This window comes from Nicotiana tomentosiformis, chromosome 11 (genome assembly GCF_000390325.3).
Source record: "Nicotiana tomentosiformis chromosome 11, ASM39032v3, whole genome shotgun sequence".
In the NCBI taxonomy this organism is placed as follows: Eukaryota; Viridiplantae; Streptophyta; class Magnoliopsida; order Solanales; family Solanaceae; genus Nicotiana; species Nicotiana tomentosiformis.
The window spans coordinates 20,768,119-20,840,207 of record NC_090822.1 but is presented as its reverse complement, the minus strand read 5'-3'; the positions used below and the strand labels follow the sequence as shown (position 1 = coordinate 20,840,207).

At 35.6% G+C, this 72,089-nt stretch overlaps 4 protein-coding genes and 1 long non-coding RNA gene across 5 annotated transcripts; 2 read left to right on the top strand and 3 right to left on the bottom strand.

Annotated features, from left to right (window-relative positions):
- The first annotated feature begins 5,908 nt into the window (after window positions 1-5,908).
- On the top strand, window positions 5,909-6,436 carry LOC138901117 (uncharacterized). The gene is made up of 2 exons (XM_070188853.1): window positions 5,909-6,232; window positions 6,332-6,436. Exons 1-2 carry the CDS (start codon window positions 5,909-5,911, stop codon window positions 6,434-6,436), a joined length of 429 nt encoding a protein of 142 aa, XP_070044954.1.
- Window positions 6,437-6,685: 249 nt separating this feature from the next.
- LOC138901116 (uncharacterized) lies at window positions 6,686-7,435 on the top strand. Its single transcript, XM_070188852.1, has 2 exons — window positions 6,686-7,142; window positions 7,251-7,435. Exons 1-2 carry the CDS (start codon window positions 6,686-6,688, stop codon window positions 7,433-7,435), a joined length of 642 nt encoding a protein of 213 aa, XP_070044953.1.
- A 38,415-nt stretch (window positions 7,436-45,850) lies between these two features.
- On the bottom strand, window positions 45,851-47,328 carry LOC104097678 (uncharacterized). The gene is made up of 2 exons (XR_686587.3): window positions 47,215-47,328; window positions 45,851-46,391 (listed from the first exon to the last, which is right to left on the bottom strand). It is a non-coding gene; the product is annotated as an uncharacterized lncRNA (long non-coding RNA).
- Window positions 47,329-54,826: 7,498 nt separating this feature from the next.
- Window positions 54,827-68,847, bottom strand: LOC104097680 (uncharacterized). Its single transcript, XM_070188851.1, has 4 exons — window positions 68,252-68,847; window positions 56,428-56,801; window positions 55,560-56,149; window positions 54,827-55,123 (listed from the first exon to the last, which is right to left on the bottom strand). The coding sequence occupies exons 1-4, from the start codon at window positions 68,845-68,847 to the stop codon at window positions 54,827-54,829; spliced, it is 1,857 nt and encodes a 618-aa protein (XP_070044952.1).
- Window positions 68,848-69,965: 1,118 nt separating this feature from the next.
- On the bottom strand, window positions 69,966-70,478 carry LOC138901115 (secreted RxLR effector protein 161-like). The gene has a single exon (XM_070188850.1). The coding sequence runs from the start codon at window positions 70,476-70,478 to the stop codon at window positions 69,966-69,968; it is 513 nt and encodes a 170-aa protein (XP_070044951.1).
- Window positions 70,479-72,089: the final 1,611 nt, after the last annotated feature.

Below are 72,089 nucleotides of genomic sequence, written 5' to 3'. Positions count from 1 at the left end.
CATGCTCCAATTCAAGCTTAATGAAACTTAAAATTTCCAACTTCTACATTCGATGTCGAAACCTACCAAATCAAGTCCGATTGACCTCAAATTTTGCACACAAGTCATAAATGACATAACAGAGTTATAAAAAATAGAGCTATAAAAAATTTCGAAACTGGATTCCGACTTCGATATCAAAAAGTCAACTTCCCGGTCAAACTTCCAAACTTAAATTCTTGTTTTAGCCATTTCAAACCTAATTTAACTACGGACTTCCAAATAAAATTTTGAACACGCTTCTAAGTCAAAAATCACCATACGGAGCTGTTGGAATTGTCAAAATTCTATTCCGGGGTCATTTTCTCAAAATGTTGACCGAAGTCAAGCTTGGCCTTTTAAAGCCAACTTAAGGAACCAAGTGTTCCGATTTCAACCCAAACACTTCCAAATCCCGAACCAACCATCCCCGCAAGTCATAAATTATTAAAAACACATACGGACAGTTTTATTTTAGAGAACAGGGTTCTAAAAGTCAAAATGACTGGTTGGGTCATTACATTCTCCGCCTCTTAAACAAACATTCGTCCTCGAACGAGTTTAGAATTATACCTGAAGTGCTGAATAAGTGTGGATATCTGCTCCGCATATTTTTCTCGGCCTCCCAAGTCACTTCCTCGACTGGTTGGCCCCTCCACTGGACTTTTACTGCAGAAATCATCTTGGACCTCAACTAGCAAACCTGTTTATCAACAATGGCAACTGGCTCCTCTTCATAACTCAAGCTAATATCTAGCTGAACTTTGCTGAAGTCTAACACATGTGATAGGTCGGCATGATACTTCCAGAGCATAAATACATGGAAAACCGGATGAACTCCCGGTAGGCTGGGAGGCAAAGCAAGCTCATAAGCAACCTTCCCAACTCATTTCAACACCTCAAATGGGCCTATAAACCTTGGGCTCAATTTCCCCTTTTCCCCAAATCTCATGATTCCCTTCATCGGCGAAACTTTCAAGAGAACTTTTTCACCTACCATAAATGATAAATCACGCACTTTCTGATTCGCATAACTCTTCTGTCTAGAATGTGCGGTACAAAGTCGACCCAATTACATGTTATAAATTTCATTGTTGAGTTTATTCTTACATGCATTTATTTGAAGTAATTATAACATGTTATATCCTTCGTTATTGACTCTATCCTTATTTGCATTTTTTTTGAATTTATTATTACATGTTATATCTTCCATTGTTGAGTTTTTCCTTATTTGCATTTAATTGGGAGTTGATACTACATGGAACATCTTTCTTGGTAGAGTTTATTCTTTCATTTCATTGGGTTGTTGTTGAGACTATTGTATACATTGTTGTTGAGCTGTGGGCTATTTTGGTTATGATATTGGTATTGTTATTTTGGCAATATTATGGCATGTGGGCACGTGTGGTGCGAGTTGATTATTGTATTGTGATGCGATGTGATGTGCATAAGGCGGTATAAGGGTAATGATATTGATGTACATGCAACGAAATATGGTGGGATTGATGTGCGTGTTGCTAGTAAGGAAAATTACTTGAAGCCACGTGGCGTGATAAGGGGGCTTAAGTGCCTGAAGTTATTTCGGAAAAAATATTTTCAAAAATCAAATGTAAGGCTCACGCGGCGATATAAGGAAGATTTATGATTTATGACTTGTGATTTGTGATTATGAGGTGTGGTACCTCGAGGTGATTCTTGTTGGAAATCTCGTGTTGAAATGGCTTGATTATTTGGACCGTCATTTGTTTTCCTTAATTTGTTTCACCTGTATTTTTAATTGTGTTCTGATTATTTTGCGGCCTTATCACATGTTTACTTCATGTTGTTATTTGTTGCTTCTATTTCCATTGTTAGCTTATATTAACGTTCGCTACATTGTTAGCCTTATCTTGATATTCTTTTCTCTGTAAGCTTATTATTAATATTTTGTTCAGATTTTTCCATGTTTTGTAAGTGTCTTGACTTACCTCGTCACTACTTCATCGAGGTTAGTTTTGATACTTGCTGGGTAACGTTGTGGTGTACTCAAATTATGCTTCCGCATATGTTTTGTGCAGATCCAAGTCTTTGAGAATGTCGGACGTTAAATAGTTGTTTGTGATATGCTACAGAGACTTCAAGGTATACTTGCCTCTATGCTCACATGCTTTATAGTCACCATCTGATATTATCTTTACTATTGTTTATCTTCATTTCAAAACAATATTATATTTAGAGATTCTAGTGTATTTCAGTAGAGTTATGAATCTGTACTACCAGTTTTGGGGTGAGTAACTATTGATCGGCGTTAGCTACATTGTTTCATTATTAGCTTAATGTTTATTTAGCTGAGTTGGTTATTTCTATTAAATCTTATCACATGTTAGGCTTACCTAGTCTTAGAGACTAAGTATCATCACGATTCCTAAGGTGGGATTTGGGATCGTGACAAGTTGGTATCATAACTCTAGGTTCATAGGTGCTATGAGTTATAAGTAAGTTTAATAGAGTCTTGAAGATCGGTACAGAGATGTCTGTACTTATCTTTGAGAGGTTCCAGAATTATTAGGAAATTCTACTTCTTTCATTTCTTATCGTGCGAATTTGTTGATTTTAGAATATGAGCCTTTATATTTCTAGTATCTCACAAATGGTGAGGACACGCACTATCAGATCAGCTGAGAAGGCACTCGCGCTCCCTGCTATTTGTCGCTAGAGGGAGGGACCGAGGTAGAGGCCGAGGAGGGGCACATACTGCAGCTAGAGCACCTTCCAGAGCAACGACTGAGGAGCCACCAGTAGCTCTGGTTGGGGAGTAGGCACCTGAGACACCTATTATTACCCCTGTACTCCATGAGACATTGGCACATTTCCTGAGCATGTTCGGTATTTTAGCTCAGGCGGGATTGATCCCAGTTGCTCGAATTACTTCTCAGGCTGGGGGAGAATCCCAGACTCCCGTATACTCGAAAGAAATGAGTCTATATTGATCAAGTTCTAGGAGTTATACCAGCACAACCCGTTATTGCTTCAGCTAGAGGCATCAGAGGAGGAGCAGAGGAGACTTGACAGGTTCAAGAAGTATGATCCTCCTACCTACACTTGCGCAGTTTCTGAGGATGCACAAAGTTTTCTAGACCGGTGCCATCGTATTCTCCGCGGGCATCGTGGAGGTGAGCGGGGTCACCTTTACTACATTTCAGCTAATAGGGGCATCATATATCTGGTGTCAGGCCTATGAGAAGGGTAGGCCAATTAATGCAACGCCGCTCACTTGGACTTAGTTTTCGGATAGGTTTTTAAGCGATTTCGTTCCACAAAATCTCCGGGATACGTGGATCACAGAGTTCGAGCAGCTGCATCAGGAGACTATGACGGTGTTGGAGTATTTCATGAGGTTTAGTAAGCCATCCCGCCATGCACCTGTTTTGGTTTCTACGGTCAGAGATCGAGTCCGCATATTTATCGAAGGGCTCAATTATGGTCTTAGATTCAGTATGGAACAGGATTTGAAGACCGATACTCTATTTCAGCAGGTTGTGTAGATCGCTCATAGGTTGGAGTGTATGCACGGACAGGATAGGGAGGCGAAGAGGCCTAGATATTCTGGAGGATTTAGTGGTTCCCGCGCCGTGGTTTTAGCTTGTCATAGTAGAGGTTATGTGGGTTGACCAGTTTATTATGCGTTTCAGGCTCCTCATTGTGCTTTAGTCATTCACAGGTTTCAGATCGCTCATTATGCACAACCATTTTCCAGTGAACCTCCTGCACGGGGTGCCTTTAGCAGTCATCCCAGCCGATTGGGTCAGACTCAGTTCTAACAACCACACCGGTAGAGAGGTTGTTTCGAGTTTGGTAATACTAGGCATATAGTGAGGGACTATCCCAAACTTAGGAGGGGTGAACCTCCACAGGGTCCATAGGTTCTACAAGGTTCACAGGCTATGGCTTCTGCTCCAGTCGCTACTCTACCTTCACAACTATTTAGGGGTGGAGGTCATCCTAAAAGGGGAGGCCAGGCCCGTTGCTATGCTTTTCTAGGTAGGACCAAGGTTGTTACATCAGACGTTGTCATTACATGTATTGTTCCAGTTTGTCATAGGGATGCCTCAGTTTTATTTGATCTCGGTTCCACATATTCGTATGTGTCATCTTACTTTGCTTCATATTTGGATATATCTCGTGATTTCTTGAGTGCTTCTGTTTATGTGTCTATGCCTGTGGGAGATTTTATTGTGGTAGACTGCGTTTGTTGATCATGTTTGGTCACTATCGGGGGTTATGAGACTAGGGTTGACCTTCTACTACTCAATATGGTGGACTTTGATGTAATATTGGGCATGGATTGGTTGTCGCCCTATCACACTATTCTGGATTATCACGCCAAGACTGTTACATTGGCTATGCCGGGTTTGCCACGGTTGGAGGAGAGAGGTACATTGGATTATGTTCCTAATAGGGTGGTATCTTTTCTTAAGGCACAACGAATGGTTTAGAAGGGGTGCTTAGCGTATTTAGCATTTGTGAGGCATGTTAGTTCTTATACTCCCATCGTTGAGTCAGTTTCGATAGTGAGAGATTTTCGAGATGTGTTTCTAGCATACCTACCGGGTATGCCACCCGATAGGGACATCGACTTTGGTATTGACTTGGTGTCGGACACTCAGCCCAATTCTATTCCACCATATCGCATGGAACTACTAGAGTTGAAGGAATTAAAATAACAACTTCAGGAGTTTCTTGATAAGGGTTGCATCCGATTAAGTGTCTTGCCTTGGGGTGCTCCAGTTCTATTTGTAAAGAAGAATGATAGTTCTATGAGGATATGTATTGATTATAAGCAGCTAAACAAAGTTACAATCAAGAACAAATACCCACTACCGTACATTGATGACTTATTTGATCAGCTTCAGGGTGCTAGAGTGTTCTCGAAGATTAATTTGAGGTTGGGATATCATCAACTAAAAATGCGAGATTCAGACATTTCGAAGACGGTTTTCAAGACTCGCTATGATCACTATGAGTTTTTGGTGATGTCATTCGGGCTGACCAATTCCCTAGAAGCCTTCATGCACTTGATGAACAGTGTATTCCAACCATATCTTGATTATTTTGTCATCGTGTTGATTAATGACATATCGGTGTATTCTCGCAGTCGGGAGGATCATGATCATCACTTGAGGATCGTGCTCTAGACTTTGAGGGAGAAGAAGTTATATGTTAAATTCTCCAAGTGCGAGGTTTGGCTCGATTTGGTGGCATTCTTGGGTCACGTGGTGTCTAGTAAGGGGATCAAGGTATATCCAAAGAAGATTGAGGCAATTCAGAGTTGGCCCAGACCGTCTTCAGTTATAGATATTTGGAGTTCCTTGGGTTTAGCATGCTATTATCGCCTTTTAGTGGAGCGTCTTTCATCCATCGTAGCTCTTTTGATTAGATTGACCTAGAAGGGTGCTCCTTTCAGATGGTCCGACGAGTGTGAGGCGATCTTTCAGAAGCTCAAGACTGCATTGACTACAACCCAGTGTTAGTGTTGTCTACAAGTTCGGAATCTTACACCGTATATTATGATTCGTCATGTATTAGGCTTGGAACGATGTTGATACAGGACGGTAGGGTGAGTGCCTACATGTCTCGGGAGTTGATGGTTCATGAGAAGAATTACCATATGCATGATTTAGAGTTGGCATCCATTTTTCATGCGTTGAAGATTTAGAGGCACTATTTATACGGAGTTCCATGTGAGGTCTATACCGACCATCGGAGTCTCCAGTACATGTTCAAGTATAAGGACATTAATTTGCGAGAGCGGAGATGGTTAGAGTTGCTTAAAGTCTATGATATCACCATATTATATCATTCGAGAAAGGACAATGTGGTGGCCGATACATTGAGTATGAAAGCTGAGAGCATGGGCAGTTTGGCATATTTACCAGTAGCAGAGAGGTCACTAGATATGGATGTCCATGTTTTGTCCAACCGGTTCGTGAGTCGGGTTCTTGCTTGTGTTTTGGCACTGTCTTCATTGTTGGAACGTATCAAGGATCGCCAGTTTGATGACCCTTACTTGATGGTATTGAGGGACACGGTGCAACAGGGTGGTGCTAAAGAGGTTGTGATTAGTTATGATGGTGTTATGCGAGTTCACGGCCAAATTTTTGTTCCAAATGTTGATAGATTGAGAGATTTGATCCTTGAGGAGGCTCACAACTCGCGCTATTCTATTCACCCAGGGGTCACAAAGATGTACCGTGATTTGAAACAATACTATTAGTGGCAGAAAATGAAGATAGATATTGTTTCTTATGTCTCTCGGTGTTTGAATTGTCAACAGGTGAAGTATGAGCATCAGAAACCGGGAGGGTTGACTCATAAATTGGACATACTGGAGTGGAAGTGGGATCACATTACTATGGATTTTGTGGTAGGATTACCATAGACCTTGAAAACATATGACACAGTCTGGGTTATTGTGGACCGGTTGACTAGGTCCGCACACTTTATTCAGGTGATAACTTCATATTCTTCAGAGCGGGTGGCTCAAATTTACATCTGGTAGATTATACGCTTGCACGGCGCGCCCATTTTCCATTTTTGATCGAGGCACACAGTTCACGTCGTATTTTTAAAGAGTCGTGAAATGTGAGTTGGGCACGTGGGTTGAGCTAATACCGCATTTCATCCCCAGATGGACGGACAGTTTGAGCGCACTATTCAAATCTTGGAGGACATGTTGCATGCCTGCGTTATTGATTTTGAGGGTGCATGGGATCAGTTTCTACCGTTCGCAGAGTTCGCCTATAATAACAACTATCAATCAGGCATCCAGATGGCTCTTTACGAGGCCTTGTATGGGAGGCAATGTCGTTCTACGGTTGGATGGTTTGATATTGGAAAGGCTAGGTTGTTAGACACTGATTTTGTTAGAGATGCTTTGGAGAAGGTGAAGATGATTCAGGATCGGTTTCGCATGACACAGTCCAGGCAGAAGAGTTATGTTGATCAGAGGGCTCGTGATGTAGCATTCATGGTGGGTGAGAGGGTTTTGCTTATAGTTTTACCCATAATGGGTGTGATGAGGTTCAAAAATAAGGGGAAGTTGAGCCCTCACTATATTAGTCCTTTTGAGATCCTTGAGAGAGTTGGTGAGATGACCTACAAACTTGCATTACCACCCAGCTTATCAGGAATTCATTAGGTGCTCCATGTTTCCATGTTCTGAAAGTTTTATGGTGATCTGTCACATGTATTAGATTTTAGCTTAGTCCAATTGAACAAGGATTTGACTTATGATGAGGAGTCAGTGGCTATTTTAGACATGCAGGTCCGAAAGTTGAGGTCAAAGAATATTGCTTCAGTGAAAGTACAATGGAGAGGTCAAACATTCGAGGAGGAAGCTTGGAAGATCGAGCATGACATGCGGAGCCGTTATCCTTAACTTTTTGGTACTTCAGGTATGTCTCTACGCATGTTTGAGGACAAAAGTTTGCTTGAAGAGGGAGAGAATGTAATGACCCAACTGGTTGTTTTGTGTATTTGAGACCCATTTCCCCTTTTTAAGCTTTACACATGTACATTTATGGTTTTATGACTTGCGAGGATGGTTGATTTTGTTTCGGGAAGGTGTTGGATTGATTTGGACCCTTTGATTCTCAATTTAGAAGCTTATGTTGGAAATATTGAGCGAGGTTTGACTTTTATAAAATGACCCCGTAATAATTTTTTGATGGCTCTAATAGGTTCGTATAGTAATTTTAGACTTTGGCGTATGTCCGGAATCGAATCAGAGGTTCCTAGGTTGATTTGACTTGTTTTGTCGAAAGTTGGCAATTTGAAGGTTTAGAAATTCCTTAAGTTTGACCGTAGGTTGACTTCATAGCTATCGGGTTCGGATTTTTGTTTTGGGACTTGAAATAGGTCTGTTTTATCATTTGAAACATGTCTGCAAAATTTGGGGTCATTCCGAGTTAGTTTGATAGGAATCTGACTCTTGTTTGTGATTTTAGTGATTCTTGAATTTATTGTGAAATTTCATGCATTTTGATGTTCGATTCGTGGCTCCGAAAGTTATTTTGGTATTTTGATTGCGCGATGACGAGCGTAAAATACTTACTTAAATTATGCTCGCTAGTCAAAGATAGTAAAGTATAATATCGTATCCACCAGGATTGGAGTTAAACAATATTTTTGTAGTTTCTAGCTTGATTGCTATTCAGGAGAATCAATAATTGAGATTTATATAATGAATAACTAAAATTAACTAAGAATCTAAGACTATTGACTAATGACTATCACAACAAGGAATAAGCAAAGAAAGTTATCAGTGGGAGAATATAGGATTTTGATAGGATAAGTGCAAGATAATTATTCAGGATCTAACTCTAGATAATTCATTTCTAATGTTGAAATGAGTCTCTCGAGTTCACTAAATTATTAGTTCAAACATTCAGCAAAAACTCCTCTCTCGATTAAGTTTTAACCTCACATGATGAACCAATTTAAGCACGTGAAGATATGCAAGAATGCATAGTAGATTGGTCTTTAGGAGAACCTCTCTCTATTATTCTCCTAACTAGGTTTAATCAATAATTCAACTATCCTTTTTTGATTACTAAGAAGAATTAATGAACTCAACCAACAATATAATACAAGAATATCACAAGTTATGCCTCTCTCAATTACATGAACAAGTGAATATAGATGCAACAGTTAAATCATCCAAAAAATGCTTCAATAAATAAAACTAGAGTTATAATCCACAAACAATCATCAATACACTAAATCCATCAAACCCTAAAGGAAACTACTCCATAGATATGGATAAATTTATCACAAATAAAGTTAAAGTATAGGAAAACATAAATTCAATCCAAACTCGTGTCTTAAGTGAGGAAGAAATGATGAAATCCTCATGCTCGTGTTCTTCCAACTCCTCCTTAGCCTCCTTAGGTCGAATATGTGTCAAAAGTCCATAAAATAATATTTTTCATGTATTTATACCAAGTAGTGTCGGGCCTAGACGAAATCACCTTTTTCTAGCTGAAATAGGACATTTACTCTGTAAATATTGCACAGGCGCGCCGCCCCATGAGCCACCCCCACGCGGGGCGCTAATGGAAAAGTTCAGAAAGCACATTCTGACGGACATCAGAACAATAGGAATGCCACGCCGCCCAGCCGGTGCACTGCGCGCCGCACTAATGGAAAAATTCAGAGGACGTTGTTCTTTAATTCCTGCTGACAACTTACTTGTCCCCTTTGTTGGCCGCGTTGGCCACTTTATCAAAATATTTCATTTCCTTGCAAATTTTGTTGCCTAACATTTGAATTGGCAGTAACCTCGTCATGCCCAACCAGCTTCACGTTGTGAAAGTCCATCCAATTTGTCTTGAGCATTTTGTTTTTATTTTTCATATGTATACTAAGTTTTTAACCTCGAACTCGATCCCGGCTTAATCCCTTGAACTTTTACTAAAATTTCAAAGTTCCACTTAGCTCGAATTGGCTCCATAACATCTATATCACTTGGAATCACTCCTACAAGGCATAAAACACACAATAAGTACAAAACACTAGCGATTAAAGCTCAAACACAATAAAGTACAGTAAATTAGAGTACAATAAGCGACTAAAACACGAGATTATAGCCTACGATCACGAGAGCGAGTTCGTATGATATTTTTAAATTTGATTTAATGTTTGGTGTGGAGTTTTGAGGGCTCGGGTGAGTTTCGGATGTGTTCCGAAAGGGTTTGGAACTTGTTTCAGGTTGTTGGTTTGCTGGTGCTGCAGTTGTCGCAATCGCGAGTACCAGCATCGCAATTGCAAAGAAGGCAGGGGAGATCCAGATATCGCAAATGTGATGCCCTCATCGCATTTACAAGTCAATATGGAGTAGGGTCTGGTCGAATTTGAGACCATTGGGTCGCTTTTGCGAAGTAGGCTGACATCGCAATTGTGAAGCCTTTATCGCAATTGGGACGTCTGAGTGGACTGTCAGGGTTCGCATTTGGGATTCCTGTTTCGCAATTGCGAGGGTACGTAATTGCGAACCCAGGGTCGCATTTGCGACTTCTTCAGCTGAACAAAAGGGTTGAAAAAAAAAAGACTTAGCTTCATTTATCATATTTTAGAACCCTAGACTCGATTGGAGGTGATTTGAGGAGGGAATTTTACATACAACTATTGGGTAAATAATTTTAATCTATTTTCAATTATATAACATGATTAGTTAAGAGATTTAACATCTAATCCATGGAATTTGAAGAGAATTTTGGGGGATTTTGTCTATATTTTAAAAAACAAAAATTTGAGAGTTGAGAGTAGAATTGGACTCGGATTTGAAAATAAAACACATATATGGGGTCGTGGGGTTATGGATAGTCGAGATCTACCCTTGGACTCAAGTTTTGACCGTGCGGGTCCGGGATTGACTTTTGTTGACTTTTGGAGAATTATGTAAAGATCATGACTTTATTTATCGGAATTAGTTTCTCTTACATTATTTGATATTATTAAGTCATTTTTGTTAGATTTGATCCGTGCGGAGGCGAAATGTAAAGGAAAAGCCATTTTTGAGTGTTGATTTGGTCTAATTGAGGTAAGTATCTTACCTAACTTTGTGTGGAGAAATTACCCCGTAGGATTTAGGTTATATTGCACTATTTGAATTATGTAAAATACGTGTACATGAGGTGACGAGTGTGTACACGGGCATATATATGGACAGTGACCGATTTAGACCCTTAGCTCGTTTTTATTTGCAATTAGTTGAAGTTGTTATTACATGTTATAACTTTCATTGTTGAGTTTATTCTTACATGCATTTATTTGAAGTTATTATAACATGTTATATCCTTCGTTGTTGACTCTATCCTTATTTGCATTTTTTTGAATTTATTATTACATGTTATATCTTTCATTGTTGAGTTTATCCTTATTTGCATTTAATTGGGAGTTGATACTATATGGAGCATCTTTCTTGGTTGACTTTATTCTTCTGTTTCATTGGCTTATTGTTGATATTCTTGTATACATTATTATTGAGTCGTGAACTATTTTGGTTGTGATATTGGTATTGTTGTTTTGGCAATGTTGTGGCATATGGGCACGTGTGGTGCGAGTTGATTATTGTGTTGTGATGTGATGCGCATGCGGCGGTATAAGGATAGTAATATTGATGCACATGCAACAAGATAAGGTGAGATTGATATGCGTATTGCTAGTAAGAGAAATTATTTAAAGCCACGCGACGATAAGAGGGCTAATGTGTGTGAAGTTATTTCGGAAAATATATTTTCAAAAATCAAATGTAAGGCTCACACGGCAATATATGGGGGATTTATGATTTATGACTTGTGATTTGTGATTATGAGGTGTGGTACCTCAGGGTGATTCTTATTGAAAATCTCGTGTTGAAATGACTTGATTATTTGAACTGTCATTTGTTTTACTTAATTTGCTTCATTTGTATTTCTAAGTGTGTTTTGATTATTTTGTGGCCTTATCACACGTTTACTTCATGTTGTTATTTGTTGCCTCTATTTCCATTGTTAGCTTATATGAACATTCGCTACATTGTAAGCCTATCTGTTAGCTTATTATTTTGTTCAGATTTTTTCATGTCTAGTAAGTGTCTTGACTTACTTCGTCATTTTTCCACCGAGGTTAGTCTTGATACTTACTAGGTACCGTTATGGTGTACTTATATTACTCTTCTGTACATTTTTTGTACAAATCCAGGTTCCTCTGAGTGTGCCGGACGTTAGATAACTATTTGTGATTTGCTGTGGAGACTTCAATGTATACCTGCCTCGGAGTCACCATCTGATATCATCTTTACTACTGTTCATCTTCATTTCAAAACAATATTGTATTTATAGATTTTAGTGTATTTGAGTAGAGCTTATGACTCTGTACTACCGATTTTGGGGTTGTGTAACTATTGCTTGGTGTTATCTATAAGACTAGGTGCCATCACGATTCCTAAAGTGGAATTTGGGATCGTGACACTATATGAGGCTATATATTAAATTTGAGAAAGATTAAAGGTGATTTGAATTGATTTGAAATCAAAATTCAGAGTTAAAATCGACCTAGAAAACATCATTGCGGAAATGTATATCCCTTGTGTATATTGTATATACATGATATACGAAAAATATACACAAATATACAGGCAGAATCACATTTAAGAACTTAAGATCACATTTGAATTCTAACCGATCAAGTTCTTCTCTCTATCTTCGAATTTAATTCCGTTGTTGTACTACCAACGTTTGCGGTGGAAATTTCCTTTTTGGGGTTGACTACATAAGTAAGTTTTCTTCATTTCTTACATCTATAGAAAAAATTGATAGGCATGATCTGCAAGTCTTTGGAGAAGTCTGGGACATAACACTGCCATAGTTCTCCTCTAATGTATTTCTGGATAAGGCAATTGTGGGCCAAGGAATGCTTCTCAATTTGAGATATCTCTCATCTTCTTAGTCACTACTTCCTCCGTCCAAGTTTATTTTTCAACTACACTAAAAATACATATTCATTTTTACTTGTCCAGTTTGAAAAACCAATGGATAATTTATTATTTTATACCTATTTTATCTTTCTATTAAGTATTACTTATTTTCAATTTATTTTACAATATATAATAAATAGTGGTGAGATAGCAAAATTACCATGTTATTTATTTGTTTCTTAAGGGTGTGTCAAGTTAAAAGTAGACAAGTAAACTTAGATGGAGGGAGTATTAAGTATAGACTAAGTTTCTATCTTTCCAATTTCATGTATAATTGTATAAATGACAACTGCAATGACCAAAATCTGCTTGGTCAGGCTCATTAATTTTCAGTACCAGGTTTAATTCAGACGTTCAATGACAATTCATCATTAACACACCACTGTTAGTACGCCATTCGACCCAATTGAGCTTTAGAGACTAAAGTAGAAACTTTAACAATTATGACATGCCACGTCTATTAATGGACCAATGGACAACTAATAGCCTGTTTGGCAAAACTTTATTTTTGGGCAATTTTTTTTCTTTTTTTTTGTTAAAAGTACTTTTGGCCAAAAATTGAGGTGTTTGGCCAAGTTTTTAGAAGGAAAAAAAGTGCTTTTGAGGAGAAGCAGAAGCAGTTTTTGAGAAGCAAAAAAATGTAGCTTCTCTCCAAAAGCACTTTTCTGATAAACACTTAGAGAAAAATATATTTAGAAGCAATTTTCAAAAGCTTAGTCAAACACTAATTACTGATCAAAAGTGATTTTCAAATTAATTAGCCAAACACAAACCGATTCTCACCAAAAATACTTTTTTGAAAAGCACTTTTGAAAAAAGTACTTCTCAAAATAAGCAGATTTAAAAAATTGGCCAAACAAGCTATAATTCTAGGAAACACACTTTTTAATTATTTCCTCTATTTAGGAGGGTGATTAAATATAGCAACGGACCCAAGATTTTAAGGTGCCATCATCTTCAGGGTGATTCAAAGTTGGAAAAGAACTCTCTAGCTTTATGCTTTTTCACTCGGAGTTCTCATCAGCTACTTTCTATTTGCATTTAGGTACAGTATAAATATTATATGCTCCGTTTATTTTTAGTTGTCAACTTTTGATTTTGTACTCTATTTAAGAAAAAATAAATGATGTATGTACTCCCTCCGGTTCACTTTAATTAATATTTTGGCTGTATTTCATACATATTAAGGAATTCACCTTTTAGCATTAATTAACAATGAAATTGACCATACTAACTTTAATTTGTTCATTAAAAATATAATAAACACTCATAGACTCTTTACTCCAATGACAACTTTGGAAAAAAAGAAGTTAATTCCTTCTTGATATTCGAAAAAAATCAAATATTATGGACCACAAAAAAAATCAAAAAATCAATTAAAGTTGACCGGATAGAGTATTTTACAATTTTACCCACAATAATGATAGCATTTTCAAAAGTCTTGAAAAATGATTTGGGGAATGAGTCTCTTGCCTAACCTTGTAAGAGAGAAATTGTCACGACCCAAACCAATGGGCCGCAACGGGCACCAGGTACCTTACTCAACCGAGTACCAACGTAACGCATCTTTCGTATCATACTATCATAAGTAATTGAGCCGGAGAGGATGTCGTAAGATAAGTAGAATAAAACATGAGGAAATACTCAATATAGGGTGACCTAACTTGATATACCGACTTATACATATGACGTATTGGCCTATAAAGCCATACTAGTATCTCTATACATGAAATCTGTCTACAAGCCTCTAAGAGTACATAAAAATTATAAAGGTCGGGATAGAGCCCGCCATACCAAACAATACATATTCAAATCATACTGACCAAATAGGCAACTCCGGAGCAAGTGGAGTGCACAAACACCTTCTCTGAGCTGATAGCCTACTAGGAGAACTCTCAACATGTCTATCGGGACCTGCGGGCATGAAACGCAACGTCCCCAGGTAAAAGGGACGTCATTACAAATAAAGTACCGAGTATGTAAGGCATGACAATAGTATATAAAAGATATGAAAGAAATATGGAGTAAAGAACTCAACTTGAAATTCTGAATAGCTCTGTGAATCATGAAAATTTATAATGTCATGCATGTGCGTATAAATGCCATACCATGCATAGGTATATGCATACATAACATCATCAAGCCTCTGAGGGCATCCCATCATATCATCCCAGTCACTGTGGGCAAAATCATCAACGTATACCAGCTGATCAGGTGGTGGTGCGTATATAACGCCTTAACCTTTCCCATATACATATAATATACGCGTATATAATGCCTTCTGGTCATGGGTCAATGTACATGTATAAATGCATGAAATGCATAAGAAATACGTTAATAAGATTTCTCGAATATCATAAAATCAATATGCCTTTCGGACAAACTTTATCAAATGCGTATTTTTCTGAGACCCATGAACAGAGGATATAATAATAATTCACATGGGGAATCAAGAATATAGACATCTCTAGTATTTCTATGAATAGAGTCATTTATGAAAGTTGCGTATTTTGCTCATTTCGTTTGTATCATTTGGATCATGCCTAAAAGAAATAAGGGATAGCCTTAACATACCTTAACTCCATTGAGTCCTTAATACCTTCCAAGAAATTCTTCAAACAACTCAATTCAATTCAATCTATTACATCATAAGGAGATTCAAAATCAGTGCTGAGTAAAGGCTAAGTTCGCAACTTAAACTAGTAGTTCGTTTACGTAAATTTGGGTATCATCTCCCCTGTAACTAGGCCCTCCTCCAATACCATATACCAACAACAACAAGAACACGATAATAAAAATATGTGAGAATCATTTTCCAACCTTATCTCCATCATAATATACCACAAAACAGCTCACACACCCTAATCACTTCATACATAAAACGACAATCAAAGTAGTGTCAAACAACTTAAAATAATGTAACGATGAACGATCATCCCACCATTCCGTCATTATGTGATATTTCTCCACACCATTTATCCTCCAAAACTCCATTAAACAGTAAAAAAATATACAGCCCAAAGGCAACACGAAACATCCCACAAAACAGTCCACTACAAGTCAAATAACTCAAACTCACGACTTCCGATCACCGTCCCGTAAGTTCTAACTATTAGGAAATGAATTTTTCAACCTTCCTTGATATTTAAATACTTAAATACAGAAATTACACATTTTCTTAACTATGAAGTACCTTCCAAAACTTAAACCATAAAGAAAAAAAAGAGGCGATATAGCGATACTTACATCGTAAGGATCGTTTTAATGTTATCGCTTCTTGATTCCGTGTCCGGGATGATAATATTGTTTGAAGCTCTTATAGAGAGATTAAGAGTAAAGTTAGGGGAGTTATTTGGGCGAGCTCTCTGGAAATTGGTGAAAGAGACGAGATGGGATGCAAATATCCCAATTGTTTTAAAAGTCATAAAGGTGATACTTGGCACCCTTTGATTGGCCCTTCTTCCAATGCTTATAACATTTTATCCGGGAGTCTTATGAATGAACGGTTAAGTGCGTTGGAAACTACATTCCAAGACCTTCAATTTGATATATAATATGTCCTAAAAAGACCTCATATAGCACACATAATATATTTCTCAAAAGAACTTTGTTACATGGCAAATCCTTAGTCGGTGTTTCCGCAACTTTAATCCGATTTTTCTCAAACTTCATATTTTCTATACAAACATCATATATAGACATATTATGACTTTGAAATCATTTAAATCATGATTAACAAGTCTCATATTCATTACGTCACCTTGGAACGTACAGAGTGTAATAGAAATTGCCCCATATGTGATTTAAATTAATAATTGTTGCTAATTATGGGGGTTACGTACGCACGAAGTGACGAGAGTCCGTGCGTAGCTACTATTTATGTTAAAGTTTGGATAGTTTAGGACTCAAATCATGAATTACCCGTATTAATTGTATCCTTTATTTAATTAAAGTATTTGAACTATACTGTGAATTGGACATGAGTGGGTTTCTCTAGTGGTGAGCACCCTCCGCTTCCAACCAAGAGGTTGTGAGTTCGAGTCACCCCAAGAGCAAGGTGGAGAGTTCTTGGAGGGAGGGAGCCGAGGGTCTATCGGAAATAGCCTATCTACCTCAGGGTATGGTTAAGGTCTGCGTATACACTACCCTCCCCAGACCCCACTATTGAGATTATATTGGGTTGTTATTGTTGTTGTTGTTGAACTATACTTTGAATTATTAGGAAAAATAGTAAAAGATTGAAATCTCATATACTTGAATTTTTGTATAAATCAATTAATTATTAAAAGAAATTGTACACCCTCTTGCATTAATCTCATAATATATATATCCTCATTCCGGAGGTACATAAGAAAATGTCTTCCTTTCTTGTGGAGCGGACCGAACGCCTCAGCAGTATAGATGCATCTATGGATCGTGATGCACGTCCCTTGGCAGTATACACGAAACTCTGGATCGGGTCGTACGACATCGGCAGAAATCGTGCCTAATAATAATAATTATATGATACCTTGATATTTTAATTGCAGCTTGTGAAGTTAAATAAATTGGAAATTATCGTATTTGAAGGAATTTAATTATTTTTGTTCGTTAAAAAAAATTATTGTTAATTCTATAAATTATGTTGATTTAAATATTTTTATTTCTATTTTATTTATTATTATTGACCCTTAGTGAGTGTCAAAGTCGACCTCTCGTCACTACCTCTTCGAGATTAGGCTTGATACTTACTGGGTACACTAAGGCTGTCCAACGGGACGGGACGTCCCGTCCCATCCCGGTCCCGTCCCGCGTCCCATCCCGTCCCGTCCTGTCCCGTCCCGCTTAATTCTAAACGGGATGGGCCCATGTTAAACGGGACACGGGATGGGACGGGATGGCCATTTCGTCCCGTTTGTCCCATCCCATTTCGTCCCGTCTCGTCCCGTCCCGTCTCGCCTATCTCGCCTGTCCCGTCCCATCTCGTCCCATCCTGTCCCGTCCCGTCCCGTCCCGCCTGTCCCGCATCCTATTTTTTGTGCATTATATACAAAAAACTTATAATCCTGCTTTTGAAGGTTTTCCTAAGACCACTGTTAGAAATCATGTTTTTAAATTTCAAACCGAATATCTTCAGTATATTCGTTGTGTATTGTTTCACTTAGATTGTAAAGTGCCTATCACATGTGATATAGGTCATAGTCCTAATGGTTGTGATTATTTAACTGTTACATGTCATTGGGTTGATCATCACTAGAACATACAAAAACGTATTATTGGTTATAAATTTGTTGATTCAAGATACAATGGAGCATATATTGCAACTACTGTTCTATAAATTGTTTATTTTTATGGACTCATTGATAAAGTTTTAACTATCACCTTAGATAATGCTTCTGCTAAGTGCTAACACAACTACAACAACTAGCTTAATGAAATTATTGCAAAATTAATCCAACTTATGCACCGACCATTAATGAAATGATTGCAAAATTTAAAAAGTATTTTTTCCCTATTCCCCAAGTTTATTTAATTTCTACTATACTTAACCCATCTTTAAAATTAAGAGGTGCAAATGGACTTGTTCGTAAAATTTATGAGAATTTAACATTTCAACAAAATGAACAACCATCTCTCGAAGACTGTCAAGCTAACATATATTCTTATGTTAGATCAATGTTTGATAAATATAAATCTATGAAAACACCAAGTGGTGAAACTAGGGAAGAAGAAGAATACAATGAGATACTTAGCACCGGGAGCTATGACGGCATGGAACTCATGGAACATCAATCAACATTGCCAATTCAAGAACAATGTCCGAGAGAAATTATAGATAAGTTACAACTTACAACGAAGTTATATAGGAGCTTACAAATATTAGTATGATAATTTGTAATTGGCTACTAAGAGGCCTAGTTCAAATAGAACCCTTCCTAGAAGGTGGCTGCGTAGAGCCGTAGATTAGGTGCTCTTCAAGAGAATTATATTTGTATGTGAGATTTGAAAGTTCTAGTAATAAAATAAAAGGCTCTAAGCGTTGAATTGTTTTTATGAATTGTCTTACACTCTTACTTAGTTACTTAGTGGCTTGAAATTATATTAAATAAATTATAACTCTATTATAAATTTATAATTACTAGAATATTTCATTACAAGTCTTTTGTTTTAATATTTTATAATTCTCTACTAAGTTTCCTAATTTCCGTTTAATTTTTAAGTTTATTAAATAACTCAAAAAACTAGTTGTTGCAAACTTTAAAAACTTAGTAATTGTCAAAAGAATAACGGTTTCCAAACTCAATGTTTAAATAATTTTTTTTTAAAAACGACACTTAAGGCCCGCGAACCCGTCCCGTCCTATCCCGTCCCGTTCCGTCCCGTCTCGTCCCGTTTGTTAGCGGGACGAGATGGGCCTACCGTCCGTCCCGTCCCGTCCCGTTTGTTAGCGGGACGGGATGAGACTACTGTTTCGTCCCGTTTGTCCCGTCCCGTTTCGTCCCGTTCCGCCACCGTCCCGGCTAAATATCGTCCCGTCCCGTTAATTCTGTCCCGTCCCGTCCCGTCCCATCCCGTCCCGTTAGACAGTCATAGGGTACACGTTGTTTACGTACTCATGCCAAATTTGCTGCACTTTTTTGTATAGGACCTGAGATAATTGCTATAGTTGGACCTATCAGCGCGCACCCACATTATCCAAAGGCTTAGTGGTGAGCTGCCTTTCTGAGCCGTTCTGCAACAACCAGTGCCTCTTCTTGAAATTTTATTCTGTCTATTTCATTTCAGACAGTATTTAGAATTTTTGTATAATCTACTAGATGCTCATACACTTGTGACGCCAGGTCTTAGCACACTCTAGTAGAATTTTTTTGGATTTAAATATTTTATTTGGGTTTTAACTTATCTTATTTCTCATATTGTCTTAATTTGTTTTGCAAATACTCCGAGTTTTATTACTCGGATAATATTTAAAGAAATGAATATATGTTTAAATCATTAGTTGGCTTGCCTAGTTGGAAGTTGGACGATATCACAACCTATAAGTGAATTTGGGTCGTGATATAAATATAACGTCTATGCAAAAGTTACAAGGTTCGCGGGAGCGAGTAAGAATACTCTAGATCGGCCACCGCATCATGTTAAATTGATCCGTAATACTCATTATAGCAGGTCATTAAAAAATAGAAGAATAACCTGATATAATTGGTTAACTTGCATTGATAGTGCAAAACAATTATAATTTCAATATATATAACATAAATTCATTTCTATGCAACTCTTGTTGGAGTCTTTTTAGAAAGTGAAAGGCTTGTTAAAACCACTTAGACAGTAGTGCTTTTGTGCTTTTCAAGGAGTTCAACATGCCTGCATTTAGGGAGAAACTCAAGAGAATTCTAAGGGAAACTAAGAGAGTGGTAGCAGCAACTCGAGTTTGTGGGGAGAGTTTGTTTTTCTTGTCTTCAGAAGCTGACAATATAATTGACTTAACCTTATTGACATGTATGATTGAAACACACTCATCAAAATCACATCACCAAATCCTCCATATTTACTTCAATTTCCACTCTTTTGACCCTTATTTCATGCTTCAATATACCATGAAATATTTCTAGGGATAGAGGATTTTGACTTGCTCATTTAATTCAAGAATATATTACTCGATCCGGTTTTAAATATTTGTCGTTTTGAGAAACTGAATTTATTAAAAATATTTGACATTTCAGAAAAAATAAAAAGTCGGTCATTTATTACTCTTTTTTTCAAATGAGATTATTATACAAATAGCCGGTCACATTCAATTTTTATATTTTTTAGTCAGTATACATAGATTAAATATTGATTATACACAGTTATATGAATATTATACATGAATTATATATGAATTTTATATATATAAATATGTGTGTGTGTGTGTTGTCTGCCGTCTAATTTTAGTTTAAGAGATTAGGCGGACGACCATTTGAATTAATTCTTCTTTTCAAATCTACTTTAACTGTTCATATTAGTGAAGTATTAATTAAGTGAGGTACGCGTTTAAGTAGATAGGGAATACGAATACCAACTTCACATTCAAATTAGTAAAGTTTTCTGTCAAATCTCATTGCAAATATTCCAGTAGGGTAATCAAATTAGATTCTTTCTTAGACCCAAAAGGAGTATATATCAAGAATTGTAAGCAAGAGAATGACAAAGCATGAGCCTAAAGGGAGTTATGTATTGTGAACCAAATTATTGAACTTTTGGTCAAGTAATCAAATTTATTCCTTGGAGTGGAGCTTTACAAGTTAAGAAAGTATGTTTGCTTTTGTTTGTATTTTAATAGACAGGGGCCATCTTCTTCATTCCAAAACCAAAGACATGGAAATATGAAAAAGGGTAACATGGCCCATTGGTCGTAAAGAAAGAAAATAAAATCATATGATGTGAAAAAAACACAATGGACCCTTTTCCAACTCCCTTTAATCAAGTGACAAATGCACAAATAACTATATTGACAATCTGTAATTTGATTGTTTGTAATTGACATGAAAGTTCTTGCAAAAGATTCAAGAAATGCTTTTATTTTGCATGCATGTTTCTTTTATTAAGTTTTGCTTAATTGACTCCATCAAGTAGATTGCTTGCTAATGTTTTCTAAGCCTAAAACATATTTATTGTTCTTACTATTCCACTTTATATGATATTCTTTCTTTTACCAAAAGTTAAATTTTTGAAAAGTTTGATCGGGGGTTGAATTTTTTATATCAAGGTCGGAATCCGATTCTGGAAATTGAAATAGGTCTGTTATGTCATTTATGACTTGTGTGCAAAATTTAAAGTCATTCCGAATTGATTTGATGTGTTTCGGCACAAGATATAGAATTTGGCAAATTTTTATATTTAAAAAATCTTAAACTTTAAACTTTTCGTTTATTTGTAATAACAAACATGTTCTTTCTTTCTTTCTTAAATTTCATGTCTTGATAGATATCACCTTATAAAATTAAATGGAGGGAGTACAACAATTCAAAGGCCAGCTTATCATCCTACCAAAGTTATTAAAATTATAGATGTTAATTTATTCAAAACCAAAAAAACCAACTTGGAAAATGAATCCCTTTAGCTTCTTGGATTTACATTGCCGTATAAAAATCATTAAAATGAATAAAAATATCGTAGTATTGTATTAGTGAAAAATAGACTCGCCACATGGGTCAATTAAATGGCGACACGTGTTAGCAAAGTTATGAGAAAGGTGAAGAATGATATGTAATGGACCCGCAATTCAAGGAGAATGGTTACTTAGATTTAGCCATATAAATAGACATACTTTTATCACAATAAAGAGAATCTAATTTTCTTCTCTACAATTCTATAAATTGTAATTCATAGCATCTTGCTCCCAAGTTAGCCATAGTTCGGCCCTTCAAGCTCTATTCGGCTCATCATCCTATCAAGGATCATTCAATAAGAATTATTTTTTCTCTGCTTTATAATTATTATATTATCTGTCATTGAATTTATTTTTCACTTCTATATCATGTTGTATTAACGAAAATTTATATCTTTCGGATAGAATCGGTTGTTTGTGGCCCTTCATATAAAATTTATTACTTCACTAACAATTTTTGTTAATATTTTCTTGTTTTCAGTTTAAACCTTCATCATGGCTGAAATTTGCCAATCAATACAGTTGTGGACAACCAAGCCGGAGATGGCTTTTACCATGCAAAATGAAAAGGTAAGAGTAGCCATGGTAATGATAAGTAAGCAACAAGCAGAGAAATATGGATAATGTATATTGGTATATTGGTACGTAACTATTATTACTGGAACTGATTATGACGAATCAACTCCAAACAGTTCTCTGAAACAGGAGGTTCAGATACATCAGGTAATTATAATTTGTAAAATTTAGTTCTAACTTTACAGAAATAGATCAAGAAATAAAACGAGCGGATAGAATACCTCCAGGAATTCTCAACTATTCCACGAGAATGATATGCATAACCGTTACAGCACCCAGCTTCAAATAGATGAAGGCACGGAGGTTCAATCGAAAGTCAAAAATAGATTCGAAAACCAAACGGAGGTGGTTCTTGAGTGATACGAATCTAAACGCAGAAATCTAAAAAACAGGTCCGAGCAAAGAGATACGGGATTTTCTTCACGGGCTGAAACGGATCCGGACCTTCCCGAACAAGTAAGGGATCATCTTGCTAAATTGCAAAATTTCACAGGAGAAGAATGAAGGCTAGAAAAAGCTTGGGTAAAACACCCAAGAGATTGCTTACAAATATACCGCATCTCACAACTGGAAAAAAATAAGAAGATAGGTGCGGGGTGGATAATTAAAGACTACGAAGAAGAAGGTTCATTAATAGCCATGGAAAATTAGACAAATATTTTTCGAAAACAATCATTGAACCGAAAGAATTAGAAGCCACGAGGTCAAATGCTGAAAAACTAGAAACTATCATTGACTTCCCAAATAAGAAGGTTTACGTTGGTCGAGACTCGACACCCAATTTAAAAGTAAGTGGATTAAACTTTTACGTGCTAACACAAATTGCTTTGCTTGCCCCTATGCTAACATAACAGGTATACCACCGGAGGTAATGGTTTATATGCTCAATATGGGCCGCGCGGTATAATCCGAAGAAGAAAAAGAAACTGGAGTCAAATAATAAAAGATAAAGTTACAAAACTTTGAAAGGTCGGTTTAATCCGAAAAGTCGAATCATCTGGACTCGCTAGCGAACATCAACCCATCATTACTTTCAAAATTTCTAGGAGAATCTAATCTTCTTCTCTACAAGTCTATAAATTGTATTTTATAACATCTTGCTTCAAGTTAGCCATAGTTCGGTCCTTCAAGCTCTGTTTGGCTTATCATCGTATTAAGGATCATTCAATAAGAATTATTTCTTCTCTGCTTTATATTTATTATATTATCTGTCATTGAATTTATTTTTCACTTCTCTATTATATTGTATTAACGAAAATTTATATCTTTCGGATCGAATCGTTTGCTTGTGGCCCGTCATATAAAATTTATTACTTTGACCTTGAAAATTATTTTTTGGGTTAAACAGTTTGGTTCTGTTGCTGAGACCTCAAGCAAATTTGCTATTCATCCAAATATACTAACATTTTTTGTTAATATTTGCTTGTTTTCAGTTTAAACCTTCATCATGGCCGAAATTTGCCAATCAACACAGTTGTGGACAACCAAGCTGGAGATGGCTTTGACATGCAAAATGAAAAGGGAAGAATAGCCATGATAATGATAAGTAAGCAACAAGCAGAGAAATATGGAGAATGTACATCTGTATATTGGTACCGTAACTATTATTACCGGAACTGATTATAATGAATCTACTCCAAACAGTTCTCTGAAACAGGAGGTTTAGATACATCAGGTAATTTTAATTTGCAAAATTTAGTTCTAACTTTACAGAAACAGATCAAGGAACAGAACGAGTGGATAGAATACCTCCAAAAATTCTTAACTATCCCATGAGAATGATATGTATAACCGTTACAGCACCGAGCTTCAAATAGAGGAAGGCACGGAGGTTCAATCGAAGTCAAAAATAGAATCGAAAACCAAACAGAGGTGGTTCTTGGGTGATCCGAATCTAAATGCAAAAATCTAAAAACTAGGTCTGAGCAAAGAGATACAGGATTTTCTTCACGGGCTGAAAAAGATTCGGACCTTCCCGAACAGGTAAGGAATCATCTTGCTAAATTGTAAAATTCCATAAGAGAAGAATGAAGGCTAGGAAAAGCATGGGTAAAATACCCACGAGAATGATTATAAATATACCACACCTCGCAACTGAAAAAATAAAAGAGATAGGTGCGGGGTGGATAATTAAAGACTACGAAGAAGAAGGTTTATTAATATCCATGGAGAATTAGACAAATATTTTCGGAAACAATCATTGAACCGAAAGAATCAGAAGCCACTAGGTCAAATGCTGAAAAATTAGAAACTATCATTAACTTCCCAAATAAGAAGGTTTACGTTGGTCGAGACTCGACACCGAATTTAAAAGTAAGTTGATTAAACTTTTACGTGCTAACACAAATTGCTTTGCTTGCCCCTATGCTAACATAACATGTATACTATCAGGGGTAATGGTTTATATGCTCAATATTAGCCCCCGCGGTATAATCCGATTAAGAAAAAGAAACTGGAGTCAATTAATAAAAGATAAAGTTACAAAACTTCGAAAGATTGGTTTAGTCCAAAAAGTCGAATCATCTGGACTCGCTAGAGAACATCAACCCATCATTACTTTCAAAATTCCGAGGAGAAAGATGGTTACTAGTATACCACATTGTCTCGGATATCTCGATAAATGCAATCTTAATTCAAGTAGATAAAGGTACACAATCTCCCATCTATTATAAGATACTTTTAAACATGGAAACTACATATGTGCGTTTTGAGAAGTTGGCATTAATAACAGCTACCCTAAATTTAAGACTTTATTTTCAATGTCATCCAATTTCCATAGTCACTATATTGTTATTACGTAATATTTTGTATAAACACGAATTGTAAGGAAGGCTAGCTAAATGTGTAGTCGAACTTAGTGAATATTATGTTATTATCAGTCATGTACGACTATAAAATCACAAGTTTAGTAGATTTCACGGTTAAGAGTATTCCGACATTATTTAACCACCTCTCAACTCAGTTAGTTATCTTTCTCATATCAAGCATAAATACTTCAAATAGTGTTGAATTAGTTTTTCTAAAATACATATACTACACGTACACAAAAAAGATCGAGAACTCCATGTCATAGTCAAGAATCCCACGATTAAAACGAGTTTGTATCCAAGTCAAGATAACCGAATAAGTTCATTTTGAACAAACACTTGACTTATATTTGGTTCAACAACGACCATTCAAGTTAAATATATAAGCCTTTCTTAACGGCTAATTGTATTATGACTCAGATCGATTATCCTATATATATTAATGAAAATCTCAAATATTATTTCGGATATGTATCCCTCTCTACTTGGAAGTATGTTCATATACTCCAATTCAGATTCAACATCCGACCAGATTAAATGTCACTTCGGGATAAATCTACTAAGATATATATTTATTTGGGATCAATATTCCCTCAGACTCAATGTCCTATCGGGATCAATGCTCCCGTAAATCTTATTGGGATCAATACTCTTGTAAATCCTACCAAGATTAATACTTCCCCATACTGAAAGTCTACTTGAATCAATCGATCTTATTTTATGCCTGAGTGAAAAGGAGACGTCCTCTTCATAATGTTTAAAATATAAAAAAGAGCCCTCTTTTATTTAAAAGCCAGACACCCAAAGGTGCAACTTTTAGACATAGCATATGAAACGATACATCCAAATATATATATATATATATATATATATATTTCAAGTTTATAAGACTAAATATGAGCACTCAAATAAATTCATAAAGTGCCAAGAAAAATTAGTACTCGGATAAATTCCCTACAGTACCAAATAATATCTAGACAAGCGTGATTACAATACTTATATTTGCAGTACTTATATCTTTCAAATGAGAGAACTCTCTCTATCATCTGCCATAATAATGGAAATATCATATAGCTTGGAGACGAGACTGAGTAGGGTGGGGATTGGTTTGGGGATTACTCTAACTATCCTCGAAAAGCTTTTTTCTCCCCTTTTCAAATCTTTTATTTGGAAGACGTGCAAGGACACTCTCTAGATCAGTACCCATTGTACTTTTCTTCTAAAGTCATCTAATCTAATGGCTAAACAGTTAGATACTTTGTTTGTCGATTGTAAAGTTAACCGGATATATTAAATTTCTGGATTTTATCAAAACCAAAAGTAAAAAAATTTGTGGTTATTAACATCCCCGGTCTCTAAGGCTGCGAGGTTATAAAAGTTTTGGGTACAACTAAAAATCTAAAAGTCAAAACTCAAAGATTAAATGTTCCGGATAAACACTAAAAAATATGAGATCAAACTTTCTGTGGTAGTTGTACTTTTTCATCAACAACCGATCATTGACAAAAGGAAAATAAGTGGCAAAGTTATTATCTGAATCCCCAAGCTCTGCACTCTTTTTCCCCAAGCTCTGCACTCCCCAAGTTGTCAACAAGGTTTTTAATGAGGTAGAGGCGAGGGTGAAAAAGATAAAATCTTCTACTTCCCGATCACATCATAACGAGTAACCGAAAAGTGGGGGGACTATCTGTATTAGTAAAAAATAAACTCGCCACATGGGTCTATTAAATGGCGACACATGTTAGCAAAGTTATGAGAAAGGTGAAGAATGATATATAAAGGTGATATGTGAAACACCCTCGAGACCGAACATAATCGTACTGTGCCTGTTAGTCTCGGAATTGATCATCACAGAATAGCCCTGGATTATGTACGTGAGAATAGTTCATAATTACAAATGAGGAAAGAATCAATTAATCCGTGATTATATGGGATTTATCATTAGATTTAGCCATATAAATAGACACACTTTTATCACAATAAGGAGAATCTAATTTTCTTATCTACAATTCTATAAATTGTAATTCATAGTATCTTGCTCCCAAGTTAGCCATAGTTCGGCCCTTCAAGCTCTATTCGGCTCATCATCCTATCAAGGATCATTCAATAAGAATAATTTCTTCTCTACTTTATATTTATTATATTATCTGTCATTGAATTTATTTTTCACTTCTCTATCACGTTGTATTAACGAAAATTTATATCTTTCGGATATAATCGAGTGCTTGTGGCCCGTCCGTCATATAAAATTTATTACTTTGACCTTGAAAATTATTTTTTGGGTTAAACAAGTATAATAAAAGGATTAGTTGTAGAGCAAACTTTTGACCTTTCTTTTTTTCCTCGCTAGTCCCTCTCCTCAATAAAGTAATAGTATGCTAGATAAACAAAGTGAGTGTCCTAGGATCTGGTGATTAAAGAGGAAACCCAAGTAAATATAATTGAAAATTATATAGATATGATTTTAATAAGTTGAGAGTGTTTCTGTTTTCCTAGTGTCACGCGTACTTTTTATAGCTCAAAATTATGAAAGAGAAGGAAGAAGGTGGGGGTGGGGATGTTGGTTTCAAAAATCATCAAAGAAAGGTAGTATAAAAGAAGAAAAAGAAAAAAGAGAAGGGGATGCCCCATGTATTTGAAAACAAAAGAAATTAAAAGTGCATGTGTGGGTGGCGCTTGAGGGGTTCGTTGATGATGGATAAAATTAAAGAGGTAACTCTATGTTATATATATATAGAGAGAGTTTTCTACTATTATTTTCAGAGCGGTTATAGAATGTCATTTTCCCTATTTCGATCAGAATATGTTTACTTTTACACTAAAATTTTATGTATTTTAAAGAATTCAAAATGATATATTCATATTCATGTACTCGTTCAAGTCTTAAGAGGGAGGGAAAGGCTCTAGCTTGAAGTTTAGGCTTCATATCCTGATCTGTTTAGTATTTTATCGTGATTTTGCTCTATCCATCTCTTCCCCATTCCCATTCCTATGAAGATGAACACAGAGGGATCCACATGATCGATGGGTAGCAGCAGAGGAGAACCAAAAACTTAACTAGATGTATTCAGTTTTTAAAGATTTTAGCATTGATCTATTATAATTTAAAATTTTAATTATTGTCGAAAATTTGTTGTTTCGTTTCAAAAATATTGAATTCGGTTGAACTCGTAGCCATGTAGGTGGGTCAACGGTCATTATCAACGGAAGAGTCACATATATTCAAGTGGTATCAATTGACACCCCGTCGTCTGCATATTACATTGAATTGTGTAGCTAGTTAAAAACAATTTAATGTATATACGTTATATATTGACTCCCGTTGATTTTTCGACTCCAACAGTGATTATGACGGTGGGATAGTGGGAGAAAGTTGATGAGTGGTTGTTGAAGATGAATAAAAAAGGGGTAGAAAAAACCAAGGGAAGTGTCTCCTAATAAAGGCCCAAGGCAAGGCTCCTTTGGCGCCGGTGTCTCCGCTATTGGGTTAAACGAAAATTAAATTATAAACTTAGGCTTGCCTGTAATAAAAGCCTGTGCGCAATGTGCATGTCTGTGACAGAGGAATTACGTGCAATTAGTGCGTTTTTGTGCGTGTGACTATGTAAGTAATAAAACATTGAAATAATGCAAAAAAGTTTGTACGTACACACTAAAACACACATATACTCCTTTAGAAACTTCCTTTTCACAGGACAATTAGTCCTCTTTTTGCTGACATTCTGCTCACCTGTTTCCAGGATTTTTCATTCTCTCTCTCACACACACACACCACCTGATTTTGTATAGCTTGCTTTTGTTTCCTTCTATGTATGGACTGACTCTAAACCGCCTTATGATATACAAAAATATTTGTATCTAAACGCTGAGGCTGAGATAGATGTATGATATGCGTTCAGTCGAACTCAATAACTTTTGCTCAAGCATTATATTTATATTAAGTAATTTATTGAATATGTACTAAATATTACATCTAGAATCCAGTTATTAATATTTGAAGTCGTCGTTTTAAAATTCAGAACCATAAAGTTGCAATTCTAGCTATCTCCCTCTTTAAACGGCTACCATCTTATATGTTCTCATTTTCATCAATGAATTGGTTATATTCATCCCTGGATTACTTATTAACCAGTTTTAATACATTCGTCGATTGAGGTTAAATTCTATACACTAACGGTGTCTATTAGGCGAAGTTGCCCTATAATATGTAACTTTTTATAGTAAGTCCTATATGATAATCTGAGAAATAAAATAACACCATGTTACAACTAACGAATTTCAACATTTTCACTTGAAATCTTAATCAAACAAAATTTTCCACATTTTACCGGTATTTCTAATAATGAAGTTAAGAAACTTGCAAAGAATATATTCAAGACCAGGGGCGGATGTACCACTATAGGTACGGGTTTAATTGAATCCTTAACTTTCAATGCTGAATATAAATTTATATATAAAACTTTATTAAAACTGCAATAAATAGTAGACATGAATCCATAACTTTAAAAATATAATGAGTTTAATGCAAAAAACTATATAGGTTGAACTCTTGACGTTTAAATATAATCACAGATCTGTCTCTATTCCGAGAGGATGGTTAATTAAGCATTTGTGCTGGCTTTTAACATATTAAAGGGTATAATATTCAAGGCCAAGGATTAACTTAATGTGAAAGTATACATAATGCAAACAATCCATCAATTGCTTGTAAGAAAGCTTACATATATAAGCCAATATAACTATCTCATATACTCTGATAACGAGATTAGTCAAATGCAAGCATGATCTAGAAAAAGGTATATGTATTAAAATAATCAATAGACAAAAAGAGATAAAAGGAGGGGAATGAACAAAAAAGGAGGGTTTTGGGGGTTTGTTTTTTGGTAGAAGAATATTTCAGGTGCATGCGCAAAAGAGAAACCAAAGAGTGAGAAAAGTCTCTTTATTTGTGTGTGTGTGTGTGAGATTTTGTGTATTGGAGTAGAAACTAAGCATGAAGAAACCCTAAAGCAAGTTGCTTCTCATTTGACATCATTCCACTCACATTCTTCTCCGTTCCATCCCGAGGCAACCGCTAACAACTCCCGTTTAAATTGGAGATCTAAGTTACACAGGGCACACGCGGAATCAGGATTTGAAAGTGGCAGCGGCACCATTATCGAATAAAAATTTGAGCAAATGCTAGAGTAAAAATCTAACTCAACTAGTGCACCAAAAATCAAGTTGTCCCTCTTCCCACTAAATCGACCAAAGCAACTGCCTAAGATTTGATTCTTAGGGTGTCAATTAAAATATATACTAACCTTTTATTTAAGGTTTATACACACACACACACACACACACACACACACACACACACACATATATATATATATATATATACACACACACATACACACACACACACACACACATATATATATATATATATATATATATATATATATATATATATATATATATATTTTTTTTTTTAAAGTACCCCTACCCAAAGGACAGGTCCGCCTATGACCACAGATATAAATATTTTTTACACAATAAATGTAATTCAAATTATTATAACTAGTTAGTTATTCTATTTGCTCCCACTTGTGTGTCATCGTTTAACTAAGCATAAAATTTAAGAAAGAAATGAAAGTTTTTGAAAATATTTGTGTGGTTATAGATCATCTCATTAAGGGTAAATGAGATTTCAAAGTTAAATTATTTCTAAATATAGAAAGGTAATAATCTTTTTGGGATAAATTAAAAAGAAAATCGTACCATATAAATTTGGTCCAAAATAAGTGTAGCTTTAGATAACTTAGAAGGAATTAAAAAAAATTTCAATCGAACTTTGCTCCAATAAATTATATAAACAGTTTTTAAAAGAGTCTCTCAACAATTATTACTCTTTTAAGAAGAAATAAAGGGTATAAAATCTAGTCAATTAGCCGCTATGATTAATGATGTTAAATAGTTTACTTAATGGGTGTATCAATCTCTTAGACATAAATAAATAAATAAATAAAAATAAGGAAGGGATACTTTAAATGAACTAATTATATAAATATTTTTTAAAAAGACACAACGTGATTAAACTCTTATAAATTATACATCCTCTTCCTCTTCATTCACTCCCATCTATCCTTTCCTTCTATCTTTTTACATGGACCAGTAGTTTCTTACTGATAGCTTCTATTCAAAAATCTTTCCTTCAAAAATCTTCATTTGAAGAAATTTTTTTTGTTTTTTGGATCTATCTTCTTATCATTATTCATATGGATCAAGAATTTACATAACTCTAGAGGTATTAGGTTGGAATAAGTTCTATGTTCATCTCTCTATTCCTTCTAAAATAGCTCCTCTTCTGCCTTTAATACATGTTGTTTTGCTAATTCGCTATATCAATTTGTTTTTCTTTAGCTAGGCATTCAGTATCTGAAACTCAATGCCCAATTAATTTGGATTTGCATGGGGTAGTCCGCTAGAGGTAAATATCCCTTACAATGAAAATCTCGCTCAAACTTAGTGATCTTTGATAAGAATGAAGGGATACTAACTATCTGCAATATTCTTCTTATTCAATCTCAAGTTATTTAAATTGATTGTTTCTTTTTTCTTCATTGTGGTATTTTTTCAAAGTCAAAGTCAGTTATGTTGGTCAAACAGCAGTTACAAAACGTAATTCATTTGACTCAAAAAGCATATAGATAATATCATGACTAATGATTCCACTAGAAGAATGACAATTCCATACCACCAACACAAAACCCTACTACACTTTCAAAGTCCAACCCCACAAACTTTAGATGACTATCATATTGTTGTTTTCATGTGATGCAACAAAAGGGACCATTTAAAGTAAAACTTAACATGTCTTCTAAAAAAGATGTATAGATTCTTCTTTTCCCCTTTTATTCTTTCTATTTCTTTGTACAAAGGCCACAAAGTCACTATCGCGAGAAGCTAAATACCATACCTAGTAGCTTAGCTTGAAGTGCATTCTTCTTTGATTTGACGTCCCATTTCACGGCTAAATTCAAGACGAGTACGAACATCGTAAAGGTGAGAAGTTATATTAAGAGAAGCGATGTTGGTGAGGTTCAATCTGAAGACGTGTTTACGTTGTTTTCGTAAAGAACGATCTCAGATTGAGCCGCGCCAATATCACTTCCTTTTACCAATTAATTGAACTGATTCTTTTGTGCATTTTGCTTTTGTGCTGATATATTGTTAAGCTGCACACGCGGTTTAAAGAACTTACTTTTTAGCCAAATACAACTTTCGATCCATATATATTATCCGTGTTTTAGTATTTATCCAATTAAGCTCCTTCTATATTATCCGTGTTTTAAGATTTTTACGGGCTCTGGTTTAAATATTTAATAAATGACCTTAAAATGAGTTTTCTAGAGGTAAATTTTTTTTCAGGTCGTGACATTACTCTGAGCACATACGAGCAAGAACACGGATGCGTTAAAGCACAACTTTCTTTAGACAGACATCCATGTATTATTACAAAAACTTAGTCAATCAAAAAAGATGATTTTGTCTCCTTTTCTTTCTCATTCTTCTGTACCTTAAATCATAGAGTGAAGAAACGTTGGAAAAGATCGATAAATATCAGAATGGAAGCATAGAGAAAATCTAGAGCAATCAATTAATCTGCGTTTGAAGGAAACTTCAGCAGTAGTCCACAACAAAGGGTCATATTCTTTGGCTAGCTATGCACGAGAGATACATTAATTTTTCTCAACTTTTTACAAACTTTACTTGGCCTCCTTGGACTCTATATGAAAGACAAATTGTGCTGTTCTTCTCTTATATTTAGATGCTCTAGACAAATTGTGCCTATTTTTTTTATATGAAATGATAAGCATTTGCATATGTACTCTAGGTGGGGATGGCCGTACGCGGGCCCAATATTAAGAAAATTGGAACTACTACTTTTTATTGAACTTTGTTTTGATACGAAATTTTGAAGATAATAAAAAGTGATGCATATAAGTTGGTATCGAATCAAATATACAACATTGCATGCTAATTGTTGGATTCTATTTACATACATTTTGGAACAAAATAATCACTCGTTGATGTTGTTGATAGTATATTGTATTTGTAAAATAATTTTGAAAAAGATAAAATAACATATAAACAGAAATGTAAAAGAAATATGATTTAATTCGAGTCTGCTGAATTCACAGTGTTTTCTTAAGGAATTTAATCTCCTCCTCGTACCTAAGGTTATGGATTATTTTCTTTCAGGATAGAATGAATTACACACTGGTGTAACGGTACTTCAAACTTCAGTGTTTCAGCGAATACAAAGATCGGTAGCAAATCACTTACTGTTGCTTTCTTTGTAGTTAAAACAATGCAGAAGAAAGGAGGATAACTTAGAAATTTGTATTGAAAATCTGAGAGGATTGACTAGTATTTATAGCGAATGTTGATCTCAAATTGAAGAGGTGCAACTCTTCAAAATAGAAGAGGTGCAACACTTCAGAAGAGTTATTTGTGTAAAACGGCTATAACATAAATGACTTTTACAAAAAGTAAAGGGTATATAATGTTCCGTTGGATTTAATATTAATTTTTCGTTTAAACAAATTGATATTTAATAACATTTATATTAATATTTACTATTAACAAATAAATTTGGTCCAAAAAATTAATCAATCAATCATTTGACTGAATCCGAATCCTAAGCCGAGCAAAAGCTGAAGCCGAGCGACGACGACGACAGCACGAGGCATGCCTTCTTCTTAACTATTTAAGAGCTAGAAGAAGAGCGATTGTATATATATCCATCAAAAACCTTTTCTTATTCCAATATGGGACAATGTCCCTTTTTCAAGGAGGAAAATTCAAATATTTTTAATTTCTCTCTATTTTCCAATCACCCCTTTTTAATACATTTAAACTTAAAAAATCCAACAATCATAAGTCACACAACTAGCCCTTAAACTGTGTGATTCGCAAATTCCCCACATGAATGGGGAATGGCTATATCACGAAAATATGCATGAAAAACTGTGTGATTCGCAAACAAGGATTAATTGCATCTGGATAAGTAGGGTTTCCTTTGAACTTTTCGCAGTGAACTTATGTCGGATATACTCGGTCAATCGTTAGATTTGATATCTTTAAACCGTCGAACTTTGGTGTATACCTAGACAACCATAAGTCACACAACCAACCCTTAACCGTCTTTGGCTCTCATTGTTATGTTCGTTTCAGCCATGAACACCACCTAGTTTCATAAGTGCGTAGAGAACTGGCCTTACAAAATTCTCCTTGAAGCGGCTAACATCTCACACTTACATAAGTGATTCCTAAACGTGTCATCCTATAGATGCACTATTTGATATACCCCGTATCAAATTTAGAAATCATTAAAAAGTCTTAATGTTTTATCCTTAGTACTGAACATTGTCTCATCACGAGAATTGACCAAAGTTTTAGTTGACAATGTTGAACCGTCATTAATGGCTTTGTTTGATCTCCTTGAACCTAGATCTAGGGATCTCCAGTTTTCTAGGTAGAGTTACCGCCACAATGGCTTGTTCTCGGCCATAGTCCCATTCCTCTCGATGATTTCTCAACTACCTCTCTAGTTAGGCCTTTTGTAAGTGGATCTGACACATTATCGCTTGACTTTACATAGTCAATCGTGATAAATCCACTAGAGAGTAATTGCCTAACGATTTTATGTCTTCATCGTATATGACGAGATTTACCGTTATACATCACGCTCCCAGCCCTTCCAATTGTTGCTTGACTACAACAATATATGCATATTGGTGCCAACGATTTGGGCCAAAATGGAATATTTTCCAAGAAATTCTGAAGCCATTCAGCTTCTTCACTGGCTTTATGTAAGTCTATGAACTCAGCCTCTATTGTAGAGCGGGCAATACAAGTTTGCTTGGACGACTTTCAAGATACCGTTCCTTCACCAATAGTGAATACATATCCACTTGTGGACTTAGAATCAGTTGAACTGGTGATCTAATTTGCATCACAATATCCCTCAATCACAGCGGGATATTTACTGTAGTGCAAAGCAAAGTCCTTGGGTATGTTCTAAATATTCCAAAACTTGTTTTATTGCCATCCAATGAGATTGACCTGGATTGCTCGTGTATCGACTCAATTTACTTATAGCACAAGCTATATTTAGTCGTGTACAATTCATGATATACATTAAGCATCCCAACACGCGAGCATAATCCAATTGTGATATGCTTTAGTTTTTGTTCTTTGCTAATGCAAGATTCACGTCAATTGGAGTCTTTGAAACTTTAAACCCTAAGTGCTTGAATTTTCTATGATGACCCAAAATGTCATCTTTAAAGTTAATATTTAATTTTATATTTTAAGACCTCGAAAAGCACTATTTATCATTACTCGACTTGCGTGCACAGTCCCCAAAATTTTCAGAAAATTTTTTATGTGAAAAATGGATTAAAATATGAATTAGAGCTTTAAAACTCAATTGAGTTGACTTTGGTCAACATTATGAGCAAACGAACTCGGACCAATGTTTTGACAGTTTCGGTAGGTCCGTATCATGATTTGAGACTTGGGCGTATGCCCAGAATCAAATTCTAAATAATGTGCAAACGACCCCAGAATAGAATTTTAATGATTCCAACAGCTCCGTATGGTGATTTTGGACTTAGGAGCATGATAAAAAATTTATTTGGAAGTCCATAGTGAAATTAGGCTTGAAATGGCTAAAATAGGAATTTAAAGTTTGAAAGTTTGACGGGGGAGTTGACTTTTCGATATCGGGGTCGGAATCCAGTTTTAAAATTTTTTATATCTCCGTTATGTCATTTATGACTTGTGTGCAAAATTTGAGGTCAATTGGACTTAATTTGATATGTTTCGACATCGAATGTAGATTTTGGAAATTCTTAGTTTCATTAAGCTTGAATTGGAGCATGATTCGTGATTTTAGCGTTGTTTGATATAATTTGAGGTTTCAAATAAGTTCGTATGACGTTTTAGGACTTGTTGGTGTATTTGGTTGAGGCCCCGAGGGCCTGGGGTGAGTTTCGGATGGATAACAGATAAAAAATGGGACTTAAATAGATGCTACAAAACCTGCTGCAAATTTTCTTCTGCTGAGCAATCAAGCCCATAAGTCGAGCCCAAAAATAATCGAAGGCCAGAAATCAAGCACAGAAATCGAGTCGAGGATCGAAGGCATGGCTCAAGAGCCATAATCGAAGGCAGGCTCAAGAGCCATGATCGAAGGCAAGGCTCGAGAGCCATGATCAAAGGCAGGCTCGAGAGCCATGATCGAAGGCAAGGCTCGAGGGCCATGATCGAAGGCCCCAGGGTCGAGGGCCATGATCGAAGGCCATGACCGAGGTCCGACCCGGACAGATCTGTAAGTTTATAAAATTGGGGATTTCGTCCCATTTGCCATTTTTGACGAACTTGAGCTTGAGCAGAAGCGATTGTTGATAGATTTTCAAGAAAAAATATTTGGGTAAGTGATTCTAACTCGGATTTGGTCAATATACACGAATATATAATTGTTTTCACCATTTAATTAGTGTATTGAGATGAAAATTTGAAAAATTTTTAGAAATCTCATAAAAATGAATTTTTGAGATTTCTGTGTCGATTCATAGTCGGATTTGAGTGAAACTGGTTTGGTTGAACTCGTAATTGAATGAGTTGTCGGATTTTATAAGTTTCGCCGGATTCCGAGACGTGGGCTCATGGGCGATTTTTGAACTAATTTCGGATTTTATTGAAAAATATAATATTTTCTTATGGAACTGATTCCTATAATTTTAAAACCTTGTGTGGGAAAATTTCCCCTAGGATTGGTATTGATATGATTATTGAAATGTGTTAAAAGTCGTGTATACGAGGTGACGGGTGTGTACACGGGTTAAATGTGAAATATTATATTTTAAAATTGTGTAGATCACTCTTGCGCATTTATTATCTTGCTATAATCTTCATCATTGATTTGAGATATATATATATATATATATATATATATATATATATATATATATATATATATATATATATATACTTTAAATTTGTTTGACTTTTTTCTGCTAATTATTTTACTTGTTTAGTTGAAACTTGGTTTCTTTTATTCTGTGCATTATTTGAAGGTTGATTTTCTTTAAATTAAATATTATTAATATAAAATATTTGACATTTTAAAACTTGATATTGGAGCAACATATTAAAGATTTTGAAATATTATTTTTCTAAATTATTTATTCATGAATATTTTTGTAAGGTTTTCGTACTCATTGTGATGGAGTCGTGAGCTCTTTATTGTGGAAAAATATTATTGGCATGAGCCGTGAGCTCTTTATTGTGAAAAAATATTGTTGTTGAATTATTTTGGCAAGTTAAATTATTTGAGCACTTAAGGTACAAATTGTGATATATTGTGATATTGATAAGCATGCGATGGTATAAGGTCTGGGCATTGAAACGCATGCGGTGAGATAAGGGTGACTTGATACGCGTGGCTAGCAGTGGGAACTACTAGAAGTCATGCAGTGTGATAAGGATGGCTAAAACGTGGGATGCTATTTCGGAAAAAATATTTTCTTTCAAATAAATTGTGAAGGCTCCCGCAGCGAGATAAGGAAATGAGATATTGTGAATTTATTTATGATTTGGGACTATAAGACGGTACCTCGTGAGTGCCCTTGTTGATATTGATTTATGGCCATAGTTGCCTTTGATTATTTGTTGTGATTTTCATAAAGTTGAAAGGAAATTCTGTTTTGATTCCACGAGATATTATTTGCCATTATTTTGTTTAATTAAATGGTGATATGCTACTTGATTCATTTCCATTATCATTTTATTTTATTATATTGTTAAACATTTTACCATGCAATTATTATTTTTGCAGTAGGGCCTGACCTGACCTCGTCACTACTCTACCGAGGTTAGGCTTGGCACTTACTAGGTACCGCTGTGGTGTACTCATAATATATTTCTGCACATTATTTTGTGCAGATCCAGGTACTCCTTACCAGCCCCGACATTAGTGAGTTACCTGTACACGGAGGCTTCGAGGTATATCTGCCAGCGTCTGCAGACTCCGGAGTCCCCTTCTATCATTATTGTGTTGCTTCCTTATTTTCTTTAGACCTTGATATATATAGAGACATTGGGGATAAATTCTTAAAAGTTTGTGACTTATTTCTACCGAATTTTGGGAGTTAAAATTGTTTGAATTGTAGTTTATTTATTTCAGATTTAAATTTTTTATTTCGCATTGATAGGCTTACCTAGTCTTAGAGACTAGGTTCCATCACGACATCCTACGGAGAGAATTTTGGGTCGTGACATTTTCTATGTTCTGTCTTAATATAATGAGATTGTGACAATGACAGACCCTGAGGAGTCTTATGGATCTTAATCCCCAAAATTAAATGAGCAACTCTCAAGTCCTTCATATCAAACTTGCTAGTTAGCATACGCTTAGTCACATTTATGCTGGCAATGTCATTACTCATTATCAGCATATCATCCACATATAAATAAACAGTGACTATGTGATTTGGAACATTTTTAATGTACACACATATATCACATTCATTTATCTTAAAACCATTTGACAACATTGTTTGGTTAAATTTCGCATGCCATTGTTTGGGTGCTTGTTTTAGTCCGTAAAGGGACTTAACAAGTATACATACCTTCTTTTCTTTACCTGGAACCACAAACCCTTCAGGGTTTTCCATGTAGATTTCTTTCTCCAAATCTCCATTTAAGAAGGCTGTCTTAACGTCCATTTGATGAATTTCAAGACCATAAACTGCAGGTAATGCTACTAACATTCGTATGGACGTAATTCTTGTAACTGGAGAGTATATATCAAAATAATCAAGACCTTCTCATTGTCTATATCCTTTGACTACAAGTCTTGCCTTATATTTATCAATAGTGTCATCATCTTTCATTTTCGTCTTAAAAATCCATTTAGAACCCAAAGGTTTATTTCCAGGAGGAAGATCAACCAATTTCCATGTATGGTTGTTCAATATGGATTCTATTTTACTATTGATTGCCTCTTTCCAAAACAATGATTCTGAAGAAGACATAGCTTCTTTAAATGTCCGACGCTCATTTTCCAATAAGAAAGTCACAAAATCTGGTCCAAATGAAGTAGACTTTCTTTGACGTTTACTACGTCTTGGATCCTCCTGATTAAATGTACTTTCTTTTGTTTCTTCCTGAGGTCGTTTAGATCCTTCACCAATCGACTTACATTCCTTTTTATATGAATATATATTTTCAAAGAACTCAACATTATCTGATTCTATAACCATATTATTATGAATGTCGGGATTTTCTGATTTATGAACCAGAAATCGATATGCTTTACTATTGGTCGCATATCCTATGAAAACACAATCAACGATTTTCGGTCCTATTTTTACTCTTTTGGGTTTAGGAACTTGCACTTTTACCAAACACCCCCACACTTTAAAATAATTCAAGTTGGGCTTCCTTCCTTTCCATTTTTTATATGGAATGGATTGTGTTTTGCTATGGGATACTCGATTTAGTATCCGGTTAGCCGTAAGAACGACTTTCCCCCACAAGTTCTGTGGCAAATCAGAACTTATCAACAATGCGTTTATCATCTCCTTTAATGAACAATTCTTTCTTTCCACAATCCCATTGGATTGGGGCATGTAAGGGGACGTTGTTTGATGAATAATTCCATATTCTAAACATATTTCTTCAAAAAGAGATTCATATTCACCACCCATATCGCTTCTTATCATTTTGATTTTCTTGTTAAGTTGCGTTTCAACTTCATTTTTGTATTGCCTGAATGCGTCTATTGCTTTATATTTACTATTAAATAAGTAAACACAGCAACATCGAGTACTGTCATCAATAAAAGTTATGAAATACTTCTTTCCACCGCGAGATGGTATTGATTTCATGTCGCAAATATCTGTGTGAATTAAATCTAAAGAATTTGAATTCCTTTCAACTGATTTATAAGGATGTTTAATATACTTAGATTCCACACATATTTGACATTTTGATTTGTCGCATTCAAACATAGGCAATACTTCTAAATTAATCATTTTCCGCAAGGTTTTATAATTGACATGATCCAAACGTATATGCCATAATTTATTTGACTCAAATAAGTAAGAAGAAGGTGGAGTTTTATTATTATTCTCAACAACCATTCCATTCAGCTTGAAAAGGTCCTCAGTGAGGTAACCTTTTCCTACAAACATCGCATTCTTACTTATTACAACCTTATCGGATATAAAAATACACTTAAACCCGTTCTTAACAAGAAGTCCAGTAGAGACTAAGTTCTTTCTAATCTCTGGAACATGAAGGACTTTGTTCAATGTCACCACCTTACCAGAAGTCATTTTCAGAAATATCTTCCCACATCCTTCAATTTTGGCCGTTGCAGAATTTCCCACAGAAAGCGTCTCTTCGGGTCCAACAGGAGCATATGTAGCAAACGCTTCTCTAACAGCACAAACATGGCGAGTTGCTCCAGAATCAATCCACCACTCCTTATGATTTTCCACCAGGTTGTATTCAGAAAGCATAACATACAAGTCATCAACATCTTCGTGCTTTTCAACCATGTTTGCTTGACCCTTCTTCTTGTCTTTCTTTGGGGCATGACAATCTGCAGATCTGTGTTCAGCTTTTCCACAATTGTAACAATTTCCGTTGAACCGCTTCTTGCTTGGGTTGCTTTTCGGTCCAGAAGCCTTCTTCCTCTTTTATTATTTTGAGGAGTATCCTTAACAATGTTGGCTCCCATTATTGTTGAGTTTCCACGACCTTCCTTTTCAGCAACTTTGTTATCCTCTTCGATTCTCAACCGAACAATGAGATCTTCAAGGGACATCTCCTTGCGTTTGTGTTTCAAGTAGTTTTTGAAGTCCTTCCACAAATGAGGCAACTTCTCAATCATCGCTGCAACTTGGAATGCTTCATTGATGACAAGACCTTCAGCAAGAAGATCGTGAATAATCACTTGCAATTCCTGGACTTGGATAATAACAGACTTGCTATCTACCATTTTGTAGTCCAAAAATTTAGCGGCAACGACTTTCTTTAAACTGGCATCTTCTGTTTTATATTTCCTTTCAAGCGCTATCCATAGTTGTTTTGACGTCTCCACATTACTATAGATGTTATACAGATCGTCCTCCAGTCCGCTAAGAATGTAATTCTTGCATAGAAAATCAGAATGCTTCCACGACTCAGTCACGAGAAAACGTTCATTTTCTGGAATTTTGTCGGGCAGAACATGAACATCTTCCTTAATGAACTTCTGCAGACTTAAAGTTGTCAAGTAGAAGAACATCTTCTGCTGCCACCGCTTGAAATCAATCTCGGAAAATTTTTCGGATTTTTCTGCCGGTGCCAATGCCGGTGTTGTTCGGCTTGTCGATGTATTGGCAGTCACCATAGGAACAGTCTGGTTCCGGTTATCATTCGTCATTTCTGTAAAAGAATGATACAAACAAATATTAAAATCACGTAGATTTTAATCTCCAATGGAGTAGAAAATCACAAAAGTTTTAGTCTTCAGAACAGTGAGTATAACACAAATACAGAAAATATTAAATTCCTTAAGCTTGATAGTAAACTGTATTTGTAAAATAATTCTGAAGAAGATAAAATAACATATAAACAGAAATGTAAAAGAAACAGGATTTAATCCGAGCCCACTGAATTCACAGTGTTTCCTTAAGGAATTTAATCCCCTCCTAGTACTCAAGGTTGTGGATCCCAGGATAGAACGAATTATACACTAGTATAGCGGTACTTCAAACTCCAGTGTTTCATCGAATACAAATATCGGTAGCAAATCACACTTACTGTTGCTTTCTTTGTAGTTAAAATAATGCAGAAGAAAGGAGGAAAACTTAGAAATTCGTATGAAAAATCTGAGAGAATGAACTGGCTGTTTGTGTAAAACGGCCATAACGTAAATGGCTTTTACAAAAAGCGAAGGGCATATAATGTTCCGTTGGATTTAATATTATTGTTTCGTTTAAAAAAGTTAATATTTACTATTAACAAATAAATTTGGTCCAAACAATTAATAAATAAATCATTTGATCGAATCCGAATCCGAGCGACGACGACGACGACGACGGCGCGATACTTGCCTTCTTCTTAACTCTTTAAGAGCTAGAAGAAGAGCAATTGTATATATACCCCTCAAAAACCTTTCCATCTTCCAATATGGGACAATGTCCCTTTGTCAAGGAGGAAAACTCAAATATTTTCAATTTTCTTCCATTTTCCATTCACCCTTTTTTTAAGCTACATTTAAACTTAAAAACCCAACAATTGTATGATTATCAAGTGATACATTCTTTACACCCATGCATGGCAGCATCGTACTATTAATCTTGTTTGGATAGTTGTTATTTGTATCGTATTGTATTGTTATCCCAAACAATGTTTGTTTTGATTATTTTATGAAAATTGATTGTATTGTATATTGTTAAATCTATTATTCTGGAACAATGAAAAGTTTTATTTTTGAAATAACTGATTTGGTGTGGTGGGATTGTTAGAAATTTACTGCCTCTTCTATAGACTTCTAATGTGGCCCACATATAAGGTAATAAATTATTTACCTTGTCTCCCAAAGGAAATAATATATTAGATAATATTCTATAGTTATGCATATATGGTAGTTTCTTTGATGGAAAGAAATAATTTTTATTAGGAGTCCCTAGGGCAATTATAATTTATGGAGAAGTCCCTAGGGCTAAAGTATTTACCTAAGAGTCTCTAGCGTACCTATAAATATGCTTGTGACTCCATCAGTCTGGCATTCTACGATAGACACAGGCTAGAAGGCTCTCTAGGTTTTCTGCTAAAGGTTTCAAAGGCGATTCCCTACAACGCTTGAATAACAATGGCTTAAGGTACGTTCCTATTAATATTCTGCTGCGTAGGCCCTGTGTTTGTATTCAAATTTCATCATGTGGTATCAGAGCCTGCCTTTAGCTGTGTTGTTCAGTATCTAGTTTCATTGATGATGATTAAGAATTTAGTTCACCATCCAATTTTGTCACGTTTCCGTATCAACTCATTCGTCACATGGAACCGAACTCTTGTTGGCAGATTAATCTTTAATTTTTTGGTTCCAAGAATATTGTTGTTAACTACTACTTAATATAAGAACCTTATGCATCAATTAAAGTAATATGAACAGAAAGGGGAATGGTAATTTTCACTTGGATTGTGTTTATGAAAACTAATTGTGAAAAGGTGCTGGTAATGTATACCAAACAACGTTTCTTCTTTAACCAAGAATCATGTAGCCACAATTAATTTTCTTTGGAATCTTACGTATTGTTTGTATTTAAGGATGCATAAATTAAGATGGTTATCTTATTTTGTTTGCCATAACAGTGAGTAGATTACAAACTGTTTGCATAGGTTATCACGTTTCATATGAGGATTTGAATACCATTTGACATGTTGAATAGCCAAGGAGCCTCTTAGAGGCTAATAAGAGCAGCGACATTTCACAAGATCATATACATACCACATTGTTTGGGAGAACTCCAAACCCTTACATCTTGCATAATATCTCTATGTTGCTGTATTAGCATTTCCAGTATTTTATAAATCTACGAGAAAATGACCCTCTATAGCCCCTCAAAATTTTAATAGCCTATATTTTTTCCCATTGACCCGAAATGTTCCTCCGGCCTAAACATATTACATCTAATAGCCCGAAATGTCTATTTTATATATTTTTTGTATAGCGACAGTCTATTTTGTATAATGACAATTTATTTTGTATAATTTTTGTATAGTGACAGTCTATTTAGTATATGTTTTGTATAGTGACAGCCTATTGTATATAAATTGTACAATGACAATCTATTTTGTATATTTTTTGTATAGTGACAGTCTATTTTGTATATATTTTGTATAGTGACAGTCTATTGTATATAAATTGTATAGTGACTGTCTATTTAGTATATGTTTTGTATAGTGACAGTCTATTTAGTATATTTGTTGTACAGTAACAGTCTATTTTGTATATATTTTATATAGTGACAGTCTATTTTTATGCGTGTGATTATTTCTTCATCATCATATTCTTCTTCTTTTTTTTTCTTCTTTTTCGGGTCCAAGTGGTGTTTTATAAGTAAAGAACTCTTGAAGTGGGTATTGGTAGTGGGTTGAGATTTTAATGCTGGTTGGAAGTTACAAGTATAATTTCATATAAAGTTGTATATACACAATACATATATAAAAATTGTATTTACATTGTTATATGTATATATATTGCATTCTATATAACAATGTGCTTATAAAAAATGTATATAGACTATTAGATAGTGTATAGAAATTGTATATACACTAATATATACAGTATAAAATTTATATACAGTGTATCTTACATTTTTCGGTGTATCGTATCCCTAATGTATCATTAGTGTATCTTGAGCACTTTTGTATACTCGAAGTGTATAGACTGTTTTACGATGTAAGGAAAAGGCACATTTTGCTCCACGATGTATAAAAGTGTATATACATTTTTATACACAATTTATACATAAATGATACATATTGTGCAAATGTATTTTTGTATAAAAATTGTATATAAACCGTTAAATATGTATAGAAGGTGTATATTTACTGTTATGCAGTATATAAATATTTTATATACAATATTTCCTGAGTTTTGCAATGTATTCTTAGTGTATTTCAAACGTATTGTGTCTCTTGAGTGTATAGACTATTTACATAATTTATAAAAGTTGTTTATACACTAGCCTGGCTTTATTCTTATTTTCTTCATCTGCAATAAAACTTTGAAAACAAAATTCTCATCCCCAAACTTCCAATACTTGAAGAATACAATTTAAATTATAGTCGAAATTATAATATTTATTGTAATATAGGGAGGGATGAACATATATGTTTAAAAAGAAAAAAAAGTGTTAGAAAGTGCGTTGGATAAAGAAATAGGTGAAAGCCTATGGAGATTTGAGTATTGGAAGTGGGTGATGAAGGAAACTTGAGGTAACAGAGAATGAAAAAGATTTGCAATCTGAACCATTTATTTTTCTGCTTAAATTCGGTTTGTACCAAAAATTAGATCCGACAAATGCATCATGACATATAAAATTAGCAAATTAAATAAAAAATTCACCTAAATGGTACATTAGACAGGATATTAAATCAGGGGATTTTTTATTCATGAGAAATTTCAATCCCCAAATTAGTTTCGTCTTAACTACATTGAGAAATATAATAATCGCGTCACTAACTCTCCTCAGTACGTCCAAAAGTATTGAAGGAGAAAAGAGATGTTTCACGTGAAGATCGTAAGTAAAAGATGAAATCAACAAGTTACTGATACTACAAAAACAACACTGTACTCGCGCCAACATTGGAATCTAAGATCTAATAATAAAACTATTATTATTATTATTTGTCGTATCACAAAGATATAGAATTTTAGTTGTACGGATATAAATAAGAAATTAAAGTTGTCTTATATATATATATATATATATATATATATATCTCAATGAAATTATTAGGAAGCAGTGGCTGGATTTAAGTTTGGGACAGGGCATGAACTCATTAGAGTAGTTAGTTAAAACCGAACAGCACTACAGGAACTCTAAAGTAGAGTTTAGTGATATTATATGAGTATATAGATCACCTAATTGATCTCAAGCAGCATAAGTCACCCTATACTTGTATGATCATCCTCCTCAATTCCAGAGTAACAATTATTAAGAGTATGATAACAATCATTTTGTCAAGTTATTGCTTCCCTCTATCTTGCAATTGAGATATTAAAAATATTAGAAGAAAGCTGCGTCAGTTACAAAAATTAAATGTAGAGGTGAAGTATTTTCTAAGTTTTGTTTTCGTATCCAATACTAAAGTTGCAGTTTTTATCCATGAACAACTGCTTGATACAATAGACAAAGCAGAACACTGAAATTCATTTTTCAAGAAAAAGCGACCCAAAATTTTAAGGTTCTGTAAAGAATGTGGAATTGCACCTAAAGGGCTTGGAAATTGGGGAAGCTAAAATCAAATCTTTTGCCTGATCCGGTGTGCTCATTATTCTGAATTTGCAACTTATATTTTTTTTGTCACCTTCCTCAGCTTGCTATGGCCATATTTTCTCAAATGTAGTACAGACAACAAAAAGAATAACAGTGAAAAACTTACCTTGAGTTTGAACCTTTAATTTCACTGCCAATTTCACAACAACATTAAAGAATTCAATAACTTTCACCAATTCTTCCTCAATAAATTACCTGGAAGTTGAAAGATGTCACAAGGAAAATAGATCACCTCACGGCATGACTCCCTAACATACAAATATTTATCAATTATTTTCTTGAAAATTTTTAAATGAAAAAGATATCACAGGGAAAAGTATCTACTCAATTTGAAAACTATAAGTCATCTAATTTTCCTTGTCAACAAAAGTTAGAGAAATAGTAATATTGCTACTGCAGAATTACACATGCAAGCAATTGAAATACCATTACAAAATAACCACAAAAATTAAAGTAATTCTAGAAACACTTATGTGGTAACCCCTTGTCGACACAGGGGCAGAACATTGAGGGAAAAGAAAAGAAGCACAGGCACAGTAAGCAGAGCGAAACCATAATTCAGCTTCATCAGCCTAGCACGCACAAGTCTTCCTTTTGCTAGGAAAATTCGTCAAACACATTGGTCGCATAAATTAATTTTAAAAATATCCACACGAACAGAGGAAATACCAGATGCCCACCAAAGAAAAGAAGAAGCAAGAACTACCACCAAAAACAAATTAAAAAAAAATCATCACGACTATATACCAAAGATAACATGAAACTGAAAAATTGAGAAATTAAGGCATATTGAAAAGAAATCGTTTGACTACAGATCCCATTAGCAATTAAAAGGTACAAAAGGATCAAGACCAAATTTGTAGGTGCAAACCACGGTAAACTAACTCTCACTATTCATATCAAGACATAGAGAACACATGCAACCCAAATTACGATTCAGTCAAAATCACAAAACACTAAACCTTGAAAATTTACATTGAAGATTGAAACATACACATGGCTTAAAAAATAGAGCAAATCGAAAATTCACCAAAAACGAAGCAAAAAATAAAGAGGAAGAAGAAGAAGAACCCGCTGGAGAACTGAGCAAAGAAACAAAAAGTTCTCTGATGAAAATAGTGAAGGCTCAATAGGAAGAGAGAGCAATGCAAGCAAAATCAATAGAGGCAGAGAACTGAACAAAAAAGACGGTCAGAATGTGAGTAGCTTCTGGAATAGTGAGGGCCCAATATAAACGTAGGAAGAATGAAATTACCATTAAACCCACAATTCACAAAGCTTTAAATCATAGAGGGCAGGGGCATAGTTGACACAACATAAAGCAAATAAATATTTTGAAATCCCGAACTTACCCCTGTTCGTACCGCGTTGGTACAACTTAACTTCTAAATAATACTCCATAGTAAAGTAATTTACGGAAACCGATGATTATGAACTTAATATTCTAAGGTTTCCTGTTCATATTTCTTTTTAGGAATTTTTACTTCCTGTAGTAAAGTTTAACAACTTATTTATTTTAAATAAATATCATTTTAAAAAATTATATTTTATAACTATCTTTTAATGTTTATAGCAAAATATCTCTTCACGTTCTCCCTCTCTCTAATTATAACTACCATTTTAATGTTTATAGCAAAATATATTTTTTAACTCCTACCCTTAAGCCACTATATACGCTAATTATTATTTTTCTCTCCTTTCCAGATTTTTCTCACATAATTTACCGTATTTGATGGGAAGTTCTCTCTTCACGTTCTCCCTCTCTCTAATTTGATACACGCCATTATCTTCCCCATAAAATACGATTCTGCAACTGAAATTCCCTCTCACCCACATCGTCTAGGTCTTCCCCAGTCTCAGTCACCACGCTAATTTCATACATGCCATCAGCATTATCTCTCTCAACTCTCGTTTTTTTTCCTACAAATAGTTGTGGTAAGTATTTAACTTGTTAGAATTTCGCTTGTATTTTGTTTATTTTGTTTATATCTACTAATTTTTTATAAACAATAACCATTGTTATTGTATTCAACAGAAAACTTGAGATTTTCTCTCCAATGTCTGATTCAACATCCCACAAGAGGATTACCAGAGGTATACCCACCAAAGCACTCAATTTTGATGGGCCCTCTTTCTCTTTGCAAATCACTCAAGCGGAATTGGAATTTGCAGGTTCAGCAGCAAATACAGTTGCAGAGAGGAGAACTAAAATACACAATGACAAATTGAAAGAAGCCCAAGTTGAGAAATCTTCGAAAGAATCAACACTCCCCGTTGCGGAAAAGAGAAAAAAACCTATGGATGATGTTTCATGTGTCAAGAAAAAGGAGGTCGATGCAAGAAATAGCTCGGATACACGGGACGAAAAGGTAATTGTTGATGTATCAATATGTATTTGAGTCCTCATACATTGAGTATTATCTTCTTCAATGAATTTCTATTATTGTATGTTATTGTATTTATATGTGTGCAATAGTGGATACATAGCTTCCTCTTCTTATTTGTTGATGTGATTTATATGTATGTTGGTGTATTCATAAGTATTCAAAATTGCCTATTTATACTTATTACCCTGACTTTTGCATATCGTATTTAAATTTATCCATAAGTATTCAAAAAATCCATCACTCGTTTGTACTTATTACAATGACTTTTGCATATTTATATGTAGATGTATTTATATGTATACAAAATTTGGCTTCACTGATTTGTGCTTATTTAGTCTAGTGTCTTTTGTATTTAAATGTGTTTAGTTGAATTCAAAAGTTCACTCACTGTATTTTGTACTTATTACAGTGACCTTTGCATACTGTATGTAGATGTATTCATAAGTATTTCAAAGGCGCCTTCACTGTTTTGTACTCATTGCAATAAAGAATGATTGTTGTATGTGGATGTATTTATATATACAACTATTTTCATCACTGATTTCTTACTCCAGTGCATTTTGCATATTGTATTTAGTTGTATTTATGTGTATTTAAAACAATTAATGAGTTATGTATTCCTGTTGACATATGAAATCTTTTTGTAATTCTTGTTGTATGCAAAAAGTTAAATTTTTTGTGAAACACCAGTCTATTTCATCACCGCATATCAGTTCATATACTAACACGAACATAGTATCCGACCTCAAAGAAAAGCTTACTCCTGAGCAGTACAAAATATTGGGTTCTACTTGTTTTGGAAGTTTCTTTGATATAAAGCCTTGTGAGGTCCAGCATCAATTGTTCAGGTGCTTCATAGTTCGTCAGTTAGAAGGAAGTCATGACGATGTATTTTCAATATACGTCAATGGTACAACATTATCCTTCTCAATCAGAGAGTTTGCTCTTGTCACTGGTCTCAATTGTGTGGGTGACCCTGAAGATTTTCAGTTCAACACAAAGGTGCCTAACTGGATTGTTGAGACATACTTTGGCAGCGCAAAGAATGTCAAAAAGAAAGATTTGTTGACATGCTTTGATGACAAGAATTTGGGTCATGATAACGATGGGGATGCCATCAAGATAACTGTGTTGTATTTCATACACACTTTTATATTTTCATCCGAGAAGAACAGCACAACCATCCCAAAATTATATTTTGACTTGGTCGAGAGTGGGAGATACTCTGATTATCCATGGGGTATTGATGTATTCCAATACCTTATTAAATCTATTAGCAAGAAAATGAATTCTCAGAAGAAGTACTATAGGATAGCTGGGATGCCTTTCGCAATGCAAGTATGGTTTTACGAGTGCTGTTCAAAGGTTGACCCCAAAATTGCAATGCGAGTTGATAACCGGTTTTCCAGAATACTCAATTGGAGATCCACTGTCAATCAGCCAACTTATGCTTATCTGATGAACGACATGTTCAATGACTAGGGAAACATGGTAATTTACTATTTGTTAAGTTCCCGATATTATTTTTTTAAGAATTAATATTCTGTTAGTCAATACAGTTGCATACAACATGAATACATTAGAATACATATTGTTGAATACAATTGCATACAACATGAATACATTAGAATATATTAGAATACAACATGAATACATTAGAATACATCTACATACAATATGCAAGTATGATTTCATTTCCCTGTCTTCCATATTATTATGAATACATTAGAATACAAAAAATAGTATACAGATAGATATTTCATTCAATGAGCATAACTTTGTAACCATACAACAACTTCGTTCACTTTGAGTGTATTTCGATTTTCAGATTGTTTACAATGACATCCAACCAAGCGATGTAGAGCTTGTTGTTATTCAGATTCCTCCAGGAGGTGTTGAGGTAGAGAACAATCCTACTCCTACTCATTCAGACAAGTATGCAGATGATTCAGATGACTTTAGTCCTACACCGCATCTTCAGCCTAAGAAGAAACATGATGCAAGTGTTGGTCCATCTTCATCACCGCCTCACAAAAAGCGCAAACATCAGATTATAGATCCCTCACATTCAGATACTCAATCCAAGATTCCTCATGCTGGCATATCTGAAATCAATCAAACTGTATTGCATGATAAGAAGCAAGTAGATTCTAAAACAGATGAGGTATTTTCTTTGAGGAATGATCTAAATTCATTCAAAGAATATGTGAGTTTTGTATGGACATATTAAACATTACAGTTTGGAAATTAACATTCATATACTTTTTCAACACCTCTCTAATTATTTGTGTATTGATTAGATGATGGACGAGTTCACGTCTCTAAGAACATTGATCAATGAAAACTTTAAGAAGTTTTCTGATCAGATTAAAGCCAATCAGCCTACGGAAAGGGTATAACAGAGAAAGAAAAACACAGGGAAAAGTGATGATGGTATTCAAATATCATCTGATGCCAACTTGCAAGATAATCCCAAAGGCCAAATACAGAGTGATATAGCTGTCGGTGAGAAGGCAAAGGTTAACATTTTTTAGCCTCTTTAGTATATGTTTATATAAACATAATCAGACTATATGTTTCTGCTATTATTCAGATTAATAATCTATACAACATCATACACATTTATGAAATACAAATTTATACATGTTACTTCAGTTTTACATAAGTATTCAGTATTATATAAATACATATTTAAAAATATATTTTATTAATATTCAGTTTACTCATGTATATTGTAACATACATCCTACGGAATCAATCCTATACATGTCATTTCAGTTTCAAATTTGATTTAAGGGTTTTCAAAATGCATTTCTATAACGACCTTCACTATTCCTTTTTTAATTGAAACATGTATACAGTTGTATTTATTTGTATTATAAATGCACTGTACTTATACATATTACTTTTGATCTTTGCATATTGTATGTAGATGTATTTATACGTATTCAAACAGTATTTACATGTATTTAAGCTTGGATTCTAAATACATTGTACTTATATCTCAAACATCCAAACATGTTTAGGTTTAGATGTATTTAGATGTATTCAAAACATGTGATGTATTATGTATTAAGAAATTTTATAATACACTTATATACATATGTATTAAAAAACAGAATACATATGTTAATCCTGTTTGTGGTGAAGTAAGAGTTGAGGAGAATACTACATCTGAGGTGCTGTGTAGCATACCACCTGTATGCCACGAGGATGTATCCAAAGAAGTACATGTATCACGATTTGAGTTGGCGGACAAGTTTCTTCCAAGTCAAATTCTAGAAACTAGAATTGTGATACATTATGCAGCAAAAAATGTTGATACAACCCCATTACCCTCTCATAGGAATCGGCGTCCAAGTAGATGGTATTCTTCACCTTACGAGTCAAACTTCGACTCCGTCGATTAGTAAATTTTTAAACAAAAATAATGTATTATAAAGTTATGATCTATTTTTCCATGTATCTATAATTAAATGTCTCTATTAATGACTTCAATTAATAATAGGTACCTCAGTAAAGTTGACTCCCATATTTGACAAAAACTACCCCTTTGAAGACGATTTAATATCGGGGCCACATCCTACATTAGTCATTCAGGAATACGAGAAATGAGTTCGTGATGGTCTTCTCGCTAAACATGATCAAAAGTAAGTTTTTTACCCGGTATGTCTAATATATATTTTTAATTTAGAAAATGGATATAATATTTTTTCCAATTCCTTGTAGAAGTGATTTGGAAGACCATTACAAGAAGAACAAGTCAACACTGCATATACCGTTGGATTTTGGAGTTGATCAAGTCACTTTAAAAAATTAGTTTTACCTTCTCTTGTTTGACGGTAAACTATGAAATGACAATGTCAGATATACCTCTTCCAAATTCAGTTTATTCCATTTTTTTCTGTTTGGTTTGTCTAATTGTATATTTCACAATTTGAGAACTCATACATATTTTGTATGCATTTGTATTTTATATTGTTTATGTGCTATGTAATTAGTTGAGTTGTATGAGTTATGTTTGTTCCCTATTGCTGATAATATACATCTGATGCTAGGGTTAATCCAATGAGTTATGGGTATCTTGTGTATTTAACTGTATTCAGATTTATAATTATTTCACAGTTTTCTCTAGCAATTTGTTAAAAGCAGTATGTATTCTTTATTAGATTCTCAACTGTACGACTTGATATAGATCAGTATGTTTCGTTATCAATATGTATATAGTTATCATAATGTATTTAACTATATTCAATATCAAATAAATGTATGTATTCAGCATTATGTATCCTAACAGGTGATGCCAATTTATATTCAATTTGTTTTCTGTTTGTTATCTGCTAGCCAATTATGTATCAGTATGTATCTAAAAGAATTGTGTAAGTTCAATTTATTTTCAGCAGTTGATACTTCTATATTCAGTTTATTTTCCTTGATTTCATTCAATGTACTGACGCTATGTATTCAATTTTATATATATCATATTGATGTCAAATTTTACTACTTGAGAAAGAAGGGCAAGTACAACCAAACAACCAACTTCAAGTATACAACTGTTGATTGTATATTCAAGACAAGAATACTTGAAATCTTCGACAGGTATGTTGATACAGATAGTAATGCAAATATAGCCAAAGAAGAGGATGTGGTATATGAGTACATAAGGGACTACAAATTGCTAGCTAATGTACCGTGGCATACTGTTGACAATGTCTAGATACCAGTCAACTTGAAGGACAAACTTCATTGGATATTGGCAGTTATCTCATTCAAGGAGAGATGTATCAAAGTATATGACTCATACAGATCGGTAGGTCATGATGCCTATGTGGCTTCTGAGATAGATAAGCTAGCTAAGCTTGTACCTCTGTATCTATAGATCAATGATTTTTACAGAGATAAGCAAGGCATAGATTGGTCTCATGACTCAGCATACAGTGACAAGGCACAAACTGATCCCTTTGATGTTGTTTTCATTTTAAATCTGCCTTAACTAAAATCTGGGAGCATATATGTATTCAATCCTCTTGCTTGTATCATTTATAAATATAATAATATGAAATGTTTTTCATTGTTTCAATCTGTTTTTTCAAGGATTGGGGGTTGTATGTCGCGGCATACGCAGAGTTTCTGAGCACTGTTGGTTTGGTTCCCCAATCAACATTTGATGCCAATTTACTCCGTCAAAGATATGGTGCGCTCCTTTGGGACTATACTATGCGGAAGATAAACGCTGATGCCATAAGTGAGAATGAAGCACCCTCAAAGATTGTTAGACAAATCACGGATTCGGATACGTCAGTTAAGATAATGTTAGAGTAGTTTTAGGTGAATGTAGTTTTGGATGGTAGTTTTGTGTGAATACTGTATTTTGGATAATGTTTTGGTAAAGATGGTGTTTAGTTGAGAAAAAATTATGTTTACATTTTATTCATTGTATCCACATTGTTTATATATAATCATTTCAACTATTCAGTCGATGTTTCAATATTTTTGTGCATCATAATTTATCTGTAATCAACAGGTTGTGTTTGTATGGATACAACATGTTGCATTCATATGAATAAATCAGGGTGTATTCCTCTGTATTCAACAGATTGCATTCATATGAATTAAACAGATTGTATTCATCTGTATTCAACAGATTGTATTCATTTGTATTCAACAAGTTGTATTTATCTGTATTCAATAGGTTGTATTCATCTGTATTCAACAGGTTGTATTCATCTGTAATCAACAGATTGTATTCACATATATTCAACCTGTTGTATTCATATGATATTGGCAGGTTGTATTCATATGTATTTAACAGGTTGTATTTCAAGTTAGAAACAATGTTTAGATGTATTTCACATTCAGAAACCATATATAATCTCACATCCAAACATGTTTTATATTTAGATGTATTTAAATGTATTCAAAAACATGAATGATTTATGATGAATGACATATGAAATCTATTTACAATACACAAATATTCTGACATTTTGTATTGATATGTAATAGTCGTATTGTAATTATGTATTCAGATTTAATACACCAACTAACTATATCCAGAATATATTCACGCAAAAATTCAAAATGTATTATTTTATAATGTAACCTGAATCTATGACACATCGTTATAGCACTAATACAAGTCAGAATGTGAACTAAGTCCTACGTGGAGCATTTCTACAAGTACGCTTATTATGACCTTCCTGCCCACATATGCTACATGAATGTTGATTTTTCTTCTGTTGCAATTCACTGAATGGCTTATCGTACTTCTTCTTTGGCCTTCCAGGAGGTCTTTTTCATTTTGGTGGTAAGACAACTTCCTTTGATATATGTGCTGGTATATTCCATTCATTTCGGTCAGGCAGCGGATACACGGGCACCTCATATGTCATTACAACAGACTTTGGTTTGTAATAGTCAGAGAAATAATCTTCTGGCATTAGAAACTTGCTCTTCAAGACAGCCCAAGCATGTTGGCATGGTAATTCATCAACTTGGAACCGCCCACAACTGTATTTTCTCTCTAAGAGGCACACAGTGTAATGCCTTCCTTCATCGTTCACCGTATGCAAGTATTCGGTCGACGGTACCACCTACATTTAAACATAGACCAATTAGTTTGAAATATTTTTAAAAAAAATTATTTATATATCAAAGAATAGACATATTAATTACAATATAGATATATAATTAAAATATACATCATTAAACTTTTATTTAGCTTTCAGAATCATCATATATATTGAATTCAAACAAATTTGTATTGAATACAAACATATATGTATATATAAAATACAAAGAAATACATTGAATACATTATGTAGGATGGCAGAATATTAAAGATGATTACATCTTGACTAGTGAATGCGTAACTATCTGCGTGCATATGGTTAGAAACAAAATCATTAAATTTAACTAACGATACAATTAGCATAAGTTCTGTATTTTGAATAGTAGAAATTATATTAGAAATAAATACACCTTGTACCAGGGATAAATATAGGATACAGTGACTTATAAAAAAATTGCCTCATTCAAGGTAAGCATATCCTGGTATTTTTTTCCTAGCGTTGTGTATGTCTGTGAAGCTTCTTTCCGATTGCTGCAATTCCAACGTCCAAACATCTTCCTAACTTCTTCGAGGAAGTCGTATATTGGCAATTCCCTTGCTGACACAAGTGCGGCATTGATTGACTCAACAATATTTGACGTCATGGTCCATCCCCTGTTAACATGTGCATACAACCTAGCCCACTTTTCGTATCCAGTTAACTCCAAGTATTCTTTCACCCTAATATCTACCTTCTCCACCTTCTCCATTAGACTGTCAAATTCAGCTTGTGTGTATGCTTTTGCCATCGAGAAGTATATCTCGCTCAACTTTGAATGACTCTTTTTGAATTTTTTATATACGTTGTTCCATAGATGCCATATACAAGCAAAATGTGGTACCGCTGGATACACTCTTGATACAGATTTGATGATACTCTCATTCCTATCTGAAATGATGAACATGTTTTTCCTCTCACCATATGCTTCCTTGAATTGCTCAAAGAACCACGGCCAAGCAGCATCATTCTCTGAATTAATAACACCATATGCTAGTGGCAGTATATGACCTGTAAAGACAATTGCATACATATTATAAATATGTATTTCAATTTTTAATAGGCAGTAATATTATCAAATTTTATTATAATCCCCATACTCACCTGCACCATCCAATGTGCTGGCCGAGACGAATGTCCCGGTGTAATACGATTTTAAGTGGCTTCCATCCACAACCACAATGGGTCTATAATGATCGAACCCCTTTATAAAGGCATACAAAGATATATATATATATATATATACATGAACTTATTTTTTGGTGATTTCACCATTCTAATGTGCGAACCAGGATATGTCATATCCATTGTATATAAGTATCCTGGTAATTTATTGTATGAATCAACCAGTTCACCTCTCAAAAAATTCATTGCCTTTTCTTTAGCCCGCCACGCCAACATGTAACTAACATCTACACCAAAATCTGATTTCACATCATCAATTATATCCTTTGGGGTGTATTTCCTCTTATGATTAGTAAGCTTCGACCTAATCATACCACCGATAAGACTGCTACTTGCTTGACGTTGCTCATACACCTTATCCTTCAACGGACATGTATGCTTATCATTGAACTCTCTCACTTTGAACATTTGTGATTTGTTAATGCTACATGCCTTAAACCTCCATTTACAATCCTCTGACATACATAATAATGTATAGCTGCAAATAATATTTTCGCAATATATACGATGAGTATAAATGATCAACAATTCACTAATATAATGTGAATACATTGTTACATATATATACATTATTATAAAATACAAACATATACATATGAATAAGACTGTAACTATATGTATACATTTAAATATCTATAAATACATCTAAAAACAAACAGCGAAAGCCACTGTAATATCTATTTTTACCAGTAAAATACAGATGAGTACATTTGTATGAAATACGTAGGAACTCTGGTGAAAGTCAAGAATATACATCCAAACACATCTGAATACATATAAATAAAAATTCTACCAAGAATACAATATATAAAATATCTCAAAATACAAATGTCTACATGTGATTATGGTTGTAGTTATATATATACAATCACATACATATAAATACATCTAAGAACATCCAGTAAAAGTCTGTGATGACCCAAAAGGTCATCTTATATTTTAGAATTCGAATCTGCATTCTTAAGCCTTAAAAATCTCATTTTTACCCTCCTCGATTTGCGTGCGCAGTTCGGATAGGTTTTAGTTGACTTCGGTTAATATTTTTGGTAAACGGGCCTGGATCCATATTTTGACAGTCCCGGTAGGTCCGTATCGAATTATGGGACCTGTGCGTATGCCCGAAATCGAATTCGGAGTTCCCTAGCTCAAGTTATGAATTTTTGATGAAAATTAAAAGTCTGAAAATTAATTATTTTTAAGAATTGATTGATGTTTGACATTGTTAGTGCCTGGTCCGTATACTGGTTCTAGAGCCCCGTACAGGTTCATTATGATATTTAAGACTTGTCTGTGAAATTTGGTGAGAAACAGAGTTGATTTGATGTGATTCGGACGTCTAGTTGAGAAGATATGAATTTTAAAGTGTTCTTGATAGTTTCATTTGATTTGGTGCTAAATTCATAGTTATAGGTGTTATTTTGGAGATTTGATCGTGCAAGCAAGTCCATATAATGTTTTTAGACTTGTGGGTATGTTCGATTTGGAGCCCCGAGGGCTCGGGTGAGTTTCGGATAGGCCACGTGATGTTTTAAACTTAGAAAATTTTGCTGGTATAACTGCACCTGTTGCAGGCCTCTGATCTCGCAATTGCGAGATCAGGCCTCGCAAATGCGAAGTAAGCAGGCCTGGCAATTGCGAGGTATCTATAGCAATTCCAAAGAAGGCCTGGGCTAGCATGTTCTCGCAATTGCGAGATTTTCTTCGCAATTGCGATGAGGGTCTGGGGAAGGGTATGTTCGCAAATGCGAATTTCTGCCCGCAAATGTGAATTTCTGCCCGCAAATGCATTGGGCCAATTGTCGCAATTGCGATATATTCTTTGCAAATATGAAGGCAGCGGAAATGTGAAGGATCTCGCATTTGCGATGACCCCTTCGCATTTGCGAGCTTCGCAATTGCGAAGCTCAGGTCGCAAATGCAACGTCCGCAGCTGATAACTTTGGACTTAGACGGGAGTTTTCATTTCATTCTTCAATTTTTTGAACCCTAAACCTTAAGAGGCGATTTTCCAAAGACCAAATCTTCCTCAAATCATAGGTAAGTGATTCCTAACTCTTTTCTTTCAATCTTTTACATCTTATAACAAGATTTCAACCTAGAATCTAGAATTTTTATGGTGAAATTAGGATTTTTGGGTAGAACTTAGGAATTTCGGAAATTTGAGGATTTAGACCTCAATTTGAGGTCGGATTCCAAAACTAATTATATATTCGGGCTCGGGGGTGAATGGGTAAAAGGATTTTGGTCCGAACCTCGGGTTTTGACCAAGTGGTCCCAGGGTCGATTTTTCAACTTTTTGGAGGAAAATTTCGGGAATTTAAATTATGCAATATAATTGATTTCTTAAGCAATATTTGACATTATTGAGTCATTTTTTAAATAGATAAGAGTGGTTTGGAGGTGAATTCCAAAGGAAAAGCTGTGATTGAGAAATAAGTGGCCTTCAGAGCGAGGTAAGTATTGTGTCTAACCCTGACTTGAGGGAATTAGGAACCTTAGATTACTTGCTAAGTGAAATTCACGTGAGCGGTGTATATGTGAGGTGACGAGTATTGGAACCTTATGCGCCGCCAATTTACCTGTTTTCCATGTTTCCCAGTTTTCTTATATTGTCTCATTCCTATGCCTAATTGCTATGTGTTATACTAGTGTTGTTCAATTTATCGTTCTTATCATGTTTACGGATTTTCTGGTGATAATTTAATTTTTATTTCAAAGTTAAGATTGATGTTATGGAACCAAATGTTGAAGTAAGGTTTGTACTTGTTATTCTATCTCCATGTTGATATTTATGCATTGCATTATGGTAAGGGAGAGTGTTAATGCACGAAGGGTGATGTCGTGCCATATTATGAGTGTTAATGTACGAAGGGTGATGCCGTTCCATATTGTGAGTGTTAATGCACGAAGGGTGATGCTGTGCCATATTGTGAGTGTTAATGCACGAAGGGTGATGCCGTTCCATATTGTGAGTGTTAATGCACGAAGGGTGATGCCGTGCCATATTGTGAGTGTTAAGAATGATGTCATTCCATATTGTGAGTGTTAATGCACGAAGGGTGATGCCGTGCCATATTGTGAGTGTTAATGCACGAAGCGTGATGCTGTTCTATATCGTGAGTGTTAATGAACGAAGGGTGATGCCGTGCCGTTTCTATTTATTTTATGGTGAGATTGAGAGTAAAAACACGAAGGGTGATGCCGTGCATTTTTCCTTACTGTATTCACTATTCCTGTTGATTCATGGTATATTGACTGCTCCAGTGATCATTCTGTTGTAGTTCTTTATCTTGTATTCCTCTCAATATATTCCTCTCCCAACATTTCCTGTTTAGTTCATTTCTGTTATTTGTATATACACTGTTAAATTGTATAGGTTGATTTGTAGGTACCTTGCCTTAGCCTCGTCACTACTTCGTCGAGGTTAGGCTCGACACTTACCAGTACATGGGGTCGGTCTTGTTGATACTGCACTCTGCACTTTCTGTGCAGATTTTGATACTGGCTCGGAGATTTTGCTATTGGTCCACTGTCCGGAGACTCAAGGTAGATCTGTAGGCGTTCATAGACCTTGAAGTCCCCGTCTATCTTTTCTGTTCTACTATTTCCTCATTCAGACAGTTGTATTTCTTTCAGGCTATTACTTTTAGTAAATTCTAGAATGCTCGTGAATTATGACTCCAGATCCGGGTGGTAGTAATTAATATAGTTGTATGATATTCTGCACTTATTATATTTCATCTTAGTTAATTACTGAATGGAAATAAGGAATTGGTTTAATGATTCTCTAACGTTGGCTTGCCTAGCAAGTGAAATATTAGGCGCCATCACGGTCCAGTCGATGAGAAATTTTGGGTCGTGACAGATGGTATCAGAGCTCTGGGTTACATAGGTCTCTCGAGTCACGGGCAAGCTTAGTAGAGTCAGAAGGATCGGTACAGAGACGTCTGTACTTATCTTTCAGAGGCTATGGAATTTAGGAACAATTTCAGTTCTATTCTACTCTGTCGTGCAATTTCATTCTATCATTGATGATTGAACTTTTCTATTCTTGTCCTCTCGCAAATGGCGAGAACACGCACTGCGTCTACAACCAGACATCAGCCAAAGCCCCCAGTGACAACTATGACTAGGGGCAAAGGCCGAGGTTGAAGTCGCGCTAGAGACCGAGGTAGAAGCAGAGGTAGAGCTCAGTCCAGAGCTCGATAAGTTGCACCTATTGTAGAACCTTAGGTGGATCTTCAGGAGGAGGTTCCAGTTCAGAATGTACCAATTAGACCAGTTCAGGTCCCGGAAAGTTCATAGCCACTCCAGTGCTTCAGGACGCTCTAGTCTGTTTGGTGAGTCTTATGGAGGGCGTGGCCCATAATGGTACATTTCCAGTGGCGCCAGCCGTCTCACAGGCTGGGGGAGGAGCACAAACTCCCACTGCGGCCGCTGCGGAGCAGATAGCTCCCCAGAATCAGGCTCCAACAGCCCCGCCAGTTGGGGTAGTTCAGTCGGATGTTGCGGTACAGATCGGTGATAGGCCCGCCATGTCGTTTGAGGTCTTGTTGAGACTAGATAAGTTTACTAAGCTCTTTCCAGTTCACTTCAGTGGTACACCTTCTGAGGACCCACATGATTATCTTGAATGTTGCCACTAGGTACTGCGGAACATGGGTATAGTTGAGACCAATGGGGTTGAGTTTGCTGTATTTCAGATGACGAGTTCTGCCAAGAGGTGGTGGAGAGATTATACATTGACCCAACCAGTCGGATTGCCTGCACTTACATGGGAGCATTTCTCTCAGATATTTCTGGAAAAGTTCCTCCCTATCACACTGAGAGAGGAATTTCGCAAGCAATTTGAGCGTCTACAGCAGGGCAGTATGACTGTTACTCAATATGAGTCCCGTTTTGTGGATTTGGCCCTACATGCTCTACTTTTACTACCTACAGAGGGAGAGAGAGTGAGGAGGTTTATTGAGGGACTCACTCACCCTATCAGACTTCAGATGGCCAAGGAGACCAGAAGTGAGATTTCTTTTCAAACGGCTGCTAATGTCGCGAGGAGGAGCGAGATGGTTCTTGCACAGGAGAGAGGGCAAAGGTATGATATGAGGCCTCGTCAGTTCAGTGATTTCAGTGGTGCCTCGTCTGGAGACAGGGGTACTTATGGCAGGGGTCATGTACCTAGAGGTGGAGGTCAGACCGTTAGAGGTAGAGGATAATCAGGTAGAAGGCGTCCTAGAGGTGGAGACCCATTTGTTGTTATATTTGTTTTATGGTATGTCGGAGGTCGTTACATCATATGGTGCAGTTATGGGTACGACCTCGATTTAAAATAAAGGAATAATTTCCTTAACTTGATTCGGTTCTGAGTATCAAGACGAGTCCTCTTATTGTGCTCCACTTATGAGTGAGCTTCGTAATTCTATAATCTACTTATGTATTTACTCCTATTGGGAGATTCTATGGAGATAACTACGCCTATTATTCCATGTTGGCCACTAATTTCGGTAAGTTTTGATGTAATTTACGGATAATTAATTACAAATTATGAATTATATGCCCTACCAGTGTGAGGTTCATTGCGTGTTGTGATTTTGTGTAACCGAAATTATGTAAAAGGAGAAAATGGAAATTTTCTATTGGCACAATATGCATATTACTTGTGATCCAGAACTGAGGACGAGATCCTCGCATTTTTAATATAAATCGATATGTTTAAACAGGGCTACGAGCTGCGGTGAAAGTTATATAAGGATAAGATCCTTATGAGGAAAAATTCTTGTGTTTAAGTTCTACCTTGTGAAATTAAATTTGTACTATAGTACTAATAGGGAGTCATGCCTATTAGGCTTATTTGAGAATTCTTGTATGAAATCCTCTGTGCATATTTGCCAAAATATTGAATTTTGTAATTATTGAGTTTTAACCTACGAGGTAGGTGCTCGCCCAGGGGCGTTAAATGTTACTCGTTAATTCGGGTAAATAATTGTGAGGTCTTCATGCCTCGCATCTCGTTATCAGTATTGTGAAGGTTTGCAACGAGAGTTTTTATTAACATGAGGTTAATTGGCAATTCGGTAATTGATTATGAACAACTATTAAAAACAAATATCCGCTGCCAAGAATTGATGACTTATTTGATCAGCTTCAGGGTGCCAAGGTATTTCCGAGGATCGATTTGAGGTTTGGTTACCATCAGTTGAAGATTAGGGCATCTGATATCTCTAAGACAACTTTTCAGACTCGGTATGAGCATTATGAGTTTCTAGTGATGCCATTTGGGCTGACAAATTCCCCAGCAGCATTCATGGATTTGATGAACCGGGTGTCCAAACCCTACTTGGATTCCTTTGTGGCTGTGTTTATTGATGATATCTTGATCTACTCCCACAGTCGAGAGGAGCATGAGCAGCACCTTCGGATCATTCTTCAGACTCTGAAAGACAGCCAGTTATACGCTAAGTTCTCAAAATGTGAGTTTTGGTTGAGTTCAGTTGCTTTCTTGGATCACGTTGTATCAACATAGTGTATTTAGTTAGATCCTAAGAAGATTGAGGCAGTCCAGAACTGGCCTAGACCCACATTAGCTACAGAGATCTGTAGTTTCCTGGGTTTGGCGGGCTATTACCATCGATTCGTGGAGGGGTTTTCATCCATAGCATCCCCGTTGATCAGATTGACCCAGAAGGGTGCCCCGTTCAGGTGGTTAGACGAGTGTGAAGCGAACTTTCAGGAGCTTAAGACTGCTTTGATCACGGCACCGGTATTGGTGTTACCCACAGATTCAGGATCTTATACAGTATATTGTGACACGTCTCGTATTGGTCTGGGTGCGGTATTGATGCAGGGTGGCAAGGTTATTGCATATTTTTCACGGCAGCTAAAGGTTCACGAGAAGAATTATCATGTTCATGATCTAGAGCTGACAGCCATTGTTCACGCGCTGAAGATTTAGAGGCACTATCTTTACGGTGTGCCATGTGAGGTATTCACTGATCATCGGAGCTTGCAGTATTTGTTCAAGCAGAAGGAACTCAATTTGAGGCAGCAGAGGTGGCTAGAGCTATTGAAAGACTATGATATCACCATATTGTATCATCCCAGGAAGGCCAATATGGTGGCCGATGCATTGAGTAGAAAGTCAGTCAGTATAGGTAGCCTTGCATATATTCCAGTTGGTGACAGACTGCTTGCATAGGATGTTCAGGCCTTGACCAACCAGTTCGTGAGGTTAGATGTTTTTGAGACCAGCCGTGTTCTAGCTTTTACAGTTGCTCGGTCTTCTTTGTTTGAGCGCATCAGAGATCGTTAGGATGATGATCCTTATTTACTTGTCCTTAGAGACATAGTGTGGCACGGTAGTGCCAAGCAGGTTACTGTTGGAGATGACAGAGTTTTGAGGATGCAGGGTCGTATTTGTGTGCCTAATGTGGATGGACTTCATGAGTTGATCCTTGAGTAGTCCCACAGTTTCCGGTATTCTATTTATCCGGGCGTCACCAAGATATATCGGGACTTGAGGCAGCATTATTGGTGGAGGCGAATGGAGAAAGACATAGTTGCCTATGTAGCTCTGTGCCCAAATTGCCTGCAGGTAATGTGTGAGCATCAGAGACCTATTGGTTTACTTCAGAGGTTAGATATTCCTGAGTGGAAGTGGGAGCGTATCACTATGGATTTTGTTGTTGGACTCCCACGGACTCAGAGGAAGTTCGATGCAGTTTGGGTTATTGTGGACAGGCTGACTAAGTCAACGCATTCCATTCCTATGTTAGTTACCTATTCCTCGGAGCGGTTGGCAGAGATTTACATTCGTGAGATCGTCCGTCCTCACGGTGTGCCTGTTTCTATCATTTTTGATTGAGGTACGCAGTTTACCTCGCACTTTTGGAGGGCAGTACAACATGAGTTAGGTACGCGGGTTGAGTTGTGCATAGCATTCCATCCTTAGACGGATGAAAAGTCCGAGCGTACTATTCATATCTTGGAGGATATGCTCTGCGCCTGTGTTATTGACTTTGGAGGTTATTGGGATCGGTTTCTACCGTTAGCGGAGTTTGCCTACAATTACAGCTACCAGTTGAGCATTTAGATGGCTCCCTATGAGGAATTATATGGTAGACAGTGTAGGTCGCCAGTTGGGTGGTTTGAGCCGAGGGAGGCTCAGTTATTGGGTACAGATTTAGTTCAAGAGGCCTTGGACAAGGTCAAGATTATACAAGATCGACTTAGTATAACTCAGTCCAGGCAAAAGAGTTATGCCGACCGTAGAGTTCGTGATGTGGCATTCATGGTCGGAGAGAGGATATTACTTCGGGTATCGCCCATGAAGGGTGTTATGAGATTTGGGAAGAAGGGCAAGTTGAGCCCTTGGTAATCGGGCCATTTGAGATCCTCGAGAGGGTGGGGGAGGTAGCTTACAGGCTTGCGTTACCACCTAGTTTAGCAACTGTTCATCCGGTATTCCATGTGTCCGTGCTTTGAAAGTATCACGGCGATCCGTCCCATGTGTTAGATTTCAGCTCTGTCCAGTTGGACAAGGAGTTGACTTACGAGGAGGAGCCAGTGGCAATTCTAGCCCGGCAAGTTCGCCAGTTGAGATCAAAGAGTTACCCTTCAGTTCGAGTGCAGTGGAGAGGTCAGCCTATTGAGGCAGCTACTTGGGAGTCCGAGTCCGATATGCGGAGTAGATATCCCCACCTTTTCACCAGCCCAGGTACTTTTCTATGTTCGTTCGAGGACGAACGTTTGTTTTAGAGGTGGAGAATATGATGACCCAAAAGGTCATCTTATGTTTAGAACTCGAATCTGCACTATTAAGCCTTAAAAATCTCATTTTTACCCTCATCGATCTGCGTGCGCAGTCCGGGCAGGTTTTCGAAAAGCTTTTATGTTGAAAATTGATAAAAATAAGAATTTATGCCTTAAAAGTTGATTTTAGTTGACTTTGGTCAATATTTTTGGTAAACGGGCCTGGATCCATGTTTTGACAGTCCCGGTAGGTCCGTATCGAATTATGGGACCTGGGCGTATGCCCGGAATCGAATTCGGAGGTCCCTAGCTCAAGTTATGAATTTTTGACGAAAATTAAAAGTCTAAAAATTAATTATTTTTAAGAATTGATTGATGTTTGACATTGTTAGTGCCTGGTCCGTATTTTTGTTCTGAAGCCCGGTACAGGTTCATTATGATATTTAAGACTTGTCTGTGAAATTTGGTGAGAAACGGAGTTGATTTGACGTGATTCGGACGTCCAGTTAAGAAGATTTGAATTTTAAAGTGTTCTTGAGAGTTTCATTTGATTTGGTGCTAAATTCGTAGTTCTAGGTGTTATTTTGGCGATTTGATCGCGCAAGCAAGTCCGTATGATATTTTTAGACTTATGGGCATGTTCGGTTTGGAGACCCGAGGGCTCAGGTCAGTTTCGGATAGGCCATGGAATGTTTTGAACTTAAAAAATTTTGATGGTATAACTGAACCTGTTGCAAGCCTCTGGTCTCGCAATTGTGAGATCAGGCCTCGCAAATGCGAAATAAGCAGGCCTGGCAATTGCGAGGTATCTATCGCAATTACGAAGAAGACCTGGGCCAGCATGTTCTCGCAATTGCGAGATTTTCTTCGCAATTGCGATGGGGGTCTAGGGAAGGGTATGTTCGCAAATGCGAATTTCTGCCCGCAAATGCGATGGGCCAATTGTTGCAATTGCGATATATTCTTCGCAAATGCGAAGGCAGCGAAAATGTGAAGGATCTCGCATTTGTGATGACCCCTTCGCATTTGCGAGCTTTGTAATTGCGAAGCTCCGGTCGCAAATACGACGTCCGCAGCTGATAACTTTTGACTTAGACGGGATTTTTTATTTCATTCTTCAATTTTTCGAACCCTAAACCTTAAGAGGCGATTTTTCAAAGATCATATCTTCCCCAAATCATAGGTAAGTGATTCCTAATTCTTTTCTTTCAATCTTTTACATCTTATAAGAATCTTTCAACCTAGAATCTAGAATTTTTATGGTAAAATTAGGATTTTTGGGTAGAACTTAGGAATTTCGGAAATTTGAGGATTTAGACCTCAATTTGAGGTCAGATTCCAAAACTAATTACATATTCGGGCTCAGGGGTGAATGGGTAAAAGGGTTTTGGTCCGAACCTCGTGTTTTGACCAAGCGGGCCCGGGGTCAATTTTTCAACTTTTTGGAGAAAATTTTTGGGAATTTAATTTATGCAATATAATTGATTTCTTAAGAAATATTTGATATTATTGAGTCATTTTGGATTAGATAAGAGTGGTTTGGATGTGAATTCCAAAAGAAAAACTATGATTGAGAAATAAGTGACTTTCGGAGTGAGGTAAGTATTGTGTCTAACCCTGACTTGAGGAAATTAGGAACCTTAGATTACTTGCTAAGTGAAATTCATGTGAGCGATGTATATGTGAGTCGACGAGTACTTATGCGCCGCCAATTTACCTGTTTTTCATGTTTTCCAGTTTTTCTTATATTGTCTCATTCCTATGCCTAATTGCTATGTGTTATACTAGTGTTGTTCAATTTATCGTTCTTATCATGTTTACGGATTTTCTGGTGATAATTGAATTTTTATTTCAAAGTTGAGATTGATGTTATGGAACCAAATGTTGAATTAAGGTTTGTACTTGTTATTATATCTCCCTGTTGATATTTATGCATTGCATTATGATAAGGGAGAGTGTTAATGCACGAAGGGTGATGCCGTGCCATATTGTGAGTGTTAATGTACGAAGGGTGATGCCGTTCCATATTGTGAGTGTTAATGTACGAAGGGTGATGCCGTGCCATATTGTGAGTGTTAATGCACGAAAGATGATGCCGTTCCATATTGTGAGTGTTAATGCACGAAGGGTAATGCCGTGCCATATTGTGAGTGTTAATGCACGAAGGGTGATGCCGTTCCATATTGTGCGTGTTAATGCACGAAGGGTGATGCTGTGCCATTTCTATTTATTTTATGGTGAGATTGAGAGTAAAAGCACGAAGGGTGATACCGTGCATTTTTCCTTACTGTATTCACTATTCATGTTGATTCATGGTATATTGACTGCTCTGGTGATCATTCTTTTGTAGTTCTTTATCTTGTATTCCCCTCAGTATATTCCCCTCCCGATATTTCCTGTTTAGTTCTTCATTTCTGTTATTTGTATATACACTGTTAAATTGTATAGGTTGATTTGTAGGTGCCTTGCCTTAGCCTCGTCACTACTTCATCGAGGTTAGGCTCGACACTTACCAGTACATGGGGTCGGTCTTGTTGATACTGCACTCTGCACTTTCTGTGCAGATTTTGATACTGGCTCGGAGATTTTGCTATTGGTCCACTGTCCGGAGACTCAAGGTAGATCTGTAGGCGTTCATAGACCTTGAAGTCCCCGTCTATCTTTTCTGTTCTACTATTTCCTCATTCAGACAGTTGTATTTCTTTCAGGCTATTACTTTTAGTAAATTCTAGAATGCTCATGAATTGTGACTCCAGATCCGGGTGGTAGTAATTAATACAGTTTTATGATATTCTGCACTTATTATATTTTATCTTAGTTAATTATTGTTAATTACTGAATGGAAATAAGGAATTGGTTTAATAATTCTCTAACATTGGCTTGCCTAACAAGTGAAATGTTAGGCGCCATCACGGTCCCGTCGGTGGGAAATTTTGGGTCGTGACAAAGTCACTGTAATAAATATTCATCATTAAAATACAGATGAATACATGTATTTGAAAGTCACATTAATAATTATTATATGTTTAATATTTGAAAGTTATGTAAATACACCCAAACAAATCTAAATACAATTTAAATATTCTGCCATGGAAACAATATACAATTTCACACTCACTTTACACAATAATACATTTGAATATAACTTGATGTTTAACAAGTTGTAGTTAAAAACGCTCATACCTGATAGCATTATACCTATCAACTCGGAATTGAAATCTTTCAGATATTACATAATGCTCCATCACCTGTTTCAATGTAGCCTTATCCTTATATACTTGTCCAGCCATAACCTCACTTTGATTAGTTTTTGAAATAATCAAATCCGTGTCCAATTCGAATACCTCAATTGGTTCTCCTGAGTTGAAAGACTGTATAGCAAGTGTATAATTTGTATCAAAATTACACCTTTGATTTGCTTCGTCAAGTTGCACAATGTTTCCTTCAATTAAACTACCTCCAGCTACAATTTCTTTGTCAATTGTAGTTATGCACAAAGGATACATCCCGAATTCTCTGTTCACCTTTTTCAACTCTACATACACCCTGTAACCCATGTCGTTATGTATTTTCATTAGCGTATAATTTCCATCTACTTTATATTCAATTTTGATTGACTTTGAGCGCAAATCTACGTCGAGTTGTTTAGAAATCGAAGCAACCAAATCATTGTACGACGCATACTCCTTTATTAGTATCCCCTTAATCGAATAATCGACATAGTTCCTCTCACTGTCCCACTTGCCAGAATGATGCAGCAGAACGGTTAAACTTGCCATATGTAAAATTGAATTATACCGATTTATGTATATAATTGTATGAATTTTCTGTTTTATTGCTTGAAAACAGAAACACCTACGAAACAAAATCAACAAAAAATGGAAGAAACAGACGATCGGCCACTGCTTTATTTTGATGAATCTATCGTTTTAGAAAAATATTCAGATTATTGGCATCAAAAATAGATTATGGGTGATGTAATTGAGTTAGTTGAGTTATATTAGGAGTTTATAATGTTAATTAATTCACTTTCCGTTTAAAAAACGTTGAATAGACCATGAATTGCGCTATTTACGTTATTGTATTCAGTCAAATATAGTCGAATACAATAATCTGTATAGCTGTAGTCCCATGTTTCACGCCGATATTTGTTATTGTATTCATAAATACAGTAGCTTGAATACATTGAATACACTCTTAAAAAACTGAAAACATAGCTATAGAAAGTAATATAGTAAATGGTAGCTACAACTAGCTAATAACTACTAAACAATAGTGGTTTGTAAAAATTTTTCAATAATTTATTACCTTATATGTGGGCCACATTAGAAGACTCTAGAAGAGAAAGTAAATTTCTGACATTCTCCCACTTGGCCCATATATTAAAATCAGATAATCCTTTATGAGAGATAAACATATAATATGGCCATAGACTTCATCACTCAACTAAAAGTTATGCAACAATCACTTTAGCTAGAACATATCATTACCTGAATCATGGCGGTCATGCTCTTAAACAAACAATTCCTTCCATGTATTACAATGTACAATATGTTCTAACAAAGTGTCAACAACTTTATGAATGAACTTAATATAAGTCATTCAGAGTGTAACTTTATTGATCCAATGATCGCAAAATAATACATGAAAAAACAGAGTGTGCACTGTCATGTATATCAAATAAACATAATGCCTAGACAAACTGTTAGAGAATAAAGCAAGGATAAATTGAGCTACTAAGACCCATATGGGTTACATGATCCTTGAAAATATTAGCCGACAAACCTTTAGTCAAAGGATCGACAATCATCAAAGTAGTACTAACATGCTCAAAACTCACGTCTTGCTTCTTCACATAGTCTCTAACCATCAAGTACTTTATGTCGATGTGCGTGCTTCAGCTGCCACTTTTATTATTCTTAGAAAAGAACGCTGCAACTGAATTATCACATAAGATTCTCAATGGCCTTGAAATGGAATCAACAATCCTAAGGCCGGAAATAAAGTTTTTCAACCATAACGCCTGTGATGTAGCTTCATAGCATGCTATAAATTCAGCTTCCATTGTGGATGTTGCAATAATGGTCTGCTTGACACTTCTCCAAGACACAACACCTCCAACAAGAAGGAAAATATATCCTGAAGTAGATTTACCAGTGTCTTTGCATCCACCCAAATCAGAGTCTGAATATCCAATCACCTCCAATGAGTCAGAGTATTTGTATGTGAGCTTATAGTCCTTGGTTCCTTGAAAATATCTCAAAACCCTTTTACCAGCTTTCCAATGGTCAAGACCGAGGTTACTTTGATATCTGCCAAGCAATCCTACAGCGAAAGCAATATAAGTTCTAGTACAGACCTGTGCATACATAAGGCTCCCAACAAGCGAAGCATAGGGAATGTCTTTCATTTGCTCCTTTTCCAACGCATTTTGTGGACATTGATTCAAAGAGAATTTGTCACCTTTAATTATGGGTGCTACTATAGGCTAAAAAATTTTCCTCCCGAATCTTTCTAGAATTCTTTCAATGTAAGCCTTTTGAGACAGTCCAAGTAATCTTTGGGATCTGTCTCTGTGAATCTCTGTGCCAATGACATAAGAGGCTTCACCCATATCCTTCATCTCAAAATTCTGGATAAGGAACTGTTTAGTCTCGTGCAACAATCTCAAATCACTACTTGCAAGCAAAATGTCATCCACATATAAGACTAGAAAAATATATTTTCTCCCACTTATCTTAAGGTATATACACTAATCAATGATGTTCTCCGTAAATCCATATGAAGAAACAACATTATGAAATTTAATATACCATTGGCGGGAAGCATGCTTTAGCCCATAAATGGATTTATTCAACTTGCAAACAAGGTGACTTTTGTCCTTATCACAAAATCCTTCAGGCTGACGCATGTATACCTCCTCTTCAAGATCTCCATTCAGGAAAGTTGATTTCACATCCATTTGATATAACTCTATATCAAAATGAGCTACTAATGCCATGATTATTCTCAATGAATCCTTCTTTGATACCGGAGAGATGGTTTCATGGTAATCAATGCCTTCCCTTTGAGTAAAACCCTTGACTACAAGTCTGGCTTTATATTGTTCGATGTTATCATATGAGTCTCTTTTAGTTTTAAAGACACACTTAGAACCTATGGTAGAGGATCCATTTGGTAATTCGACGAGATCCCGGACTTTATTTTTAGCCATAGATTCTAACTCTTCTTTCATGGCATCATGCCAAAGTATGGAGTTTTATCCACTCATGGCTTGTGAAAACGAGCATGGATCATCTTTTAGTCCAATATCATAATCAGACTCTTAGAGATATACAACATAGTCACTAGAAATTGCTAGTTTTCGAACTCTTGAGGATTTTCTCACTCCCACTGGTTCAGACACTTCTTCAGTGGGTTCAGGTAAAGCGGGTTGATCTTCATGTGGCTCCTCAAGTGATGGTGGCTCTTGAACTTGTTGTTGTTCAAATAATTCATGAGAATTTTTCTGAGCAACATTCAAGTTCCCAATAAATAAAGGTACCACAGGTGGTTCCCTTATTTCTTCCAATTCCACCCTTTGAGTCAAACCACTCCCACTTTCTTTATGTTCCTCAAAAAATTTAGCATTTCTAGCCTCAACAATTTTAGGATAATGAGAAGGACAATAAAATCTAAATCCCTTAGAGATAACCGCATAGCCTATAAAATAACTGCTTATTGTTCTTTCATTCAACTTCTTAAGTTGTGGGTTATAAACTCTCACTTCAGTTGGACATCTCCAAACGTGTAAAAGGTTTAAACTAGGTTTCTACTCTTTCCATAACTCAAAAGGTATCTTGGAGACAACCTTGGATGAAACCCTATTTAAAATATACACAGCAGTTTTTAAGGCTTCACTCCATAAGGATAAAGGTAAACTTGATCTGCTAATCATGCTTCTTACCATGTCTATTAATGTCTGATTCCTTCTTTCTGCCACACCATTTTGTTGTGATATTCCTGGCATGGTATATTGGGC

Coding starts and splice junctions, on each gene's coding strand:
- LOC138901115 (XM_070188850.1), bottom strand. CDS start 70,478: ATGAAAGACATTCCCTATGCTTCGCTTGTTGGGAGCCTTATGTATGCA.
- LOC138901117 (XM_070188853.1), top strand. CDS start 5,909: ATGGGCAGTTTGGCATATTTACCAGTAGCAGAGAGGTCACTAGATATG. Junction 6,233..6,331: donor GCTATTCTATTCACCCAGGG/GTCACAAAGATG, acceptor AATTGTCAACAG/GTGAAGTATGAGCATCAGAA.
- LOC138901116 (XM_070188852.1), top strand. CDS start 6,686: ATGGACGGACAGTTTGAGCGCACTATTCAAATCTTGGAGGACATGTTG. Junction 7,143..7,250: donor TGAGATCCTTGAGAGAGTTG/GTGAGATGACCT, acceptor CACATGTATTAG/ATTTTAGCTTAGTCCAATTG.
- LOC104097680 (XM_070188851.1), bottom strand. CDS start 68,847: ATGGCAAGTTTAACCGTTCTGCTGCATCATTCTGGCAAGTGGGACAGT. Junction 56,802..68,251: donor GATAGGTATAATGCTATCAG/GTATGAGCGTTT, acceptor TATTATTTGCAG/CTATACATTATTATGTATGT. Junction 55,124..55,559: donor ATATGCTTACCTTGAATGAG/GCAATTTTTTTA, acceptor GTTTAAATGTAG/GTGGTACCGTCGACCGAATA.